This window comes from Phyllostomus discolor, chromosome X (assembly GCF_004126475.2).
Source record: "Phyllostomus discolor isolate MPI-MPIP mPhyDis1 chromosome X, mPhyDis1.pri.v3, whole genome shotgun sequence".
Classification (NCBI taxonomy): Eukaryota; Metazoa; Chordata; class Mammalia; order Chiroptera; family Phyllostomidae; genus Phyllostomus; species Phyllostomus discolor.
Genome location: NC_050198.1, coordinates 59,136,591 through 59,208,679, shown reverse-complemented (window position 1 = coordinate 59,208,679; position 72,089 = coordinate 59,136,591). Strand labels below are relative to the sequence as shown.

The following is a 72,089-nucleotide window of genomic DNA, read 5'->3' as shown; positions in this document are numbered from 1 at the left end:
CCACCCACATGGAAATCAGCACCAGAACAGCCCAGTTTGCTTGAGGGAAGTGGCAGAAGGGATTGAAATCTGACAGAGAGCTGAGCAAGTGCCATTGTTCCCTCTTTGAGTCCTCCCCGACATACAGCATCACAACTCAGCAACTAGGTTGTCCCACCCTGGTGAACACCCAAGGCTCTGCCCCTCATATGTAACAGGTGTGTCAAGACAAAAAAAAATGGCCCAAATGAAAGAACAGATGGAAGCTCCAAAATAAATACAACTAGGCAACCAAGAGATAGCCAACCTATCAGATAAAGCACAGTTTAAAGCACTGAATGAAGCACTTGTGAATTTGGTCACAAATTACATGAAAAAATGAAGGCTACACTAAGTGAAATGAAGGAAAATGTACAGGGAACCAATAGTGAGGGGAAGAAAACTGACACTCACATCAATGGAGTGTACCAAAAGGAATAAAGAAACAACCAAACAGAAAAGAATGAAGAAACAAGAATTCAAAAAGTGAGGAGAGGCTTAGGAACCTCCAGGACATCTTTAAACATTCCAACATCCAAATTATAGGGGTACCAGAAGGAGAAGAGGAAGAGCAACAAGTGGAAAACTTAATTGAAAAAATAATGAAGAAGAACTTCCCCAATCTGGGAAAGGAAATAGACTTTCAGGAAGTGCAGGCATCTCAGAGAGTCCCAAAGAAGTCAGACCCAAGGAGGATCACACCAAGGCACATCATAATTACATAATCATAATCTCCATAATTTAAATGGAGAGAATCCTAGAGACAGCAAGAGATAAGGAAACAGTTACCTACAAAAGAGTTCCCATCAGACTGTCAGCTGATTTCTCAAAAGAGACCTTGCAGGCAAGAAGGGGCTGAAAAGAAGTATTCCAAGTCATAACAGGCAAGGACCTACATCCAAGATTGCTCTATCCAGCAAACCTTTCATTTAGAATGGAAGGGCAGATAAAGTGCTTCTCAGGTAAGGTCAAGTTAAAGGAGTTCATCATCACCAAGCCCTTATTATATGAAATGTTAAAGAGACTTATCTAAGAAAAAGAAGATAAAAAACATGTACAGTAAAATGACAGCAAACTCACAGTTATTATCAACCACACCTAAAATAAAAACAAAGAGAAACTAAGCAAACAACTAGAACAGGAACAGAGCCACAGAAATGGAGAACACATGGAGAGTTAGCAACAGGGGAGTGGGAGGAGGAGAGAGGAGGAAAAGGTACAGAGAATAAGTAGCATAGATAGTAGGTAGAAAATAGACAGGGGGGAGGGCAAGAATAGTATGGGAAATGTAGAATCTAAAGAAATTATGACACATGGGCACAAACTAAAGGGGGGAAGTGGGTGGGAGAGGGTGTGCAGGGTGAAGGGGAATGAATGGGGGAAATGGGACAGCTGTAATAGCATAATCAATAAAATATATTTAAAAAGAAAAAAACACAGGTTTTACTATATTTACAGATTAGGAAATATGCCCAAATACATTGTTAGGTTAAAAAAGAAAGCAAGTCTCAGAAAAGAACATATGGTTTGATTAAAATATGTGTATATATACAATATTAAGTTTTATGTTTAGTAACATATTTCAGTAAAACAAATAGCTTTAGTAATGTGCTTAAGATTAGAAAATCCATTAGAATTACCTTTATTTCTGCTACAGAAAAGAGATGTATCTTAAACCATTTTGTTAATATTATCAACAAAACTGAGTTTTAGTAACATTTGAATGCAAGCTTTCTTTCACAAAATCTTACTAAACAAATGCAACTAAATATTAGCTGATAGATCTTTTAAAACAATAATTTTCCCACTAGGCTTTACTGCATAACTCATGTTATAGTATAATGTTTCTAATGCTTTAAAACATTTGAAAATTTTAAAAGCCTATCTTTTATGACCATGAAACTGTTAAAAGTTTTAGCATTAGAAAATAGTGTATTTGTTTAAAAAAAAACTTCTTTGAGTACTGAACAAGTTTCTTTTGCAGAGAAAATTTTAAGAAATTTAGTGACTTTAAAAGGTTATTTTTCTTCAAATTTTCATCTTGTTCCAAAGCATAATTTTTGCACTATCCTTAAATGATAAATTCACATTTATGATGTAATTCTTCCTTGATTTAGTAAAGTTTTCCTTTACATGAGCATACACATATAAAATAATTTCCACTGATGTACACAAACTGGATGGATTGTTTCATTTTTAAAAAAGAACTTAACTTCCAGCCAAGATGGAGGCATAAGTAGATACACTGTGCCTCCTCAAACAACCCAGTGAAAGACAACAACAAAGAAAAAACAACTAGAACTGACAGAAAATCAAACTGTATGGAAATCCAACAACCAAGGAGTTAATGAAGAAATATTCATTAAGACTGGTAAGAGGGGCAGAAATGGGCAGCCAGGGTCAAAAGGACACAAGGCAAGGTGGCAACTGGAGGACCAGGGTGAGCAAGGCAGTGGCCGGCAGATCAGGCAAGGAGGCAGCAGGCAGAGCAGGGGGTCCCACATTTATGTGTGGATAAACTGGGAGGAGCAACTGGGTAGTGAGACAGACCATGCAACCTAGGGTTCCAGTCCTCAGAAATAAAGCCTCAAAACCTCTGACTGAAAAAACCTATGGGGGTTGAGGAGACCAGAGAAACTTGCAGCCTGACAGGAGAGCTCACTGGGGAGACCCACAGGGTCCCCAAGCATACACAAACACACCCACCAGGGAATTGGCACCAGAAGGGTACAATTTCCTGTGGGTAGCAGAGGAAGTGATTGAAAGATGGCAGAGAGCTGAGCAAGCAGCATTGCTCCTTCTTGGATCCACTCCCCACATACAGTGCCACAATGCAGTGAAGTAGGTTGCTCCGACCTGACAAATACCTAAGGTTCCACCCCTTACTATGTAATAGGTGCACTGAAACAAAAAATTATGGCCCAAATGAAAGAACAGATCAAAGATTCAGAAGAAAATACAACTAAGCAATGAAGAGATAGCCAACATATCAGATGCACAGTTCAAAACATTGGTAATCAGGGTGCTCACAGAATTGGTTGAGTATGGTCACAAAACAGAGTAAAAAGTGAAGGCTATGCAAAGTGAAATGAAGGAAAATGTACAGGGAACTAACAGTGATGGGAAGGAAACCAGGACCCAAATCAATGGTGTGGACCAGAAGGAAGAAAAAAGCTTTCAACCAGAACAGAATGAAGAAACAAGAGTTAAAAAAAATGGGGAGAAGCTTAGGGACCTCCAGGACAACTTTAAATGTTTCAACATCCAAGTCATATGGATGCCAGAAGGAGAAGAGAAAGAGAAAAAATTGGAAACTTATTTGAAAAAAATAATGAAGGAGAACTTCCCTAATCTGGTGAAGGAAATAGACTTCCAAGAAGTCCAGGAAGCTCAGCGAGTCCCAAAGGAATTGGACCCAAGGAAGCACACAAGGAGGCACATCATAATTACATTACCCAAGATTAGAGAGAAGGAGAGAATCTTCAAAGCAGCAAGAGAAAAAGAGACAGTTACCTACAAAGGAGTGCCCATAAGACTATCACCTGACTTCTCAAAAGAAACCTTACAGGCAAGAAGGGCCTGGAAAGAAGTATTCAAAGTCAGGAAAGGCAAGGGACTGCATCCAAGATTACTCTACCCAGCACAGCTATCATTTAGAATGCAAGGGCAGAGATGGCGGCTTTACTCTAGGCAGCGTGTTTCTTGGCTTCTGTGAAGAGGAGGGAAACTCTCGGATTGATGGAGAAACAGAGCAAGTGGCCTAGGTTACCGAATCATTTTTGAAAGCAGGACATCAAAAATTATTGCAATCATTGAAAAACCAGACGGTAAGGAGACTGCTTCAGGACAAAAGGGACCCGGGGATCAGCGCGGGGACCAGGGGTTTGCAGTCCCCAGGCCCAGTGCTCCCGGGTCTGCCTCAGGGATCCCAGGAGAGGGGAGTCACTGCTCCCTCCCCCGAATACGAGGGTTGAGCAACTCCAGGGGAGAACTTGTTGCTTGAAGGCACAGAGAGGCCAGTTGGACTGGGAAAAAATCACCCAGGGACTGTGAACACCCACCCAGAGCCGTGGGAGAAGTGAGGGCGTCCAGCTGGCATGACCAGGGGCGGCCTGGAAGAGCGCCCGCACCCCTAGCCCAGTGGGAGTGTGGATCGGTGGAAAACCCAGAGCCAGGAAAGGGCTCGGGCATTCTCAGGTTTCGGGACCCTGCGGTTCTGAACTGTGGAAGTGCACGCCCCATCGGGAACCCTGACTCTCACGCTGTGATCCCAGAAGGGACGCGGCGCTTAGTGCGTTCCTAGAACCTGAAACTCAAAAATTTCCAGCCAGCCCAACCAGGGGCAGCCTGGAAATGTGCCCGCACCCCTAGCCCGGTGGGTGTGTAAATCGGTGGAAAACCCAGTCATCGCAATCCTGATCCAGGAAAGGGCACAGCCTTCTCAGGTTTCCAGAGCCTGTGGTGCGGAACTGTGGAAGCTCGAGCCCCATTGGGAATCCGGACTCTCCCACAGCGAACCTGGAAGGGACACAGCACTTAGGGCATTCCTAGAGCCTGAAACTCAAAAATTTGGTGGAGGGGTGCGCCCTTTTACGATTCCCAGGGAGGGCACAGTGAATCCCAGAATGTCACGGGTGCCTCCTGAGATCATAGAGCTGGAACCCTGCAGGGACCCTGGAGTCCGGAAGAACACGGCAGTGAGCTCTGGAGAGCGTGTGTGCTCAGGAGTGCCCAGGGTACCTGAGAGACTTGCTGAGATCTGGCTGGGAAGAGTGATAAGCATTTCAAAGGTCCCTCAGCCAGCTGAAGCCAGCAAGATCAGAAAAACTGGTCTGACCAGTTAGAAGCCAACAAGAGGTTTGTTTTGTTTTGTTTTGTTTTGTTTTGTTTTTGTGGCTGTTGTTGGTTGATTGATTTTACTTGTGTTTTAAGTGACATTTTATTTCTCAATTCTTTCTATTTTTATATCTCTCAATCCCTTATGTTTTTCTTCCATTCATCCTATTATTATTCTTTCCACTCCAAATTTATCTCTCCTGCACTCCATCTTCTGCTTTTTTTTCCTTTTTTTTATCTTGCAAGTTACTGTAAATTTGTATTATCTTTTTCTCACTTTTCTGACATTTTTTATTTTAATAGTATTTTGGTATTCTTTTTCTTTCTGTATAATCTTCTTTGCTTGGCTGGTTATACTGTCATTTGATAGGTTCCCCCTGGTATCTCAGTCACAGTGTATTGATAATTTACTATCCTTCATCTGTGTTCCATTAATACACCTCTAAAGGTTCTACACTCTTTATTCTTGTTATCTAGATCTCATCAATTCTGCCATGAGACTGTCACTTTACTATTACTGTTAATAAGACCTAGTCCATACAATTGTAAATACTACTCAATACCCCTACCTGATCTCAGCCCACTTTGAAATTTCCTGAACTGTACTATTGTGAGGGTTCTCTCTATTCTTTTACACATTACTCCTATATACTAATCTTTAATCCAACCCTACCTTAGAATCTGACCTCCCACAGCCTCACAGCTTTCTACATCCAACTATCAATCCTCTCGTCCCCAATAAGAGTCTTACACTCTTTCCATCCTCTCTAAAACGTGGATAGTGGGGTGGAGGATCACAGTTAACACTATAAGGAGCCAAAGGATAAGCCATCTCTTCTCTACTGGCTGCTAATGTAAATATCATAGTTCACTGTCTTGCTGTCATAAACCATTTCGCCTTACTCCTCCAACTGATCACAAAAAAAGAGTAGGGGGAAGCCGTGAACACCAGGATACACGAAGGAGATTGCACCACTGAATCTCACAAGTATTCTACCACAAAAGTTCGAACCATAATTGCAGGGAAGCAGAACAGATCAATTTAAGAAACAGAGGCTAACAAGAAGAAACCCACAAACAATGAGAAAACAAAGAAAAAAATCCCCAAATGAAGAGAAACGAGGAAGCCACAGGAAAAATGCTAAATGAAATAGAGGCAACTCAACTATCAGATAGTGAGTTCAAAACAATGATTATCAGGAAGTTCAATGAACTCACAGTGATCTACCAGAAATTAGAGGGAAACTACAACAAGCCCACTGCAAACCACATAAACATGAAAAAGGAAATAGAAACTATTAACAAGGGCCAAGAGGAAAAAATGAAGAATACAATTTCTGAACTGAAGAACAGAGTAGAAGGAATGAAAAGCAGAATTGATGAAGCAGAAGATCGGATTAGCGAATTGGAGGGCAAAGTAGAAAATAACACCCAGAAAGAGCAAGAAAAGGAAAAGAGGCTCAGAAAGAATGAAGGGGGATTAAGAGAAATGCAAGACAATATGAAATGTAATAATATCCGTCTAATAGGGATACCAGAAGGAGAAGAAGAAGAACAACGGATAGAAAACCTATTTGAAAAAGTAATGATGGAAAACTTCCCTAATTTGATGAGAGAAAAAGTCACACCAATCCAGGAAACACAGAGAGTCTCAATCAAGAGGAACCCAAAGAGGCCCACCTCAAGACACATCATCGTTAAAATGGCAAAATTTCAAGACAAAGAGAGAATCTTAAAGGCAGCAAGGGAGAAATAGGAAGTAACATACAAGGGAGTCCCAATAAGGCTAACAGCTGACTTCTCAATGGAAACACTTCAAGCCAGAAGAGAATGGCAATAATACTCCAAGTAATGAGAACCAGAGGTCTGCAACCAAGGCTACTTCATTCAGCAAGGCTCTCAATCAAGATAGAAGGCCAAATAAGAAGCTTCCCAGACAAAGGAAGTCTAAAAGAATACACTCCACCAAACCAGCTCTGCAAGAGATTCTAAAGGGACTGCTTTAAGGAAGGGAAGGAAAAGAGAGAGAGAGAGAGGAACACATGTACATAAAAGACAATGAATCAGTACCTATCAATAATAACTTAAACATAAATAGATTAAATTCTACAATCAGAAGACATAGAATAGCTGAATGGATAAGAAATAATGATCCACATATATGATGTCTACAAGAGACCCACCTCAGAAGAAAAGACCTGCACAGGTTGAAAGTGAAGGGCTGGAAACAAATCTTCCAAGCAAATGGACAGGAAAAAAAAAGCCGGGGTAGCAATATTCATATCAGACAAAATAGACTTCCGAAAAAGGTCCACAAAGAGAGACCCAGAAGGTCACGTCATAATACTCAAGGGAAGAATCCACCAAGAAGACATAATTATTGTAAATATATATGCACCCAACAGAGGAGCATCCAAATACATAAAGAAAATCTTAGAGGACTTCAAGAAAGATATGGACAGCAACACAATTATAGCGGGGGAATTTAACACTCCACTATCAAAAATGGACAGATCTTCCAAACAAAATATCAACAAAGATATTGTGGCATTGAACAATACCCTTGATAAGATGGACTTCACTGATATATACAGAGCCCTCCATCCAAAAGAAGCTAAATACACATTCTTTTCAAATGTACATGGAATATTTTCAGAGATAGACCACATGATAGGACACAAAATAAGCCTCAAGAATTTCAAGAAAATTGAAACCATACCAAGCATTTTCTCGGACCACAGGGGACTGAAGCCAGAAACCAACCCCGAGAAAAAAAATCCAAAACACTCAAAATCATGGAGATTAAATAGCATGCTATTAAACAATGAATGGATCAAGAATGATATTAGGGAAGAAATCAAATGGTTTCTGGAAACAAATGAAAACGAACTCACAACAACCCAAAACTTATGGGACACAGCCAAGGCAGCCCTGAGAGGGAAGGTCATAGCGATACAGGCCCACCTAAAAAAGTTAGAAACGTTCCAAACAAACAACCTAACTCTATGTCTACAAGAACTTGAGGAACAACAACAAAGACAGCCCAGAGCAAGCAGAAGGAAGGAAATAATAACCAAGATCAGAGCAGAATTAAATGACATAGAGACTAAAAGCACAATTCTAAGGATCAAGGAATCCAAGAGCTGGTTCTTTGAAAAGATAAACAAAATCGACAAGCCTTTACGCAGACTCATCAAGAAAAAAAGAGAGAAGACCCAAATAAACACAATCAGAAATGAAAGAGGAGAGATTACAACAGATACCACAGAAATGCAAAGGATGGTAAGAAATTACTACAAAGAACGTTACGCCAAGAAATTTGAAAACCTAGGTGAAATGGATGAATTTCTACAAAAATATAATCTTCCAAAACTCAATGAAAAAGAAGCAGAAAGCCTGAACACACCAATAACAGCAAAAGAAATGGAAGCAGTAATCAAAAAACTCCCAACACACAAAAGACCTGGGCCAGATGGTTTCACAGAAGAATTCTACAATTCATTTAAGCAAGAGCTAACCCCTATCCTTCACAGACTATTTCAAAAATTCCAAAAAGATGGGAGACTCCCAAACTCTTTTTATGAGGCCAACATCATCCTAAATCCAAAACCAGATAAAGACACAACAAAGAAAGAAAACTTCAGGCCAATATCACTGATGAACATGGACGCTAAAATCCTCAACAAAATACTTGCAAACCGCATCCAACAATACATTAAAAAGATCATACACCATGACCAAGTGGGATTCATTCCAGGGATGCAAGGATGGTACAATATTCACAAATCAGTAAATGTAATACATCACATAAACAAAAGCAAAGACAAAAATCACATGATCATATCAATAGATGCAGAAAAAGCATTTGATAAAGTACAGCACCCATTCATGATAAAAACACTCAGTAAAGTGGGAATAGAGGGAGCATTCCTCAACATAATAAAGGCCATATATGAGAGACCTACAGCCAACATCATACTCAATGGGCAAAAATTAAAATCTTTTCCACTAAGATCAGGAAGAAGACAAGGCTGCACACTTTCATAACTTCTATTAAATATAGTACTGGAAGTTTCAGCCACAGCAATCAAACAAGTAAAAGAAATAAAAGGCATCCAAATTGGAAAGGAGGAAACAAAACTGTCACTGCTTGCAGATGACATGATAGTGTACATAAAAATCCTATAGACTCCAACAAAAAACTGCTTGACTTAATAAGTGAATTTGGGAAAACAGTGGGATACAAAGTCAATATCCAGAAATCAAAGGCATTTCTGTACACCAACAATGAAACAGCAGAAACAAAAATCAAGGAAAAAATCCTATTTGAAAAAGCAAAAAGAAAAATAAAATATCTAGGAATAAACCTAACCGAATAGGTAAAAGACCTGTATTGAGAAAACTACATAACACTGAGGAAAGAAATCAAGGAAGACACAAACAAATGGAAACATATACCGTGTTCATGGGTTGGAAGAATTAATATCATCAAAATGTCCATACTACCCAAAGCAGTTTACAGATTCAATGCAATTCCTATTAAAGTACCAATGTCTTATTTCACAGACATAGAACAAACACTTCAAAAATTTATATGGAACCATAAATGACCCTGAATAGCTGCTGTAATTTTTAGAAAGAAGAGCAAAGTAGGAGGGATCACAAAACCTGACACTAAACTATACTACAAGGCCACCGTAATCAAAACTGCCTGGTACTGGCATAAAAACAGGCACATAGACCAATGGAACAGAGCAGAGAGCCCAGAAATAAACCCAAGTCTCTATGGTCAATTAATATTTGACAAAGGATGCAGCATCATAAAATGGAGTAAAAATAGCCTTTTCAACAAATGGTGTTGGGAGAACTGGACAGCCACGTGCAAAAAAATGAAACTTGAGCACCAACTTACACCATATACAAAAATAAATTCAAGGTGAATAAAAGACTTAAATATAAAACGTGACACCATTAAAGTCGTAGAGGAGAACGTAGGTAGGAAAATCTCAGATATGTCACACAAAAACTTTTTTACTGACTTGTACCCTAGAGCCAGGGACATAAAGGAAAGAATAAACAAATGGGACCTCCTCAAAGTAGAAAGCTTCTGCACAGCTAAAGAAAACGGTATCAAAATAAAAAGATAACCAACTGTATGAAAAAACATATTTGCCAATGATACCTCAGAGAAGGGTTTAATCTCCAAAATATATAAAGAACTTTCACAACTCCACTCTAAGAAGACAAGGAATCCAATTTTAAAAAAATGGGCAAAGGATCTGAACAGGCACTTCTCCAAGGAGGACACACAGAGGATCCAGAGACACATGAAAAGATGTTCAATATCACTAGCTATCAGAGAGATGCAAATTAAAACCACAATGAGATACCACTTCACACCAGTCAGAATGGCCATCATAAACAAAGCAACAAACAACCAGTGTTGGAGAGGTTGTGGAGGAAATGTGTCCCTAGTGCACTGTTGGTGGGACTGCAGACTGGTACAATCACTATGGAAAGCAGTATTGAACTTCCTCAGAAAACTAAGAATGGATCTGCCTTTTGACCCTGCAATTCCACCGCTGGGACTCTATCCTAAGAATACTAAAACACCAATCCAAAAGAACCTGTGCACCTCAATATTCATAGCAGCACAATTTACAATAGCTAGATGCTTGAAGCAACCTAGATGTCCATCAGTAAATGAATGGATCAAAAAACTATGGTACATTTACACAATGGAATTCTATGCAGCAGAAAGAAAGAAGGAGCTCCTACCCTTTGCAACAGCATGGATGGAGCTGGAAAACATGGTAAGTGAAATAAGCCAGGCAGTGAAAGACAAATACCATATGATCTCACCTTTAACAGGAACCTAAACAACAATACAAAGAAACAAGCAAAATATAACCAAAGACACTGAAATAGAGGACAGGCTGACAGTGACCATAGGGGAGAGAAGAGGGAATTTCAGAAGACATTGGGAAGGGTTCATGGGAACAAACTTAAAGGACACAATGACAAAAACCAGGTGGAGGGTGGTAATGGGAGGGAAGTGGGGAGGGTTGGGAGGGTTGGTGGACTGGGATTAAAGGGAGAAAACTGTATTTGAACAATGATTAAAATAAAATTAAAAAAAAAAAGAATGCAAGGGCAGATAAAGTGCTTCTCAGATAAGGTCAAGTTAAAGGAGTTCATCATCACCAAGCCCTTATTATATGAAATGTTAAAGGGACTTATCTAAGAAAGAAGATAAGGAATATGAACAGTAAAATGACAACAAACTCAACTATCAACAACTAATCTTGAAAAGAAACCAAAAACGAAAGCAAACTAAGAAAACAATTAGAACAAGAACAGAATCACAGAAATGGAGATCACATGGAGTGTTGGGAGTAGGGAGGGAGAGAAATGGGGGGAAGGCTACAAGGAATAAGAAGCATAAATAGTAGGTAGAACATAGACAGGGCGAGGTTAAGAGTAGTATAGGAAATGGAGAAGCCAAAAGACTTATATGTATGACCCATGGACATTAACTAAGGGGGGGATGTGGGTGGGAGGAGGTGTGCAGGGCAGAGGGGAATAAGGAGGGAAATGTGGCAACTGTAATAGCACAATCAATAAAATATATTAAAAGAGAATTTCAATCAACACTGCCTCATAGATAAAACTACAAAGATCCCAAATGTCTATAAATATGGGAGTGGAAGTATGTGTATTGTCCTTATTTTAAAGAAAATATTTAGACTGATTTAGAGTAAAATCCACAAAGCACATTTCTTGAGGCAAGGATAAAGCTGACATTCTCTTTCTGCATTTTCTGTATTATCTAATTTTACTGAGGGTTTTTTTCTGGCATCTTAGGAGCTTGCTTAGCTCAGGCTTGGTGCAGTAAAGTGCCAGTGATTTTAACAGCTCCAGAGTAACATCCATTATAAAGAACCTGCATCTGTGGATAAATATTTCAGATTTGCATCAGTAATTAAGATAATTCTAAGGACATTCTGCATGGTTCCTTAGATTTAACAGAATCACCAGCAAAATTGGGTCAGTTGCCTTTTGGCCATATCTATCACTGGTGTATTTCTAACAAATGTATTCATCCTAATATTAATACAAGTTAATATATGTTATATACGTTTTTCAATGGTTTTATATATTTTTATCTAAACATTTAGTGTCTGTGTGTAAGTGTATAACAAGGGTAATACAGTTCACTATTTTTCCAAACAGATAACCAATTATCCCAGCACTATTTTTTCAGATATATAATGTTTCTCCACTGATTCAAAAATTTTCAATCAGATTACTAATATTTCTCTATACTTGAGTTTTGCAATCAGTATTTTTCTGTTTTATTTTTCTATATTATTATGGCATAATATTTTTAATATTGTAGCTACACAATGCTTTTTATTTGTCAGTATAACTTTCCTAAATCACTGTTATGAATTATTTGGAAAACTCTAGTGCTGCTTTAATTTAAAGGCCATGTTAGGGTCTTGTTATATTTGCACTAATATAAATTAGAGGAGACCATAAGTTTGTCACAGGCTCTCAATATCTTAAATTCCAGTAGCATGACTCTATTAGACATCTCCCTCACCTCAAAGAAAGACCACACAGAGACCCTTCAAAAGAGGAAACCCAAGCTTAGGGTTATATTTCAAAGTCCTTAAAAGGGATAGGGGGTGCTGTCTGAGGGGTCTATATTTATGGGATGTTTCAGCAGCCCATAAAGGTTGCCAAGTTTTTACAACTCAAATCATATTTTTCAACTGAAAATAATAGCATTGTCTAGTTATAACAACCGAAAGATGAATACATGTCAATGGAAGACAAAAACAACAATTCCTTTAAAAAGTAAATAAACAAAAACCCTGGCCAGGTAGCTCAGTTGGTTAGAGCATCATTTAATAAGTTGGGGATTTCTCCTCAGGTCAGAACACATACAAGAATCAACCAATGAATGCATAATAAATAAGTCTAATAAAAAGTTGCTGTTTCTCTCTCTGTGCCCCCCTTCCTCTCTAAAATAAATTGATTTTTTTAAACAATGGAATTCTATGCAGCAGAGAGAGAGAAGGAGCTTATACCCTTTGCAACAGCATGGATGGAACTGTAGAGCATTATGCTAAGTGAAGATAATCCAGGCAGTGAGGGACAAATACCATATGATTTCACCTATAACTGGAACCTAATCAATAAAAGAAAAAAAGCAAACAAAATATAACCAGAGTCACTGAAATTAAGAACAATCTAACAATAGCCAGAGGGGAGGGGTGAGGGGACAGTGGGATGAAGGGTTTTCAGAAACTACTATGAAGGACACATGGACAAAACCAAAGGGAAGATGGGAAGCAAGGGAAGGAGGTGGGTTTGGCTGGGGTGGGGAGAGTGGTGGGAAGAAAATACAGACAACTGTAATTAAACAACAATAAAATAATTTAAATTTTAAAAATAAATAAACAAAAAAAAAACCAGAAAGGGAACTAATCAAGGTGAAAGGGTTTTTTGTGTTTTTTTTTTTCTTATGTCACTTTCTGCTTATTTTACATACTTACTGGAGCTCACATCCCTTCTCTGCTCCAGTTTCATTCTGGGACAAGACCAATGAGTCTGCTAAGAGAAATTCTGGCCTTTTCTTCCTGGTGAGTGGGGGGGCAAGAAGTTGGGTTTTAATGGTATAGAAGAGAAAGAAGCAATTCTTTTAAAGCTGCAGCAGAAATCAGGAAAAAGGGCAAAATACAAAGTATTATGGTCCATTTGTTCTCCAAGATTGCTAAGTAGGGGGAAGAATAATAAGGGATGTGCAGTAGCGGGTGGTAAGGATGGGGGCAAGGTGACAAAAGAAGAAAGGTGACTCTGCCATGCTTCTGGCAGTCACCCTCCTGCTGGACTGTCCTAGTGATCCGTAATTCGGAGCCTGAGCTCACAGTAATGCAACTTTTTTGAGACTTGTAACTGATGCGAAGATTAGTCTCTAGTTGCAGTGTGAGTGTCATTTGTAGCTGTGCACCTGCTGTCTATTTCTTTGAAAGTTAGCCTGTAGCCAAGGAAGGGGGAAGTCCTAGAAACTGACTGCATCTGTTGCAGGTTGGTGGATGCTAACTGAGGTAGGAGTGGCAGAGGGCAAAACCCAGATTGAGCCCAAGACTTGAGAGGGGTCTCCTGATGCCCACCTACTTGGTGCAAGAAATGGAGAAGGAGATAGAGAGGGGTGAAGAGTTGAGATTGTGTACCAGTTCAGATCTACTAGGAGGTGGGCGATTGGGCAACATCTGCAAGGAAGAACCAGAGAAGAGCATGGGGAGGAATCAGGCTAATACCTGAGGGGCGACAGGAGGGGAACACAACCGTTGAATCAGGTTTGGGATGACATGGGTTCCACAAGAGGTCTAGACCTCCGTTTCTAGTATCTCTTCACCCTTCATCCATTTTGGAGTTAGGTATTGTGGGCTGCTGGAATGGCACTGGGGTGCCAGTTGCTGCAGAACATAGGGAAAGGCCTGACAAACAGGTCCCATCTGCAGAAGAGGCAATTGAGTAGACAAGCTTCTAACTGAGAGATACAGGCAGAGAGTAAGAAAATGTTTTTGGTCTCCACAGGTTGGTGTAATCTTGGACACTGCCTGTGGACTATGGGGTAGGCATGGCAATGCACTGAAACCCCAGCAGGTCTAGGTTTGCAATGCCCACACTACCTCTTCTCCCTTTGTCCATCTTGATACATAAAATAATGGTTAATGGAAGGAAAATGGGCTCAAGAAAGGCCACTGGGTCCCAAAAGGCCCTAGCAAATACCCAGATCAAAATTCTTTATAAATAAACCACGCTGACATCCAGTAAGCTCTTGTGACTACCACCCCAAAAGTTGTCCACTTACATTCAATAAATGGTAATTGGGTGGTGGGAGGGATGGGATAGTGGGGTAAGGGGCATGAAGAAGAGGTGAAACAGGTTTGGAAATAATCATCTTTGATTACAATGTCTATTTCCTTTTTAAAATATTTTTCTTTATTTTTAGAGAGAGGAGAAGGGAGGGAGAAAGGGAGGGGAGAAACATTGATGTGATGTGTGAGAGATGTACCCACTGGTTGCCTCTCACCTGCCCACAACCAGAGACCTGGCCCCCAACCCAGCCATGTACCCCAGCTGGGAATCAAATCATGGACCTTTCAGTTTGCAGGCTGGCACTCAATCCACTGAGCCACACAAGTCAGAGCTGGATGCCTATTTCTGAAAGGCAGGCTAGTGCATCACAGGATAGGAAATGAAGCAGTGATACCAGATGGAGGACAAAGAGATGGTGGCAATATTTGACTAGCAGAGTCCTAAATAAACAATGGAGATGCCCTCCTGCCCCCTTACTGGTTCTTTAATCAAGTAACCATCCCTGGCCATTGTCATATTTCTGTCTGCAGAACTTTAGGTTCTTTGGTGCAGCAGATTTCAAGGGCAAGAGAGGAAAGCTGCTTCTGATCCCTGCAGGTAGGGGAGTGCCTGGGACCCTAAGGTGTAGGGGTATCAGGAATTATAACTGAATCTGGAAGACTCACAGACTTCCCTGCCTGAGTTAAGTGCAGGAGGAACTTGGCCAAGTCTTTAGAGACTGTGGTTCTGTGGCTTATGAGGGAAGAAAAGTATAGATGGCCAAACTCTTGGACACCCCTAGAGGGCTTATCAAGAACCCTGGTCTCTCAATTTGTCCTGCATTTTTGTGTGTGGAGTGGCCAAGGAAAGGATTTTCAGGGGAAATGGTGGCTTTTGGGGCAGGGCTTGGTCTGGGCACCACACCAAGAGGGCCCTCGAAGTCTCTCAGATGGCAAAACTTTTGCCTATAGGGCTATGAGTCCGGTGGTTACAACTTCAATCCCTCTTCTTGCCTTTTATCTCCTAGAAAGAAGCAGAAAAAACCACTCAACATAGAAAATGTCTCCAAGGAATGCAGAGGAGGGAAGCAAGCTCCAGTGCAGAATGAAGAAGCCTGCCCTTTGGAAGGTGGGGAAGGCCAGGAGCCTAGAGGAAATATTAGAGGGGTTTGGGCTTCACCTGCTAAGGATTTTAGGAAGTATATGTCCAATAGGCTTGTCAATAGCATTGACATGATCAATGGAAATGCAAATAATATGGAACACTTCATGGAGGAGATGAGAGAACTAAGGAGGAAAATTAGAGAGCTTCAATTGTAGTACAGTCTGCACATTCTTATAGCAGAGCCCTCTCACCATGATCATCATGATGAATTTTGTCTTATTCCCTGAATGCTCAGATTAATAATCATAAACCCCATGTTTCCCAAACTTGCATTTTCATGATGTACCCATTATGGTGAAACTTGGGTGTTCTTTTATTTTTCTGATTGGAAATTTCATTTTGACTTAGTCCTGTAACTTTTTCTGTCAGCAGGGGAGATTCATCAATTTGTGTGGAAATAAAGCAGTTTATAGATATACTATCTCATTTTAAAACATGCATATTTTATGTACATCAGAATATGTTTATTCTTATTTTCTTATCTAGTTTTTTTTTCAAAAATGGATCAAAAAACTATGGTACATTTACACAATGGAATTCTATGCAGCAGAAAGAAAGAAGGAGCTCCTCCCCTTTGTGACAGCATAGATAGAACTGGAAAGCATTATGCTAAGTGAAATAAGCCAGGTGGTGAAAGACAAGCACCATATGATTTCACCTTTAACAGGAACCTGATCAACAAAACAAACAAACAAGGAAAATATAACCAAAGACACTGAAATTAAGAAAAGGCTGACAGTGACAGAGGGGAGAGGGGAGGGAACTTCAGGGGAAAAGGGGAAGGGTTTGCAGGAACAAGTATAAAGGACACATGGACAATAACAAGTGGGGGTGGAAACAGGAGAGAGGTGGGGAGGGCTGAGGGGTAGGCTGGGATGGGGGTAAAAGGCAGAAAACTGTACTTGAACAATTAAAATAAAAAATTAAAATGAATATACATGTATTACATGTAGCATTTAAAAAGTAAGAAGCAAAGGACTTCCCAATCAGCTTATAAAAGGAACGGATACAATACTTGAGACACAATTTGAAGGCAATATCTTATATTACTTCTGTATCTCTTATTTAGAAGCACAAGCCTGGTAATTATTACAAATACGTTTCTTTAAAGTCAGCCTATTTATCTATAAAATGAAGATAATACCTGTCTTATAGTGCTGCTGCTGGAATCAATAAAGTAATGACTGAACTGTGTTTGGCTGGTTCTATCCACACATGCGAGGCCCCAACCCTCTAAATGCCTTTTATTTTAGGGAAGAGTCCAAGGACTATGCTCATCAGCAAGAGCAATTGAGTGCCAGGTGGGTGACACATTTGTATACCTATGCCGCTAGATAATGCCATGGCTGCTAGGTACCCCTTCCCCTTCTTGATTTTGCTTCCTCCACTGGTTCCATCCACTGTTGATGTGCTGGAATGCTAAAGGTGAAAAAGACTCATTAATTTCTCTGAAACCATCAGAGGTTTTAATCCCCATTTTTGCCTTTCAGAAATGTGGAGAATGCCCCCTTCCTGCTATAGAGTTATATGTAATCCAGATGTGTACTTTCCCAGTGCTGTTTAGGAATCCACACAGTCCTTTATAGTTTTTCTTAGACTTTTTTTTTTCTCACCCCTAATCCCTAGACAAATCTGAGTGGCACTCATGCTAGTATTCTCAGAATTCGACTATCTCTTTTATCTTTTGATGAATATAGCCCAGTTTCCTTGACTCCCCATTTCTTGTGCTACAGGTTTTACTCTGAGCATACACAGGTGTTGTGATGGTGGCTTTATGTCCCCAAGACTGTTCTGAGCCACACCACTTGCACCCCAGGAATTTTCAGTAGTCTCTACTCACATTAGACTACATAGATTCAGAGTAGTTTCTTTTGCTTTTATTTTTGCTGTGCCCAATAAACCTGTAATCACAGATCAGTGAGAAATTGGCTGGAACTGGAGACCCGGTAGATAGACCATTGTTTTAGAACATTTTTCACCATCCAGTCACTACTGCTCCCCAATTAGATTGTGCCCTTCTCTCAGTAAATATATTGGCTCATTTATCCTGGTACCTATAGTATCTAGTACAGGGACTGATAAGTAGTAGGTCACAATAGTTAATTATTACTGAGTCAAGGGTCCTGAAATATGGGCCCAGGTTTGTATCTGATCATTTATGGGTAAGTAATATCTTTTCCCTAAAGACTGTAGATTGTAATTGAAAAAGTAACACAACAGAGAAAGCATTATGCATTGATCTCAACATATAAACTTACTGTAATGTTATACATATATCAGTACATATCAGCATGTGCTATACAGACCACCTACATCAGAATCCCACGAAAAATTGGCTAAAAATTCAGGAAGCTAGATTTTACTCCATACTCATTACATCCTACATGTTCATCAGACTTCCTTGGACTTAGATAAATTAAAATGAAGGCCCCAGCTTTAATTCAAGGTTCATACACAGCTCTGTGTCATATATATATATATATATATATATATATATATGCTTTTATATATAATAAGTATAAATTATACATTTAACATATATTTATATATGCATATATATACACTTTTAAGTGCCTTAATTAACTGATATACATCAGGATTATTTTCCCCACTAGACTACCTTTTTTAAAAAGACAACTGTCTTATTTTCTGCTTTTATCTTTAGTGCATAGGTTCTCAATCTTGGCTCTTGGCTGTAGGTTTGAATTATTTGAGATTTTAAAGTACAGCTCAGAATCTAGTCCAAACCAATTGGATCAGACTCATTAGAAGTAAGACCTAGGGATCATGACATTGTAAAAGCTTTCGCAGTGATTCTGATGTACATGTACAGTTGGGTATAAATTGTGACTAAAATATCTATGGTCTATTTTCTCTGCACAGTTTCTGATTGACTGTGTGACCATAACCAAGTCATTTCATTTATCGAGATTACACACTGTCTGTCCAGAAAGTATCTATCCATGTACTATGAAAATAGAGACATTTATTGCAGAAGACACAAGACACAAGAAACATTGTACATAAAAAATGACACTTCAGTCCCCTTTAAAGTAGGCACCTCGGGACTTACAGGGTAAACGGAGGCAGTATGGCTTCTTCATCCAGGTATCTGGGTAACTAAGGGAAGCAGTTTCCCATAACCTTGACAATGGGCCTGATAAGTAGTGTTCTCATAGCCTTGAGCCTGGGTCCAATAAACTGTGCCCATAGCCTTGAGGGAGCTCACATGCATAGTATGAAGCTCTGTTGTATAAGATCTGTTGGCACCCTTCTGGCTTAGTTGGCCTCTAGTACTTAAGCAGGTAGGAACTCCCTGCTGGGTGCCACAACATGTGCCATGCTGCAGAGCAAGTGCCACACTGAGTATCATGCAGAGGGGACAGGTGACATGCAAAGACTTGCAGAGACATGCAGGGGGACACACAGCTTGCAGAGTGGGTGGCTTGCTCACAAGTGAATAAAGACATGTCAAGCATCCTCACAGCTCTGCACATTTTCTTCCATCTGTTTGAATACCATGAACCTGTAAGGCCTTGAATGGCCTTAACACAGGACTTCAAACAATTCTCCCAGCATCTCTTCCATTGTTTAAATCACTATGCAAAATCCATTTTTGGAATCTCCATCAGCTGTCCTATTGTGTTTTCCTGAATCTCATTGACAGTCTGAAATCTCTTCCCTTTCAAAGATGATTTTAGTGTTGGCAAAATCCAGAAGTTGCAGGGCACCAATTCTGGGCTGTAGGAGAACTGAGTCACCTAGATGATTTGATGTTTTGCAAAAAACTGCATGAGACGTGATGAAGCCACCAATCACCAGTTGCCTGCTGTAACCAGCATGGAGTGGCGGTCCCTGAGTGGGGGCAACAGGAGATTAAGAAAGACAAAACACAGCAGTTTAAGGAAAAGCTGTGGCCAAGTTGGACATTGTCCTCTGATGGAGAGAAAATGACCCTGAACATGGTCTTCATGGTTATTTTATAGGGGTTGGTTAGATACAGCTCAAGGACATCTTGCAAACTTAGGGAGATGCTGCAGGCACAGATGGTTCAGTTTCCAAGCTATTTAAATGATACATATTTCTTCTGAAAAAGTTACAGTTGCATTCAGTTGAAGCTTGCACTTATCTATTCCCTTCTCAACCCCTGAGGGTCTGGCTGTTGTCAATGCCAGCTTGGATCACTTTGCAGATGCAAGCAGTCAAGTGCAGCCTTGCCAAGCACTCACCCTTATCTTTGACACCAGCCTTCACCGTCTTCCACAGTTGCCCACAGTTGCAGCCTTCTGAATGATCTGAATATTTTCCACTGAGGAATGTTCAAGTTTAACACAAAATATGATGCATATCCATTACTCTACTCGCTCAGTCAATTTGAATGTGGCAACAACACAGTACGCATCCTCACTCAATGGCGTCTACTTTCCCTACCAACTAGTACAATGCAAGCATCATTGTTCAGTCCACTTTCCTTGGCTGCCAGGTTACATCAATGTCACACAAACCATTCTCATTACATTAACAATGGTGGACTTTTTCTGGACAGATCTCATATATCTTAATAAAATGTATTTCCACAACTGAAGACAATTTAATGCCTTTCACTCTTTCATTCCAATGTGAGTAATAGATAAACAATAAAATGAATAGATATCACATTTGCCTTTCCTATTTATACCTTGTTTTGGAGAGTCTGTCCTTGGCATTTTGAGGTTTATTAAGTAACCAAGGAGTGTTTATCTGCTTATCTCAGGGAAGGTGAAAATAGGCGTAAATACCCATTTGTTACAGAGCCTGCCACTCACTATTAGTATTGATTTACTATGACTGCTGTAAGAATATTATCACAACTAAAATTTATTTTCTCATAGTTCTGGAGACCAGAAATCAGAAATCAACATGTGAGCAGGCCCATGCTCCCACTGGAAGCTTTACAGAGACTATGTTCAGCAGTGTAACCCCTATCAAAGCTACAATAACAAATAGTGTGTTACTGGAATAAAGATAGACATATAGACTAATGGAATATCATAGACAGCCCAGAAATAAACTCACAGATATACTGTCCAATGATTTTCAGCAAGGGTACCAAGACCATTCAATAGGGAATGCACAGTCTTTTCAATGAATAATGCTGGGGAAATTGGATATCTGCATGCAGAAGAATGAGGTTGGAGCCTTACCTTACATCATATTAAAGAATCTCAAAATGGATAAAAAATCTAATCCTAGGAGCTAAAACTATAAAAGTCTGAGAAATAAACATAGGGGGAAAGCTTCAAAAGATTGGATTTCTTCCTTTTGGAAGGGGAATGTGTGCCTTATGCTTATCTCACTATTGTACTTGGAAGCACACAATTTATTTTCACAGGCTCACAACTGGAAAGGAGTTTTGCCTCAGGATGTTTCGGACTTGATTCACACAATATTTAGATGAGATTTTGGAGTTGCAGTTAATACTGGAATGGGTTAAGACCTTGGGGGCTTTTGGAGATGGGATGAATGTATTTTTTTATGTGAGGAAAAGATGTATATTAGGGGGTCCCAGGAACTCCCTACTCAAGGTGGCAGCACAGCTTCCTGGCAGGCACAACTACTGGACTTGAGTCAGGTAGAGCTGGTCTTGAAAGAGGGCTGTGGGGCTCAGTTGTTGAGCACCCTTAGGGGAGTCGAGCACCCTCTATGTTATCAGCTGTCACTCCTGGTGATGATCAGACATCTCACAGGGAAGCTGGGCAAGGAACTGAGATGCACAGATAAATAAAACACTTGTGGTCAGGTAGCCTCCCTTTCCTGCTCTTTTTGTGACTTGGATAAGGTGAAGAGAGTGTCGCTGCAGGGGCCAAGCTGTATTGATGGGTCACTCACATCATGTTACCCTTCGTGCACCCAATATAGGCTTCAATCTCCACGCCCACCTGCGGTCCAGTCCCAGCGCCATCCACTCCAGCTGCAGGTGCGGTACCAGTTCTCTGAGCTGCCCTGATGTTGGTTGAGGGGCGAGCCCAAGGAGGCACAGGCCTGGCCAGTCCGCCACAGGTCAGTGTGAAGGTGAGCACTGCCTGTGGCACAGGCAGGGTTGGGGGGTAGGGGGAAGTGAAGGAGTCTGGGAAATGCAGAAAGGAGCAGACTCCGTATGGGCATGGGTCGGTGGTGATGACCCGGTTACAGACTCCACAGTCTCCTGGACGCTCTACCTCTGAGCCCTCCATTTATTATCTAGCCTGAAGTGAGGGGGGCACCCCCACAGTGCAACAGTGAAGCATAGACATAGTCTGGAAATACACTCACACACACACCCAGTGCCCGTGGGATAATATTTACCTCTGGGAAAAGGGGATGGGAGTGGGACAGGTTAACTGCAAGGGAGGGGGATACAGAGACCCAATTTGGAAAGCATCCTGCTCTGGTGCCACAGGCCTGAAAATAGATATGGCAAATGAGGTGAGAAGGGGCAGGTAGGGGATGGCAACATTTGGTGTGGAGCACCCAGGTTCAGGAAAGGGAAATTAGTCCACTGGGCACTCAGCTACTGCCCCTATCTCCTGTTTGCAGGTTTGCGAATCTGCTTCCAGCTCTTTGCATGGCTAGGAAAAAAAAAGCTGTCCAGAATCTCGGCAGGTCAGTGAAAATGGGAAGGGGCACTGGACATGGACTTGGGGGTGATAGTGAAGGTCACAATTTGGGCAGAAATTTAGGGCTTCACTCTCCATCCTACCTTCACATATAATATACGCACACCCTGCCATGCTGAAGGTTGGAACAGAAGATGGCAGAGCCTGCAAGAGAAATGGTTGGTTCATGGATGTGGGAGGAACAGAGGGGGAGATTGTGGCAGGAGGTAGGGCAGGGGAACCTTGACCACAGGCCAGATTCCAGCACTATCTGAGCCTGAAGTTCACCCCCAACCCTCAGTATCCCTTGTCTCCTTTTTGTCTCCTCTCCCCCACCCAACTCTGCCCAACTTCTCAGGACAGGCAATAGAGGAGAAATCTCAAAATGAAAAAACTCTACAATGAAAGTGAAGGGTTGCCCTGGCTGGTGTGGCTCAGTGGTTGGGCACTGGCCTATGAATCAAAGGGTCTCTGTTTGATTTCCAGTCTAGGGCACATGCCTGTGCTGTGGGCCAGGTTCCCAGTATGGGGTTTGTAAGAGGCAACCACACATTTATGTTTCTCTCCCTCTCTTTCTCTCTCCCTTCCCCTTTCTCAAAAATAAAATAAAATCTTTTTTAAAAGAAAAAAACAAAAGAAAGCTGGAAAATGAGGGAAAGTGAGAAGATGAAGGAAAGTCAGATGAGGAAGAAAAGCCAGAAGTGGAGGGGAAGCCAAGGCACAAGGGGAAGTGCCAGGATGAGGGACAGCCAGATGATGAAGGGAAACGAGAAAAGCAGGACAAGTCTGAAGGTGAGAGAAAAGCATACAGGGAGGGCAAGCCAGAATCACAAGCAAAGCCAGAGAGCCAGCCATGGGCTATTGAAAAGTACCCAGCTGAAGATTACGTGCCCCAGGAAGCAAAGCAAAAAACAGACAGGGGAATGGATGATTCTCCCAAGGACTATCAAGAGGACTTACAAGAAAGGCATTCAGGTAGTGAGGAGATGATGATAGAATGTGGAGATGTGTCAAGGGCTCAGGGAGAGCCAAGAAAAAAACCCCCAGAAAATAAGTGGTTTTCATTGAATGCAAAGAGATGTACAGGATCCATTTTTCTCAAGGGGCTAATGGGGTGTTAGGGGAGTGAGGGGCAGAGGCAGGAGCCAGAGGGGCTTACATGATATCCTATATCATTATTGCCCTTAGACATCAATTCTGATTTCTTTGAGGATAATATTCCAACCCTGCTTTCCTGGTGGTCATTTACCAGGCGATGTGCTCTAACCTTAAGCTGATACCTTGCTTTAGGTGTCACCCTTTTTACCAGCAGCCTTTTGATCCAACTATGCAGTGCTCTCAGTTTCAGTAGAGGATTTTCATCCATGTGCATGGAAGAGGTGTTCATGGTACTTTGTTAAACAATAAAGAAAAAAGTTTTCAGAACCATATATACAGTGTCAGCTCATTTTTATAAAAATATAATTGGTTGCATGATGCATTTGTACCCAGAGGAAATTCTGAAAGTGTCTACGTTAAAAAAACAAGCAATGGTTTTTCCTGCATGGCAGCCAAAAAGAGGTCTTGCCTATACTCATACTCAAAAATGAGTCCACCTGATGTTTAAGTACCCCCATGCCATTCTTCTGCAGGCATGTCCATTCCCATGTCACCTCCTAGTTGTAACCATGCGAGGGGCACTGATGTCCCTTTTCCTGGGTCCTTCATTGTCCTATGGCTCCATCTGTGGTCCCTTTGCTTTGTTCACTAATCTCCGTTTTTTGCTAAAGGATATGTGCATTATATTTTTCGTAATAAAAATAACTACAACCAGAAAATAATACATGATAAATTATCGAACTTTTCAGTAAGTTTATGAGGGTAATGAAGAAGTTAAAATTCTTGTTGTAAGAATGTACCATAATATGTAAAACACAGTGCCTCTGGCACTTATATCTAGAGGAATTAACCTGGTAGTTATGGCAGATCCACTGTTGTAAGGGTTAGTGTTGTCATCTGTGAAATGGGAATAATACTTGGTACACCATATTCCCGAGTAAGTCAAATGAGGTACTGAGTATGTGAAATGTGTTGTGACCCACTTCCAACTAGATACTTGGGGGAAGAATGATTACCACACCACTCCCATGCGGTAGAAGCTATGTGGATAGGATAGAAACTTGGAGGAGGGCTTAGGTAGGTCTCACCTGTGCCTAGAACCAAGTCCAGGCAGCTGATAGTGCCATTCTCTCCTGGATAGTGCCATGTTTGCTGCACACTGTGCCCCTTATTCTGTATTCTTTGTTCATTACTGATACTGTATAATAAGCTGGAGGTCTTAAGGTGCCAAAGTCCTATCAATTTCTCTGGAGCCAATGGCCACCCACCTTTGACCCCTATAAATGTGTGGACAAAAGTCTTCTACCCACTTCAGAGTTACAATTACCCAGTTACCTGTGACTATCTCCCTAGTGCTACATGGTAGATACTCTGATACCTTTCAGACTTTTCTGATTAAAATTATCATTTATCTGTATTTTGTTGGTTTGTGTGTTTTTCTGTATATGTGTGTGTGTGTGTATATATATATATATATATATATCCTTCTCACCAAATTTAGATATTGCAGGTTAGAGCAAGAAAAAAAAACACATCTGTATAATAGAGTCTGTGCTAGTCCTACAGGTTAATATCTCATCTGCTGACTCTCTTTCCTAAGAGAGTTGAGTTCTCTTCCAGGAAACTCTTCTCAGCCCCTACTTTAACAATTCAGTAGATCCATCAACATATTTGGTTTTTAGATCCTTACTAGTAAACATCTGGTGCATGGACCAGTTGCATCAGCATCACCTGAGAGCTATTTAGAAATGCAGAACCTCAGGTCCAGCCTCAAACCTACTGAATTAGAATCTTCACTTTAAAATATCCCCAGGTGATTTGTATGAACATTGAAGTTTCAGAAGCATTGGCTTAGAGGGAGACTTCAGGATCTCCACCCCCATCTTCACATGAAATATGTGACTGAAAGGATAAATATGTGCACCATAGAAGGCATGCATAACAAATTATTAAAAAGACCCATGTTTACGAAGCCAGTTACCCATCTCCCCATGCATTAGTAGGTTTTGAAATTAATGCAATGGGTCAAAACTAGCAATTTTTAATGAAATAAAGTAGAATAGAGTAGAATAGAGTGAAATAGAAAACACAAAGTTGCATTGAAGGTAGTTAGAGTTAATACAAGTATTGTTTTGTGATTTCTGTCTCAGTTATGTATGTATGTGTATACAGCATTATTTGTGATGCAAATCTCTATTTCTGACTGGGATATGGTTTTAAAAAATGAGACACACTGCATTAGATTCGGCATCTCAAAACATATCCAGTCCATTTCACACTTATATCCTCAGTGCTCAGCACAGTACCTAACAAATAGTAGGTACTTAATAAAAGTGCAAATAAGAATTAATTCAGGAACCCCAAGTTTTCCTCCAAGTTTAGCCCCTGTCTACATAACTAACCTTGGGGAAATAACTCAAATTGTCTAACAAGGTTTACTTAAAATTCCTAAAAGATTGGAACTCATGGACTTCACATCCTGCATAGAGCCTACTACAATTCAATGTCACCCCAATAAATTAAATAAAAATGTTTTTTTTTAAAAAGATGTTAGAGGAACTAGGTAAAAAAAGAATAGATACTCAGCAGCAACAAGGAGAGCTCTTGGGCTGTAGAAAATGGAACTCAACTCCAGGCTCTGCAAAGTTAAACTAAATAACTGTAGAATCTATGCTATAAAAGGACCCAGTGGAGGGCTCTGTGTATGTCACAGTAGCATAGCCTTGAAAAGGAACAGAAGCATGACTACCAGGATGGGAGGTGAGGGATGTGGGGCTTCCCTGGAGGAATAACAGTTGAACTACCTGAAGATGACCTTTCTCCACTTACCTTGTGGAAATCAAGGCCTTGGAATTTAGAGACAACATATTTGTGATGTGGACACTGGCCAGCAGTGTCTGTGGCATTGTGGATGCGACAAAACAAATTCACATGAACCACTGAGTCCTGTGGAGAAAAAAAGGATGGCACCATCACTCTCTCAAGGGAAGAGCACCCCAACTCTTGCCTTGACAAGCTTTTATTGGCTTTCTAACAGCATCAAAGAAGGTTCTCATTCATTATGCTCAGGTTTGCTTTAGGTAATTACTTTTTACAGATAGCAATGGAAGGGATGTTACTGATTACTTCTTACAGATTAACAAGGAAAATGTTGCAAATGCAAGGGAACAATAAGAGTAATTTGTCTGGTTACACTTCAATACTTGGGAGAATTAGCAGAGACTTTGGGAAGTTACTTTAAAGATATGCAGTAAGCATTTGATGCCTCAAATCAGGGTAAGGGAGTTTTAGCAAGAGCAAGTCACAAAGCAGCCTAGGTATAATGCAGGCCCAATTTCCCACAGGAGAACCGATCCATGGGTTTGGCTTCCTGCGTGCTACCATGCACCTATGGGTTTTCCCATAGGGCTGAGCTACATTTGCCATTCCACACGGATAGGTTCCCTATATATACTGGCTTTGTGTTTGGACTCCATATGGTTTCTAGTATTGAGTGGAACCCAACATAAGATAGAGATCTATAGTAGGTCCAGGCCATAGTGCAAATTTCTTTGACACATCAGCTTCATGACCCCGTAGACCTGATTGTCTATAATTAGGAAGCCACAGTAATGGAATTAGCATACAGTGCCCTAGAGTTTAGAAGCAAAATCGTCCCCTCTTCTCTTGGAAACAAGTTTCCATTTGAGAATCTGCTCCTAGCTTGCTACCAGACCCTCATAAAGACCCGTTACCTGACAATGAGGTATTCACTTTCTTTATGAATGAGACATCCAATGTGAAGTTATTTCTCTCTACTCTATTGAATAATAATGTTTAACATGAGCACTAGCTTTCCACCACTAATTGCAAATGGATCTAAAAGACTGGGCCTGTGTAAGTGAATAAGGAATAGTAAATTACATGATAACTATTGCAATTTCATTGTTTCTCTCTCAACCACCATATGTGGTCCACTTCATGGATGTATCTTCTTGGTTTGCTGAGAGTAGGTGCAAATGGATGTCTGTTGCACTATAGCCCCAGTCAGGAATGACTCAGAAAACTAGTGGAAAAGAGACATGCTATGCACTACTGGATAGAATTTCATGTAATTTAGATGATTCTCTTTATATAAAACTCATTATAGCTGTAGGTATGGATCTACCTGGGCTCATGTACAATGATTAAAAGATTGATCAACAACTTGGAGAGAATTAAATTGGAAAAATAATAATGAAGAAGTCTGAGGAATAGGTCTGTAGATGGACCTTTCATAAAGAGCACAGATAGTACAGATATTTGTCTCTTGTGATGTAATCATTTACTATTGCACAACAAATTAACACACACTTAGTGGCTTAACAAGACACTCATTTCTTAGGTCACATATCTATAGGTCAGAAGTGTGGCATAGCATGATTTTGTTCTCTGCTCTGGGTCTCAGAAGGCGGGCAATAAGATGTCAGTCAGTATTGGAGAAGATGTCAGTGAGGTAGATGGGAGGACAGCCCACTTCCCCCTGCACACAGATGGAATACCTAGCCCATCTTCTGAGGAACAGAGTGAACAGCCAATGGAATCCCAGCATATATGAGGTTGGAGGCAAAAATTGTAGAGGACATTGAAAAACAGATGGTAAGGAGATTGTGTTGGGATGGTAAGGTCCCTGGGACCAGCACAAGGATCAGGGCTGCTGCAGCCCCAAGCCAGCACTTGCTAGCACCTGCCACAGGACAATTGGATGAGAGTCAAATCAACGACTCCATACCCTGTCAACCATGGAAGTCAAAATGGCAGCAGGATGGACCTGGATGCTTCAAGTCGCTGGGGGAATAAAGATGAAGTGGGAGATCCACAGGGGCGGTGTTCACTCACTGGGACTGTGGACACCTGTTGAGTCATTGCCAGAGAAATTGGGGATCTGGGTGATGCCTGGAGAAGGGAGAAGAGTTGTAACATGATGGATCCTGATGCAGATAGTATCTAGTCTGGTTGGAAACTTAGGCTGTGTGAGAAGTTGAATGCTTGTTATGAGCAGCAAGCTTGAACAGGAGGATTTTATTAAAGAAAAAGGTTCTTGGTGGCTGTTCAGCCAACTCTCCTGCAGCCGCTGCCCCTGCTGCTCCCACTGTGCCCCCACAGTGATAACCGTGGCTGCGCCCCTGACCTGCCATGACAGCAGCTGTGCCCCCACCCCCATGCAGCCCAGCTGACATGGTAAGAGGAAGGAGGAATGGCCCCCTGCAGAGGAGAGCAACAGGGCTTAGGGAGTTAGCAATCCCCAGAAAGACAACTTAGTGGAGGAGCTGAACTACCCTGAAGAGACTTTGAGAGTGCCCAGCACCCAGGACAGCAAAGAAGGAGAAGGTGGTATGTGAGTTGCCCCTAATTAGTTTACCTCAAGTACAGCACAACTGGTGGATTGAAGGTGCCAGCCTGGAGTAGACAGGTGCATGGAGGACCTGCACTAGGGCTGGGCAACTGTGAAGATTTCAGCCCAAACCTGGCCCCCATCCTTACAAAATCATAGGAAGGGAGAAAAGCAAAGTCCAAGCACCTTCAGCCTGCAGCATCCAGGAAGACCAGAAGAACTTGCCAGGTGGATTTGAACTCAGCAGGAGGCATTTTTCCCCCCCAAATGAGACAATAAGATCTGGAGCTGAGGAAGGTCCAGAGACATACCCAAAGAGGAAACACAAGGCTAACCCCAACAACTGAGAGGCTGAGACAAATTTCATTTTGCTATTCCAGAGAGCTTTCATGTTATTTATTATTATTATTATTATTATTATTATTTGATTTTTTTACTTTTTTATTTTATTAGTCTTTTTTTATTTCTCTTCTTTCTGTTTTCTTCATTTTATTTGTTTGTTTAACTGCTGTCTTAATCCATTTTACCTTCCCCCTCAAACTGATCACATAAAAGAGTAGGTGGGAGCTGTGAATACCAGTATGCTTGCTGGAAGAGAGAACTCCAAAACAAAGGAACAACCAAAAGATAATACAGGAAGATGGTGGAGGAGTGAGTGAAAGCCACACTAACCTCCACACAAGATCAATCTGGAATGACAACTAAACAATGGAGAAATTACTCAGAATACACAACTGAAAAATAGCAAGAGAGAAACCTCATAACTTTGGTCAGACAGAAGAATCAGCATCAACACAACCTGTCTGCACTTGACAACAGCATACAAGATGTGGTGGGCAGAGTGACCCTCAGTAAACCAGCTGTAAAAAAGGACCCACCAAAGAAAGATGTAACAACAATTAAACCCAAATACATCCAGAGAGCCAACATGAACAGCATCCCAAGAGCAGCAAGTTCAGGAGATCAAGGAGACTGTTCCACTGAATCTCACAGGTCTCCTACCACAGAAGTTCACACCACAAACCCAAGGAGTCAGAACAGATCAATTTAAGAAGCAAAGGCTAACAAGAAGAGTCTCACAAACAATGGGAAGACAAAGAAACAAACCCCAAATAAAAGAAAAGGAGGAAGGTTCAGAAAGAAAGCTAAATGAAATAGAGTCAAGTCAACTATCATATACTGAGTCCAAAGCAATGGTTATAAGGAAGCTCAATGAGCTCACAGAGAATTACCAAAAACTACAGGGAAACTACAATGAACTCACTGCAAATTATATCGACATGAAAAAGAATATAGAAACTATCACCAAGGGCCAAGAGGAAATGAAGACTACACTTTCTGAAGTGAAGAACATAGTAGAAGGAATCAAAAGCAGTTTTGATGAAGCAGAGGATTGGATCAGCGAGCTGGAGGACAAAATAGAAAAAAAAAAAAAACACCCAAAAAGAGCCCCCCCCCCAAAAAAAAAACAAAAACAAAGGAAAAGAAACTCAGAAAGAAAAAGAGGGGTTAAGGGAAATGCAGGACAACATAAACATAAAAATATCCATATAGCAGGGATACCACAATGTGAAGAAGAAGAGCAAGGGATAGAAAACCTGTTTGAAAAAGTAATGATGGAAAACTTCCCTAATTTGATGAGAGGAAAAGTCGCACAAATCCAGGAAACACAGAGAGGTCTAATCAAGAGAAACCAAAGAGGCACATTTCAAAACACATCATAATTAAAATGGCAAAATTCCAAGACAAAGAGAATCATAAAGGCAGCAAGGGAGAAACAGGAAGTAACATACAAGGGAGCCCTGATAAGAATAGCAGCTTACTTCTCAATGAAAATGCTACAAGTCAGAAAGGACTGGAATAAATATTTGAAGTAATGGAAAACAAAGGCCTGCAACCAAGAGTACTCTATCCAGCAAGGGTCTCAATTAAAATGGAAGGCCAAATAAGGAGCTTCCCAGACAAAAGAAGCCTCAAAGAATACATCTCCACCAAACCATCACTGCAAGAGATGCTAAAGGGGCAGCTTTAAGAAAAGCAAGAAAAAGAGTAAGAGATAGAGTTACATTAGTATGAAGGAAGTAAAATGGCAATGAATAAGTACCTATCAATAATAACCTTAAATGTAGATGGGTTAAATACTCCAATCAAAAGAAATAGAATAATTGAATGGATAGGAAATCATGATCCACACATATGCTGCCTATAAGAGACCCACCTCAGGACAAAAGACCTACACAGACTGAAGGTGAAGGGTTGGAAAAAATATTTCAAGCAACAACACAGGAATAAAAAAGCCGTGGTAGCAATTCTCATATCAGACAAAATAAACTTCAAAACAAGGACCATAAAAAGAGAAGCAGAAGGTCACTTCACAATATATTCAAGGGAAGAATCCATTAAGAAGACATAAACATTATAAATATGTATGCACCAAACATAGGAGCACCAAATATATAAGGAAAATCTTGGAGGACTTCAAGGAACATATTGACTGCAACACAATTATACTAGGGGATTTTAACACTCCATTGTCAAAAATGGATAGATCTTCCGAACAAAATATCAACAAATATATTGTGGCACTGGACAATGCACTAGATCAAATGGACTTAACTGATATACATAGAACCTTTTATCCCAAAGAAGCAACATACACATTCTTTTCAAATGCACATGGAACATTCTGAAAGACAGACTACATTATAGAACACAAAGTAAGCCTCAACAATTTCAAGAAAATTGAAAATTATATCAAGCATTTTCTCTAACCACAAGGGATTGAAACTAAAAACCAATCTCAAGGAAAACACTGAAACTCATGCACATTGAATAGCATGGTATTAAACAATGACTGGGTTAAAATTGAGATCAAGGAAGAAGTCCAAAAGTTTCTGGGTTGAAATGAAAATGAACTCACAACAATCAAAAACTTATAGGACAAAGTGAGGCAGTCCTGACAAGGAAGTACAAAGCAGTAGAGTCCTACCTAAAAAAGACAGAAATATTTCAAAAAACAACCAAACCCTACATGAAAAAGAACTAGAGGAACAAAAACAAAGACAGCAATCTCCTGGAGTCACTGTAGGTCATACATTTCAGTTCATGGAATAACAGCTTTCCATATGCACGAATCATGTAAGCCTATCAACTATGACTGGAGCTAAAATCTGTAACCCTTGAGTTCCCCTATTGTAGGGGACCAGTTTGTTTTGGTCTGGCTAATATGACTCAGTTGTGTATGGGAAACTTACAGAAGCAAGGTGGTGGGTCAAAAATGTACTGTTTGTGGACAATTGAGGAGGGCTGCCTGTCATGCAGGGTACCCTAACCCCACTTATGGGTTTCAGGGTTTTCCCAACATGTTTAAAACTGTGAGGAGGCTCGAAGTGCCAGGTGACCAACCTTTATAGTGTGCTCTCTGACCAAGCCAAGAGTTAAATTACTGTGATTGGAATTCTCTGCGAGGCCCCTGCACATCTCAGGGATTGACCCCAGACACCTCCACAAGGCCCCTACTCACATAGGAACACCTGAGATTTCAAGCTGGAGGGAGAAATGCCTCTTATCTTCAGTGCTTCAGCAAGGTGAGAAACTCATAAATAACCCTGTAACTAACACTGAGATCTAAAAGCAATCTTCAGAGTCCGGTTGAAACTGAAACACTCATTTACTATCTGCTTTTCTGTTTACGGGCGGGCAGAGGGAAAAGTCAGAATCAAAAAGGCTTCAAAAGGCAGCTTTTAAAGAAAGAATGTGTTTAAAGAAAGATGGATATAGAATGGTTCACTGGAAAGAATGACAACCCTTCTCCATTTTCTCCCTCTATCCCCCTCCCCTCTGGTTACTGTCAGTTTGTTCTTATTTCAATGTCTCTGGTTGTATTTTGCTTACTTGTTTGTTTTGTTGATTAAGCTACATGTATAGGTGAGATCATATGGTATTTGTCTTTCACTGCCTGGCTTATTTCACTTAACATAATGCTTTCCAGTTCCATCCATGCCTTCTCGAGGGTAGGAGCTCCCTTCTTCTTTCTGATTCGCTCTTTTAAATCAATTCAGCTAGAATAAACTTCATCAATTATTTCAGCAGTCATGTATTAGTATGATCAAGTCAGGCTCCAGCAGAAGAGAGGAAGGATTACAGTTTCAAAAACTGCTTACAGTTTTGAATTGCTTGGTAGTTGCCAATTCTTCCATCAGTGAGCCACAAATTTCCTTTTTGCTCTAGCAGGGTCAACAGTTGGTGGGGTACATAAATGGTGATAGGCTGTTCCAAGGAAAATTTTTCAGCTTCCTGTAAGAGCTCGCAGGTGGCTGCCACAGCTCTCAAGCAGGCTGACCACCCCTAGACAGTGTGATCTAATTTCTTTGATGAGAGCAACAAGGCTCCTTTCACCAATTTCAAGCAGGAACCCAAGAAACCTTACTGCTTGTTGGAAAATCTGGGACTACTGTGCTGATACTTTATAGTTGCAAGATACCAAATGGTTGAAAGTAGCTACAGCATTAGTTAAATGATGCATCTACATATTGTAATAGAGTTCCTTCTTCTAGTCTTAGACCTTTTAAGTCCTGGCTCAGGGTCTACCCCCAAATCACGGAGGAGTTCTTGAACCCTTGTGGTAAGACTGTCCAGCAGTACTGAGTACTGATCCGAGATCTTGGGTCCTGCCATTCAAAAGCAAACAGCAGTTGAGAGTCTTGGTCAACCAGAATGCTAAAGAAAGCATCTTTTAAAAGCTATACTGAGTACCAGAGGCTGCCCCTGGGTATACTGTTCTGTACAATGACATTTATGGCTCAAATCTTATATTGCATGTGGAGTGGCAAGGCCAAATGAGTCCATATTCCTGAAACGTCTGAATTATTGGGTGTATTCCTTCTATGATATTCCTTTGCAAGGGATGCTGCCTCTTATTAGGAGTTCCTATCCCTAGTTTGAGGATAACTTTAATAGGGGATGCTCACTTAGCCCTTGATGGCCTTCCAGCAGCCCACACAATGGGGCTTATCTGATTCTCAATTTATTTTGCCAGGGTTGCTTGCTTAGGTCAACCAATCAGCCTGCATTTGCCACAAAAGGCTATTTCCCAGAATGGAGTCTCCCTACCCCCATTCTATTAGACAGAGCTCTGTAAATTTACATAACTCAGAAGCACCTTCATTCCTGATGACCATCCTAAGTTGTAACTGGAAATGCAATTCTGAACCAGAAAGCACAGCAATTCAGCTGAAAGTGAAGTAAATGAGGAGTTGCAAGAATCAGAATAAGAGAGTCGCCAAGTGAAATCACTTGGCAGCTGCTAAAAAGTCTCCAAATTTGTACCCTGGGGCACTGCAGTCCAGACAGCTGACAGTATTCCCTGCCAAATACTGAGACTTACTGGAGAGTCCTGAAGATATCCCACCAGAGTCGTCAGAATATGAAACCAGAAAAGTCAGTGTTCATACTGCCTGTCACTACCAGAACCAATAAGTAGCCAAGGATGGAATCTTTATGGGTACTTTATTCAGATGATAGTGATCTGATAAGATTGTGGGTTATGTATCCTTAAAAAATTTATCTTAACATCTCTTCTAGAGCCAACCTTTTTATGGGGAGAAGAGGTTTGGAAAAAACTTAATCAGATAAGAATGGCAGTCCAGTGGTGATTTTCCTAGTGTTTCTTCATCTACTGATCAACAATTCTTTATCTGCATCACAGACATTCCCTCCCTGGAACACAATGGCTCAGATACTATCTCGATTGCTTGCAGACCCCTTGGTGCATAAAGGTTGAATTGCTTGTAGGCCTCCTGGAGTCAAGTTGGTCATGCATTCCCATTCTTTCCACATGCATTGAACACTTAAACCTATCAACGGTGACTGAAGCTAAAATCTTTAACTCTTGGATTCCCCTATCATTTGTCTACTTGGGTATGAACTTTCTTACTGGAACTACAGTGGAACTGCTAGAGTTTTATTCCACTCTTTACTTGTCTATATCTAGCTGTTATTATAAATTTCACTAATTGCCAGCTAATTGTTTTATTGTTTTAAATAGTGCCTTAAGGAATAAATTCAGCTGCAAATTAATCCAATCAGATTGTGACTCCTTCAAGGAATAGTATTTGAGGCCAAGATTTGATGTTAGTTCTGACTCCACAAGGGCTCCTCTACCTGTCTTATTTCTCATATGTCTCTTATAAACAGCCTGTCTACAGTCTAGGATATATAATACTAGATTCATGACTATTCCCCCAATTTAATTTCACTACAGCAATCATTGAGCGTTCCCTTAGGCTTAAGATTCTTCATGCTATGTTTCAGAAAAGCCAGTTCCTATGGGAAGAAATGAATTATTTTATGGCTTGCTTATTCCCTCTGGTAAATCTCTGAGTGAGGGCTCTGGAAATTGGGATAGAGATCATAGAAAGCTTCTTTCTGAATACTACTCATTGTAGGATCTGATCCCTCAGTGGAGCAGAGGACAGCAGCCTGAGGACCTCTCAGCTTACCTTTCCTGGCATAGTACCAATGCCTTGTGGACAAAAAAAGGGTGCTACAATAAATCTAACTGAGAGTAACATTACAGGATGATCTGATCATTAATTTCATAAAGCATCTCATGTTGGTTAGTTAAACCCCAGGAATATAACTTTTTAATTAAAGGTTTATCTTTGCCTTAAGCAAACCTTGTCCATTATTTCTGTGCATCTATATTAGTACAACTTTGAAATGCTACTTTTTCAGACCCTTAGGAAGTATAACCACCCTCAGGAGACAACATAATCTTGTCAATTGTCCTATAATCTAATCCCAGACTTGCTTTCTCTCAAATTTATGTAATCTCTTTATGTTTCCTCCTTAATTCCAAATGCATAAATAAAGCTGCAAACTGTCACTCTCCAAAGCTTTTTTCTCAGTCTGTTGAGATCTTGCTTCTAGGTGTGTCCTCTGTCTGGCTTAAACAAACTTATTTCTCAACATGTTTGAACCCTCTTCCACTGATAGTCTCATAAACTGGATCAAAGGTGATCCATGTTCCAGTATTTTCAGCACACCATACTACAATTGGGGGTTGGGCAGAAGGATGCCCCACCTCTCAACTGAACTCATCCAGGATTTAGTCTCAGCAACAGGCAGCTAGGATAAGGGTAAGAAATTCTAAAGTCTTGCTTCTATTATAAAGAAACCCCCCTGGCTGGGAGCTGTAGGACAAAGAGCCCTTTGTTTTTGGATGTAGCAGTCTGGAATGTAGTATCCACATCACTGAGCTTTAAAGGTGGAGATGGGAGTAGCAGTAGCCTGAAGGGAAACAGGAATCCCAACCCCAAGAGGCTCTCTGCCCTGGCCCTTTGGTGCTTAAGCCTGACTGCTGACTCCTAGTGGCCAGATGAACAACCAAAGGAGATAGCCAGAGACAGTACATCACTGGCAAAGCAGGGGCAGAGTGGCTAGAGAGCTTTCAGGAACAACTGGGGACAGAGGCTTTGGGGAGAGAGCTGAGAAAGTAGCTGCCAGGATCCAGTGCTGAGCCGAACCTCACATGCAGCAACCATCTTGCTCTGTGAGACCACTTCCCTCTGAGCAGTAGCAGCCTGAGGGGAAACAATAGCCCTTAAGCCAGGAGGGATTTAGCCCTGCCCTAAGGTCCTTAAACCTGACTGCTGAGTGCAGAGTGACCAGATTAACAATTGAAGGAGACAACCAGGGACAGCAGATCACTGGAAGTATCCAACAGGCTCCCTAAGGTCAGACTGGGTCACCATCTGACATCACCAGAGGCAGATCCAGAGAGAAAAAAACAGTGGTAAATACAAGAGGCTACCAAGAAGAAAGCCACTGTGGCCTTCTTTGTGATTTGCATTTTTTTTTCCTGCATGTTTTTTTAACTTTCATTTCTTGTCCAGCAAGTTTGTATATATTAAGTCACTAGATTTTATACTGTATTATATTTCAGTTCATATATTTCCCCCTCCCTTCTCTTAGCCCATTTTACCTTCCCTTTTCCTTGCATTATTTTCATTTAAAACTTTGTTTTCTCTTTAGCTACAACTTGTTTCCATTACACAATCATTATTTCTCCCCCGTCCAGGCACACAAAACCAATTTTCTTGCCAAGGGTCATATCAGATCTTTTTGCCCAGCTCTTAAAATATGCATATTCTCTCTATAATTTTAACAATCTTTGCTAGTTGGTTATAGGTAAGGTAGTTGTTGTTGCACTGTTTTTTTCAATTTTATCCCTAGAGATTCATTAATTCTATACTGCAAATATCAAATTTTACTGGTCCCCTCTCTTACTCTTTTTTTCACCTCAAATATTAATTTTGCCATCTTGGCCTGTTTTTTCTTTTTTGTCTTTCTTCTATTTCTCTTTCATGCAGCCCTTATATTTTTCTATATCCTCCTTTTCCTTTTTTTCTTTTTCTGTACACCCCACATTTTAATTTTTCTCTCTTAGTCTGTTTTTTGCTCCTCACTCTCAGTATTCCTTGTGTCTCTATCATTCAAAATCACTTCCCATTCCTCTAAACATTTCTTAGACTTTTCTTTGATTCTTTTTTCCTCTTATTCCCATACCACCTATATTAATTTAAGCTCATTTGTTGTTGATAGTACTGTGGTGGATCTTTCTCTCCAATTTAGCTCCTATATTTTTATTAATTATTTACTATTTTCCCTCCTTTTTTTCTATTTCTTGCTTTATTTTATTTTATATTATTGAAATCACTGTTTAGACCAAATATTATATGATTCCCTTCTCATACTTGATTCCACATTCTTCATTCTCTTTTTATTCATAAACTAAATTTTACCTTCTCTTTTTCCATTGCTCCAACTCCTAACTCTTATTATACTCCTCCCTCTACCTTCTCAAAATCATTTTTCTTTCAATAGGTCATCTCATATCCACTCTCCTTTCTTATAATAGTCTTAATCTCTTTACACCCTTATTAATACTGATTCATTTGTTGTTAATAGTGGGATTGGGGGGTTATATTTGTGGGTGTGGGTTTGTTTCCAGGGATTGGTGGTCTTGTTCTACCAGTACCTGCACAACAGCACACAAGACATGGTGGATGGAGTGACCCACAGTCAAACAGCTGGAGGGAAAGACCCACCAAAGAAAGACCAAACAACAATCAAAACCCAAACACATCCATAAAACCAGCATAAAAGACATAAAGGACATCCCAAGAGCATCAAGTTCAGTATATCAAGGACACTGCACCACTGAACCTCCAGGACTCATACCATAAAAGTTCACACTACAAAGTTAGAGAGTCAAAACAGATCAATTTAAGAAACAGAAACAAACAAAAAGAGTCCCACAAACAATGGGGAGACAAAGAAACAACTGCCAATCAAAAGGAAAAAAGGAATTCTCAGAAAGAACGCTAAATGAAATAAAGGCAAGTCAACTGTCAGATACTGAGTTCAAAACAATGCTTATAAGGAAGCTCAATGAACTCAGTGTGAATTACCAAAAACTACAGGGAAATTATGAGGAACTTACTGCAAACTATTTCAGCATAAAAAAGGACATAGAAACAATCAACAGGGGCCATGAAGAAATTAAGAATACAATTTCTGAATTAAAGAACACAGTAGAAGAAATCAAAAGCAGGCCTGACGAAGCAGAGGATCAAATCAGTAAGTTCGAGGACAAAATAGGAAAAAAACTTCCAAAAAGAGCAAGAAAAGAAAAAAATAACTGAAAGAGAATGAAGAGGGGTTAAGGGAAATGTAGGACAACATGAAATGGACTAATATCCATATAATAGGGATACCAGAAGGAGAAAAAGAGGAGCAAGTGATAGAAAACCTGTTTGAAAAAGTAATAATGGAAAACTTCCCTAATTTGAGGAGAGAAGTCACACAATTCCAGGAAGCAGAGAGGGTCCCAATCAAGTGGAACCCAAGGAGATCCACTGCAAGACACATCATAATTAAACTGGTAAAATTTAAAGACAGAGAACCTCAAAGACAATAAATGAGAAAGAGGAAGTAACATATAAGGGAGCCCCAATAAAGCTAGCAGCTGATTTCTCAACAGAAACACTACAAGCTAGAAGGAAATGGCAAGAAATATTCCAAGTAACCAAAGGTAAAGGCCTGAAACCAGGAAAACTCTACCCAGTAAGGGTCACATTTAGGAAGGCAAAATATGGAGTTTCCCAGACCAAAAAAAAAAAAAAAAAGCTAAGAGAATACATCTCCACCAAATTAGCATTGCAAGAGATGCTGAAGGGACTGCTTTAACAAGTTGAAGAAAAGAGAGGAGAGGAGAGGAGAGGAGGAGAGAGGAGAGGAGAGGAGGGGAGGGGAGGGGAGGGGAGGGGAGGGGAGGGGAGGGGAGGGGAGGGGGGAGAGAGAGGGAGAGGGAGGGGGAGGGGGAGAGAGAGGGGGGGAGAGAGAGAGGGATAAATAGCAACAAATAAGAAACTATCAATAATAACTTTAAATGGGAATGGATTAAAGCTCCAAGCAAAAGATATAAGATAGATGAATGGACAAGAAAACATGAACTGCATATAGGCTGTCTACAAGAAACCCACCTCAGAACAAAAGACCCACACAGACTGAAAGTGAAGGGATGGAAAATATTGCAAGAAAACAAACATGAAGAAAAAACCTGGATAGCAATACTTATATTAGACAAAATAGATTTCAAAATACAGGCATGAAAAGAGGTAATGGACACTACACAATATTTAATGGAGTAATCCATCAAAAAGACATAACCCTTATAAACATATAGGCACCCAACATAGGGGCACCCAGGTGCTCCTACAAGGAAAGTCTTGAAAGAATTCAAGAAAGATATTGACAGCAATACACTCGTTGTATGGGATTTTAGCACTCCACTGTCAAAAATGGATAGGTCTTACAAGAAAAGAATCAACAAAGATATTGTGATGTTGAACAACACTCTAGATCAAATGGACTTGATTGATAATTACAGAACATTTCACCCCTCAAAAAGTAAAATAAACACAATTTTCAAATGCACATGGAATATCTTCAAAGATAGAACACATTGTATGTCACAAAACAAGCTTCAACAGATCCAAAAAATTAAAATCACATTTAGCATCGTCTTGGATCACAATGGCTTGAAACTAGGAACCAACCTTAAGGAAAATATTCAAAAAACATTCACATTCATGTAGCCTGAATATCATGCTATTAAATAATGAAAGAGTAAACAATGAGATCAGGGAAGAAATCAAAAAGTTTTGGGAAACAAATAAAAATGAACACATAACAGTGCAAAACATATGGGACATAGCAAATGCAGTCTTGAGAGGGAAGATCATAGCAATACAGGCCTACCTAAAAAAGATAGAAACATTTCAAATAAACAACCTATATCTATATTTACTATAACAACAACAACAAAAACCAGAAAGAGTAGAAGGAAGGAAATAATAAAGATCATATCAGAATAAAATGACATAGAGTCTAAAGGAACAATTCAAAGGATCAATAAATCCAGTAGCTGGTTCTTTGAAAAGGTAAACAAAATGAGCAAGGCTTTATCCAGTCTCATCAAGAAAAATAGAGAGAAGACCCAAGTAAATAACATCAGAAATAAAATAGGAGAACTTACAACTGATACCACAGAAATATAAAGCACTGTAAGAAATTACTAAGAACAGCCACATGCCAAGAAATTGGACAACTTGGGTGAAATGAACAAATTTCTAGAAACATATGATCTCCCGAGACTGAATTAAGAAGATGCAGAAAGCCTGAATAGACCCATAACAACTAGTGAAGTTGAAGCACTAATCAAAAAATTCCCAGCTCACAAATGCCCAGGAGTGGAGGCCTTCACAGGTGAATTTTACTAACCATTTGAAGAAGTATTAACTCCTATATTTCTCAAGCTATCCCAAAAATTCAAGAGGAGGGTAGACTCTCAAACTCTCATTACAAGGTCAGTAGTATTCTATTCCAAAACCAGGTAAAGACAAAAAGGAAAGATAACTACAGGAGAATATATTTGATGAACAGAGATGCTAAAATCTTCAACAAAATATTGGTAAACTGGATCCAGCAATTCATTAAAAAATCACATAACATAATCAATTGGGATTCATCCCAGGGATGCATGGATGTTATAAGATGCTCAAATCAGTCAACATAATACATCACATAAACAAAACAGAAGATGAAAATCACGTGATCATAACAATAGATGCTGAAAAAGCATTTTACAAAATCCAGCATGAACTTATTATAAAAAGAATCAGCAAATTGGGAATAGAGGGAGCATACTTTAACATGATAAAGACCATATGTGAGAAACCTACAGCCAATATCATACTCAATGGGCAAAAACTAAAAGCTTTCCAACTAGGATCAGGCACAAGACAAGGATGTCCACTTTCACCATGTCTATACAACATAGTATTGGAAGTCCTAGCCACAGTGATCAGAGAATACAAAGGAATAAGAGTCATCCAAACTGGAAAAGAGGAAACAAAGTTGTCATTGTTTGCAGATGACATGATAGTGTATGTAGAAAACCCTAGAGACTCCAACAAAAAAAAACTACTCAACCTAATAAGTGAATTTGGCAAAACAGTGAGATACAAAGTTAGTATTCAGAAATCAAAGGCATGTTTGTACAACAACAATGAAATATCAGAAACAGAACCTAGGGAAATAATCCCATTTACTATAGCAGCAAGAAAAATAAAATACATAGGAATAAACTTAACCAAAGAAGTAAAAGTCCTATACTCAGAAAACTACAGAACACTGAAGAAAGAAATCAAGGAAGACACAAATAGATGGAAGCCTATACCATGTTCAGGGAGGGAAGGATTATATCATTAAAATGCCCATACTACCCAAAGCAATTTATAGATTCAATGCAATCTCTATTAAAATACCAATGATATATATCAAAGATATAGAACAAACATTTCAAAAACATATATGGAACCATAAATAACCCCATATAACCTAAGCAATTATGAGAAAATAGAACAAAGTAGGAGAGATCACAATACCTTATGTTAAATTATATTATACATCCACAGTAATCAAAACAGTCTGGTACTGTCATAGGAACAGACACATAGATCAATGGAACAGAATAGAGAGCTCAGAAATAAGCCCATGTCTCTATAGTCAATTAATATTCAACAAAGGGGGCAAGAGCATAAAATGGAGTAAAAATAGCTTCTTCAACAAATGGTTTTGGGATATCTGGACAGCCACACACAAAAAAAATGAAACTTGACCAACAACTTACACCATACACTAGAATAAACTTAAAATGGATAAAAGAATTAAGTATAAGTTGTGACACCATAAAAGTCCTAGGAATGAACATAGGCAGGAAATTATCAGATATTCCACGCAGCAATATTTTCACCAATATGTCCTCTAGATCAAGGACATAAAGGAAAGAATAAACAAATGCAACTTCATCAAAATAAAAAACTTAAGCATGGCTAAAGAAGACATCAGCAAAATGAGAAGGGGTCCTACCATATAGGAAAATATTTTTGTCAATAATACCTCAGTCAAAGGTTTTATCTCCAAAATATATAATGAACTTACACAACTCCACATCAGGAAGGACTTGAACAGACACTCCTCCAAGGAGGACATAAAAATCACCCATAGACATATGAAAGGATGCTCAACATCACTAGCCATCAGAAAGATGCATATTAAAACCACAGTGAGATACCACCTTACCCCAATCAGAATGGCCCTCAATAACAAATCAACAAACAATAAGTGTTGGCAAGGATGTGCAGTAAAGGAATGCTAGTGCACTGTTGGTGGGAATGAAGACTTTTGCAGCCACTGTGGAAAACAGTATGGAATTTCCTCAAAAATTAAAAATAGAACTTCCTTTTGACCCAGTGATTTCAGTGCTTAGATTATACCCTAAGATCCTGAAACACCAATGCAATAGAAACTGTACACACTGGTGTTCTTAGCAGCATTATTTATAATAGTCAACTGTGGCAACAGCCTATGTATCCATCAGTAAATGAGTGGATCAAAAAACTGTTGTACATATACACAATGAAATACTACACATCAGAAAGAAAGAAGGAACTCCTACCCTTCCTGTCAGTATGGATGGAACTGAAGATTATTATGCTAAATGAAATAACCCAGTTGATGAAAGAGATATACCATACGTTCTCACCTATGAGATGAACCTAATGAACAAAATCAATCTAATGGGCACAATAGAACCAGAGGCATGGAAACATAAAGCAATCTGAAAGCATCTAGAGGGGAGGGTGGAAGGAAATAATGGTGTAAAGTACAGAAAATGACTATTCAAAGAATATGTATAAATGACCCACAGACATGGACAACAGTGTGGGAACTGACTGTGGGATCTGGGGCTGAACAGGGCAGAGGATGATAAAGGGTAATAATTGGCACAATTGTAATAGAACAACAATAAAATATTTTTAAAAAGAAAACTTATATGAAAAAAAATAATAAAAGAAAACTTCCCTCATTTGGTGAAACAATAGACATTCAAGTCTAGGAAACACACAAAGATCCAAACAAGATGGTCCCAAAGAGCACCACACTAAGACACATCATAAGTAAAATGCCAAATGTTAAAAATAAGGAGAGAATCTTAAAAGCAGCAAGAGAAAAGCAGATAGTTACTTACAAAGGAATTCCCATAAGACTGTCAGCTGATTTCTCAAAAACTTTTCAGGCTAGAGAGGACTGGCAAGAAGTATTCAAAGTGATGAAAAACAAGGACTTACCACCTAGATTACTCTATCCAGCAAATCTATCATTTAGAATTGAATGTTAGATAAAGTGCTTCCCAGACAAGATAAAGCTAAAAGAGTTTATCATTACCAAGCCATTGCTATATGAAATGTTAAAGAGATTTACTAAGGAAAAGAAGACCAAACTATGAACAGTAAAATGGCAATAAATTCACAACTATCAACAATTGCATCAAAAAAATGAAAGGAGAACACAGCTTAAAAAAAAAAAAAAAACTAAAACCAAAAGCAGAACAGAACTCTGGCTGATGTGGCTCTGTGGACTGAGACCCAGCCTTAAACCAAAGGATCACCAGCTCAATTCCCTGTCAGGGTGCATGCCTGAGGTGTGGGCCAGGTCCCTGGTGGGGGCCGCTCAAGGGGCAACTACACATTGATATTTCACTCTTTCTTTTTCTCCCCCCTTCCCTTCTGTCTAAAAATAAATAAATAAAATCTTTTTACAAAGCAGAACAGAAACAAAATCATAGATATGGGGACCATTTGGAGGGCTATCAGTCGGGAGTGGGAAGGAGAGATTGGGGGAAAATGTGTAGGGATTAAGAAGCATAATTTGTTGGTACAGAATAGACAGGGGGATGTTAAGAACATTATAGGAAATGAAGTAGCCAAAGAACTTATATGCATGACCCATGGGCATGAACTAAGGACAGGATTGCTCAAGGGACTGGGGAGTAGTGTGTGGAGAAGGGCAAATGGGGAAACACTGGGACCATTGTAATAGCATAATCAATATTTTAAAAAAGAAAATAATGTAATAATTAATAATACAAACATTCTCTGTGTTTTGAGCACTCACAACTGTAAACCTACTTCTGTCCCATCCTGTGTATATAGTTCTGGATCATTTAAACATGTCACAAGAAAGTATTCATGTACTTATATAATTTTATAAGAATTAAAATATGAACATCATTGGTCTGGTTATCTCTTTGTCTTGATTCCCCCTTTACCCCCCACCCAAATCACTCATCCTTTTCTTAGAATTTCAAGTATGAATTATTCTGAGAATACAAGGCTAGATGACTAATTAGCCTTTTATTTTTCATTAGCAAAAAAGTGTATATATTTTAGTTTGCTATATACAATGTCATAAGTACCTTATTAAAACTTCCATTTTTGTATGGGCAAAGTAATTAAACAGACACTTCTCCAAGGAGGACATACAGAGGATCCAGAGACACATGAAAAGATGTTCAGTACTGCTAGCTATTAAAACCACAATGAGATACCACTTCACATCATTGAGAATGGCCATCATAAACAAAGCAACAAACAACAAGTGTTGGAAAGGTTGTGCACTAGGTTGGAACCCTAGTGCATTGTTGGTGGATTTGCAGACTGGTACAACCACTATGGAAAACAGTATTGAATTTTCTCAGAAAACTAAAGATGGATCTGCCTTTTGACCCAGCAATTCCACTGCTGTGGCTATATCCTAAGAACCCTGAAACACCAATCCAAAAGAACCTATGCACCCCAATGTTCATAGTAGCACAATTTACAATAGTCAAGTGCTGGAAGTAATCTAGGTGCCCATCAAGAAATGAGTGGATCAAAAACTGTGGTCCATTTACACAATGGAATTCTATTTTAATGGCAGCAAAAGAAGGAACTCCTACCCTTCCCAACAGCATGGATGGAACTGGAGAGTATTATGCTAAGTGAAATAAGCCAGGCAGGGAAAGACAATACCATATGGTCTCACCTTTAACAGGAACCTAATCAACAGAACAAACAGACAAGGAAAATACAACCGAAGACACTGAAATAGAGAGTGGGCCAACAGTGACCAGAAGGGAGAGGGGAGGGAATTTCAGGGGAAAAGGGGAAGAGTTTTCAGGAACAAGTATGGACGGAAACAAAGGGGGGTGGAAATGGGAGGGAGGTGGGGAGGGCTGTGGGGGCGGGCTGGGATGGGAGTAAAAGGCAGAAAACTACTTGAACAATAATAAAAAACAAACAATCAAATAAATAATTTATTGTTCTAACAACAACAAAAAATACTTCCACACTTCCATTTTTGCTTTGGGTTACTTGGGGCCTCAGATGGCCAAATATTTAATCTCAATATAAGGTTAATACAAGGAGAATGAGATGTGGGATTCCATTCGGTGTCCTATTCTTTTCATTCCTGAACTAAAATAAGTGTATCTTAGTTCAGGAATGTCCTAGAAGACTTAAAGAAGCAGGTGGTGATATTTTGCTTTATATTTTAAGCTTGTTGAGGGCAGGGGCTGAATCTTTGCACTCCTGGCACCTATATGAATACATAACAAATAGGCACTCAATATATGTTCTTTAAACAGCACAATGAAAATAACTTATTAATGATAGAAACTAGTAAGTATACTGAATCACAGTTTAGAGTAGAGGAATGAGTTGTATGCTATTTCTATATTTTGATTTCTTATGAAGTTTAAACTTCAAAATTTAGTTTAAATGTCGCTTTTTCCCCTACAACTTTCCCTTTTGCCCAAGTAGTTAATAGGCACATACCCACAGAATTATGTGTATACCCCTCAAAACCTTTCATGATATGTGTTCAAATTTTAATTTCTCTTCTAATTGTGAATTCCTTCTGGAAAAAGACTATTTCTTATTACATGTAACACAGTGCCTGAGACGCAGCTGGTGCTCAATAAATGTCTGATGAATGAATGGATATATAAATGTGTAGGTCAGAACTTGAGGCCTCAAAACCATTTCCACATACACTGAGAAGAAAGACAGAACTTACATTTATTTATTGAATTATTGAATGTTTATTGAGAACCTGTTATACACTAGGCAAAAAGAACAGAAACAAATCATCTAGAGTTACTTTGAACTTTTTCAGCAAAACCTGTGTCCTATTAAAAATCCATTCATTCTTTGGTTAATCTTCATGTACAATGTTCTCAAATGTACTCTCAAATATTGCATAATGTTGTATATCATTATATAGTCCAAATACCATCTGAAAGGCTAGAGGAACCAGCATTGCTTTTATCTCTGTTTGACAAAGCATCATCCAATAAAGTAAAACCCTTCCTTTTAATGGCACTGGAACAATATGAAGCTTTACTGCCAGATATCCATTTTTAGAAAAGACCAAAGCAGTGGCATATAAAACACCACATACTATGCCAAAAAGTGAACTTCTCAGAGCAATTTTCCTGGTTTATATTATCTGAATACAAAGCATTTGTGACAAGGAGTGTATAAGCAGCTATAGTAGACAAAAATTGAAGTGTAATCAATGATGTGTATGTCTTCAAAGCATCATGGTTAACCTTGAAGCAGTATCTGAAAATGAAGTTTTTCAGCATTCCAGAGAAACTAGTTATTGTTCCAAAGATCATTGTTCCATATATATTTAAAGTATTTTCTAAGATACTCAATTTTCCTTCTGTGATTTTGATCACCATTGGTCTTCTGAATTTTGTTTCTCCTAGAGAAAGACTGAGATGACCATGTGTATATGTTTCCACCTTAATGTCCTCAGGCACTTCTCCAGCTGCCCCAGATACCATAAGTTTATCTCTCAGGTCATTCCCCAGGTTCACTCTAGAGTGTTTCCATCTTGGGGGCTCAACTTTCTTACTTTTCCTATGCACACTCTTTCAGACTATCAGATGAACATAGGTGATTCCATAATCTCTGATAATTATTTTTGACACAGTGCTTAAATGGCATAGCCCCTTTACTTCACAAAACTTTGGGTACTTTATTTCATGACACCAGTAGTGCTAATTTGAGTAAGTGTGATACTACTATAATATCTGCTTCCCACTCTCTTGACCCTCATTTTAAGGAAGTTGTTTTTTCCCACCTCAAATGAGCAACATAACCCCTAGGGTAACTTCTGGTATCTATTACTGTATCTGAGAAGTGCATGGCTTTAAACAATGTGACAGAATTTTTTTTAAGAACAATATATAAATGTGTGAGAAGGGCATTGCAGAACCAGAAGGGATGGTGAAATATTCTACGGCTGGTAAAATTAGGATTAACGGTTGTAGGCTTGAGGGACAAAGGGAAAGAAAGGTTACTGAAAGCTGGAGATATAGAGCCTATGTTGAAAGGGCCATCTTCCAGGAACATTTGGAAAATAGACTTAATCACTATCTGGTGATATTTCAGGGAACACGCTGGGAGGAAAATTTCCTGACCACATTGTCCACTGCTGGCCCCCAAAGGATGAGGGAGCCCTTTGATGTAGTCCATACAGCTCAAACTCTCCTGGATACAGAGCAGGGAGTGCTGGAGGAGGGTGGAGTGAATCTAGATAGGAAGATGGAGAGATATCCAGCACATGGGTGAGGGCCATGTTAATAGTAATCATGGGGAATTGTGCTTGCAGTGAGAAAAGGTATCCCTATTCATCTTTATTCACATTGTAAAGATGAGAGTAAGAGGTACATTATTCTTAGAGGGTTAATTTCAGGGATTTCCTTAAGCTGTTCTATTGAATTAAGAAATCCACCTGTGTGGCACTGACCCATGTTAAAGGCATGAAACCTACTAACAATGTTGTTTTGTAACCATGAGTGTGAGGAGTTTTGGGTGCTGTGTACCAGGTTGTTGGCTTTGGTCATTGGTAACAAGGTTAATCTGCACCTCATCTTGGTGAACCTTCCCACCAAGAGCTCTGCTGTTGAAGCTGGCCATATAGCAAGAATATACCTACATAACCAGCAGTGTACCAGAATCCTGGGCTGAGACTCCATTTTGTGCTCCCTGGTTCTGATGTACTCTGTGTACACATCCATTGTTCCTGATCCAAAATAAGAAGTACATATTGTGAGGGCTCTTACAGAGAGGGAGGGCAGCTCACACCTGGTCTCTCCAGATGCCTTGCTAGGATGCATATCCTTAATGCTTTTGCTGTTGCATCCTTGCATTTGACATTTGGGGTCCCATGTGTCTTTTAAGCAATGAAACTGTTTAGCTGCCATAGTTATAATAACATCTGGAGAAGGAAATACACCATATTATGATATGCCTTCCATTTGCCTTTGTTTACAGGTGTGATTTGCTTTAAAGACACTTTCAGGTTCTCTTCAGTAGATATGTTAATCTTGCACTTATGGATTTTCACTTCCAAACTTTGTTTTATACCTTAGAAAAGTCTTTACCTCTCCTTCACTGCCCCCAGAAAAAAAAAAACAGACATTAAAACTCTTTTATTCTGCTTACTTCATGGTAGTTTACACTTAATATGATGGAGATCATAATGAATATGTAAGTCAGTGGACATTAGCTTTGAGTGTGAATCAGAATCACCTAGGAAATTTATTAAAAATGAAGATTCTAGAGCTCCACTCAGTGGATATGGGGTGGGGGGTCAGGAGTTTACATTTTCAACAAATTCATTTGGTGATTCTGACATGTGACAGATTAGCATAATTGAAAAACATGCATGCATTAATAAACTGAGATAGGATTAAAGTTATAGCACAAACCCTTTCACATGGTGTTCCATTTGGAAATGCAAGTAAACCCTCCACAGTTATTTACCTAGACTGGGAATGATATGGGTCAAGAACTCCTAACTCAGCTATTCTTATTTAAAAATTTATTAAGAACCTATTACTTGTCAGGTATTGTGCTAGGTATTAAAGGTACCAGGATGAAAAAGACAGACTGTGCTTTGAGAAGCAGAGTCCAATGCAGTGTTTCTCAATTAAAAAAAAAAAACAAAAAACTTCAGCCCACAGTAAGACATGTCTCTCTCTCTCCCTCTCTCACTCTCTCTCTCTCTCTCTCTCTCTCTCTCTCTCTCTCTTAAGACAAAGAGATTGGTACAGAAACATTTTTTAAAAAAATCCTCACCTGAGGATCTGTTTATTGATTTGAGAGAGAGAGGGAGGGAATGAGAGAAAGAATCATCAATGTGAGAGGGAAACACTGATTGACCACCTCCCACATGCTCCCAGACCAGAGATCTGGCCTGCAACCCAGGTATGTGCACTGACCAGGAATTGAACCCACAACCCTTTGGTGCACGAGATGATGTTCCAAGCAACTGAGCTCCCTGGCTGGGGCCCACAGTAGGACATTTCTTTTACCACCACTCAGGGTATATAAACATACACATAACTGAAACATAAATTTCACAAAACAATACTCTACCTGCAATAATCTGACACTATTTGGTTCTAATCAATTTTATTCTACCCTACTTCATTTAAAAATTGCAGGTCTTGATCCATTGAATTTGATTAAGTTCCTGCTAATATAGAGGGTGACAAACTGCATTTTGCTAAAAAAAAACATATCTATTTAATAACCTGTGATGTGTATGTTAGGTAGCACATGTATTTATCTTACTAGGCACTTATTTCATGTAAAGGTGAGAGTTAGAAGGCTGAGAAGAAGAAGAAAGTTTAAGAGCTTCTCAAACTTTAATGTTCACAGGAGTCTTCTGCAGATTTTGTTAAAATGGAGACTCTGATTCAGTAGGTCTGCAATGTGGAACTGAAATTCTGTATTTCTGTCTCTCAGGTGATGCTGATATAGCTGGTTCATGGAACACTATTTAAGTAGCAATGCTCTAAAAACCACAGGTGTGGGTAGGTGTGCTAATGTTGTAAGGCAAAATCTGGAAGGATATTCCTAGATCATTTCCTCTAAGGAAAGAGGAATAAAGCAGTCAAGGCTCTGACAGATGAGAAAAATACTCGAATTTATTCCAGCCTCCCATATCTGAATCTGGTGGAGAGATGGCTGTATGCAAAAACACACTTTAAAAAACCACAAATGCAGAAAGGATTGTTTTTGATAAAAAACAAACAAACAAACAAAAAACCCCTGAAAGCCTTTAGGAGCCAAAACATCACTGAGGTGTTACCCACTTGGGTAAGCACAAATTTAAAGTGAAGGAAAGGACTTTATCCTCAGTTCTATAGGTGCCATGGTTGGAGCAGGTTTGGGGCTCATTGGGGGACTCCAGGAAAGCCAGTTGGGCTTTGTCACCTTGAAGATACCAGCCCATCAGCTGCAGTGGGGGCCTTAAGAAGAAACAGGACTCATGAGAAGGAGCACAGTGCCAGTAGACATGGCAGTACTCAGGAGAGGGTAACACCCATCTTTTGGCTCTTGGACTTATTCCTGGGTACAGAAAGAGTACCTCAACTCTTCCAAGTGTCTGATGGGGTTCTGGTCCTGCTAGTATAGGGGTAAAATTAGAGGCCAGCCCAATACAGATAACATACTCAGTACTTCATCCCATATACACAGCAATCCTTTGAAGCAAATATAATCTCATTTCACAGATAAAAAGATTGTCCTTTACAACAATAGATCCTTTATAACTGTCATATTGATTCTTCCAGATACCAGTCCCAGAGATATGTTTTACCTCTTTGTATTTCTTTGCAAAAAATACAAAGAACTGTTCAGTGAGTTTATAAAGGCAGTGGAGACACATAAAATTCTTGTCAGACTTAAAAATATGTAAAACAAAAGTGGACCGATTCCATAGGTGATATAAGCTGCTTTATTTATCCAAGAATCATAACATGTTTTCAGCAACATAACCAGAATTAGGGTTATTCACATGATCCTCAGCTCCAAAGTGCTTTTTATTGAAATCTTGAGCTAATGAAGTTGTTGAAGAAGCACTTTTAATCCTATGTCTTCTTTTAATTCTTACTAAAAGATGGAGATACCCTCATTTGAAATTGGGATTATAATGTCACTGTAACTTGTTTAAGACAGAGTACTTTCTCTTCTGCCAGAAAGTCAGCTAGAGAAGCTGATCTTTGAAAATGTTTTTGCACTTTACTAAAACCATACAGGTTAAGCTGCTGAACTAAACTTTTCATATTATCAGTGTCAAATATTCTGAAATGGACCTTTCCAAAACTTCTCTCTCCAAGGGTCCTTCATTAATCACTATTGAAGTTCTCTTCTTATCTGACCAAATAGACTTCTATTGATCACTTTCAACTGTTTTCCACAGTTTTCTGGAAAATGTCACAGAAATAAAATCATTATCTTCATCTGGTTCAGAGGCACAAACTGTGTAACAGGATCTTTTTATCAAGGTCACTTCACAGAAAGCCTGAAAGGCATTTTCTTCAACCAGAGACTTTAAGTCCAAGTACCCAGGGTATGGGTCTTCATAGAAGGCAGATGTAAGAGAGGTTTCTGAATCAGTTGATACAACATTAGGGGAAACATCTTGACATTTTGAAGAAATTTGGGCCATGTCAAGTAAACCTTTCTTTAGCTGCCTTCCACGTCAGTATAATTTCAAACCTGAAGCTTCAAAGGCTGTCTTGACAGGCCTACACAGATAAGCAATTCTAACCATAGTGGTTCTCAACCTGAGGATTTGTGATATCACAATATGACTGGTCTCCTAGCATCTAAATGGAACATTCAGCCATTGGTTCATTTCCACTCTATAAATTTTATTCAGTTAATATATAATGTAGGCCAGTTACTTCTACACTAACCAACAACTGGAATATGCAAAATCTCATTCCTATGTAACTTTTGAGAAATCAAACTTATATACACAACTGTATTCAATCCCTGAAATCAAAGTGATTTCCTCCCTTCTACATCCAAGCAGTTACTAAATTGGTGCCAGTAACATAATACTGGTAAATAAACAATGAAATGATTAAGACAAACAAGTGATTAATGAAGATCTGTCAATTGGAAGTGATATATGTAAGCATCTGTACATAAAAAAGAGAGCATAGCCATAGGGACAGGAAAGAGCTTAGAGATCATGAGAGAATGGGACTTGGAAAAAATGGAAAGTACTCTTCGAACTGTATGGGGTTTCCTTTTATGGTAATGAAAATGTTTAGGTACTCGATAGCTGATGGTGGTACAACATTATCCAGATTCCAAAGCCACTGAATTGTATAGTTTATCATGATCATTTTTATAGTATGTATATTTTCCCTAATTTTTACAATGTCATGAATCTGTTCTTACTGGTTAAGATAGAACATATAACATAATCAGGTTTCTAAATATAAAGCCACTGTTCTGTTTCTGATGTAAGTAGTCTCTGTTCTCAAGAGTACTTAAACATTTTTATAACCATATCTGTGGGATAAATACAATTTCTATGCCTTTATGTATCAGGTCAATATTCATTAATGAAAGATTTAAAGAGAAAGCAAGAGGTCCTAAAGAGTGAGTGGTAACCAGTAACCACTAGGCAATGGTGGCAACATGGCAGCCCACAATGCCCCATGGCTCTGCCTCAGCCACCAGCCTCTCCTCATTTTTTAAATTCTTGTTTCTTCATTCTGTTCCTGTTGGATGTTTACTTCTTCCTTTTGTTCCAAATCATTTATTTGAGTCCTGGTTTCCTTCCCTTCACTGTTGGTTCCCTGTATATTTTGTTTTATTTCACATTGTGGAGCCTTTATTTCTTCCTTCATTTTGTGACTGAGCCCAATCTGTTCTGTGAGCATCCTGATTACCAGTGTTTTGAACTCTGCATCAGGTAGGTTGTCTATCTCCTTGTCACTTAGCTCTTTTTCTGCAGTTTTGATATGTTCTTTCATTTGTACCATATTTCTTTATCTTGGTGCACCTGTTATGTTTTAAGGGGGAGGGGCCTTAGGTATCCACCAGGGCAGGGCACCCCTGTTTGCTGTTTTGTGGCACTGTTTATGGGGGGGGTCAGAGAAGCAACAACACCACTTGCTTGCTCTGCTCTAGCCCCTCTTTCCAATGAACTCTCCTGTGAGACTGGGAGTTTCTCCTACCATCACAACCTCTGTAGTATTTTACAGCTGGTTTTGAGTCTTTAGTTTCTCATTCAGCAAGCCCTGCCTCACCCACTCAGTCTACCACCTTGCTGTGAGTCCTCTCAGCTGGGCTGCTCCATCTCCCATCTCTGCCCCTCCTGCCAGTCTGGCTGAATGTTGCTTTAACTCTTTGGTTGTTGGAGTTCCATGCAGTTTGATTTTCTGGCACTTCTGGTTGTTTATCATTTTTAAATTGGTTGCTATCTTTCTTTTGGTTGTGCAAGGAAGCAAAGCATTTCTACCTTTGCCTCCATCTTGGCCAGAATTCCCCTGAAGTTTGCTCCACACATTTTTCTTGAGAAAATAACAGATAAAAGACATGGAATGGGGAAGTGCATGATATAAAATGAGCTGGAGTGATAGCTTTATTTTTTTTTAATAAACCATATGGAACTGATCTAGTGATTGTTTTCCTTCTTTAAATTATCTGAGAAATTACTCCAGTAGATAGAAATGACACTTAAGCTAATATATGGGAGAAATTTATTTATTTACCTTCCATTGAATATTTCCACATAATTGCCATGTAATTACAGTATTTTTGATTATGTCAAAGAAACTTCTTTTAAAGGAAGAATGGATGTGAGAAAGGAGAGCAACAAATACCTATCTGTAGAGTACCAAATGTACAATATGCTCTGTATGACACTTGAAATATTTTTATTTGTTGCTCTTCACAATAATTATCTGTTATAAAAATAATTATTCCCACTTTATAAATGAGAAAAAACTCAGAGACTTTATGTAATTTCTGAAAATTCTGAAACAAGTGTAGACATTACAGAGAGTCTAATCTCCAGCCAGTGTTTGTCTCATATAACACACTGTATCCTTTTTACTTTATGGCCATGCAAGGCTTAGGGATAAGTGTTTTTGAACTGTGTATTTTCTCCTTGACCATTCATACACACGTGGATGAATGGGTATTAATAATTTACTTTCTCCAAGTGTACATTTTCAGTAAATATAAGCATCTAGATCTAAGAAGATAGATCTGGAATATGGGTTTTGGCTGGAGTGTCTGACAAATAATAAACATTTAATAAGTATCTGTTGAAATGAGGACTCTGTGTATTAGTGAAGGGTATTAGCATTAATGCTTTAAAAGCCCAAGTCTGGAAATAGTTCAAGTTCCCATCAATAGATCATTGGATAAAAAAGCTGTGGTATATTTACACAATGAAAGTCTATGCAGCTATAAAAATGAAGGAATTTTTATCCTTTGCAACATCATGGATGGAACAGGAGAATATTATGCTTTGCAAAGCAAGGCAGTCAGAGAAAGATAAACACCATATGGTTTCGCTAATATGTGGAATCTAATGAACAAAATAAACTGATGAACAAAACAAAACCAGAGGCATGGATACATGGAACTGACTGAGAGATCTCAGAGCAGAAAAGGGGGGGGAATGGAAGAAATTAGCCAAAGAACATGTATGTGTATATGCATAACCCATGGACACAGACAACAATGTGGTGAAAGCTGGGAGGGAGAGGGGCTTGGTGTAAGGGGGGAAAGGGGGGAAAATAGAAGACATCTCTAATTGTGTTGACATTACATTTCTAATAAAAATATGTAAATGTACACAGAGGAAAAAATAGAAAAATGGACAAAATTTGCAGAGGAAGAGATGCAGATGGTCAATAATTACAAGAAAGTGTTTTAAGTCCATAAAAATGTAAGGAATGCAAATAAAATCATCTAAATAACCTTTTACTACCTATTATCTGACAACAATTATGTTTAGAAATAACCCAACAGTCTTTAGTCTACAGTTTTCCGGCTGACACTTGCCCCCTTCTTGTGCTGGGTTCAGGTTGTGGCATGTCTTATGAGACACTCCAAGCAGAATAAGGGGCAGCAGGGTGTGCTCACCTCTAAGGGACACAGTCAGAGAAAGGGAACCAGGAGCAGGAGACACTGGGGGACCATGATGCCGAGGATCAATTGTGGATCCGTTCCAGTGCCCTGAATGGGTGCTCCTGGCACCAGGGCAGGCCCGTCACTGACTCCCCACATCAGCACACTGCCTTGTCAAAATTCCCCCAAATATTGCCAGGTATCTTGAAGAAAATTTGAGATACCCCCATGGTAAGGTCAACAAGATCAGGAAGAACTTTGGCCTGAAGTGTGACCTGTTGCCCAAGTGTGAGTTCTTCAATGCAAGTAGGGGTGTGAAGGACAGCCCATCAACCTGCACATGGTTGAGGAGGCCAAGTTGGCTGGACTCTGAAGCCTGGCTGATCATTGAGCCAACATCTTGGAACACAGGAATCAGGCTGGCCCTGGCTGCTGCAGTGAAGGGTTACCACTACAACATCATAATGCTGGAGAAGATGAGTATGGAGAAGGGGGTCGTTCTGTGGGTCTGGGGGCTGAGATCTTGAGGATACTCACCCATGCCAAGTTTGATTTTCCCAAGTCTCACTTGGGGGTGCTATGGAGGCTGAGAAATGAGACCCCGAATTCTCACATCCTGAACCAATACCACAATGTCAGCAACCCTGTTGCTCACTATGGCATCACCACTGAGGAAATTTTGCAGCAATGTGATGGGAATCTGGACATGCTGGTGACTTCAGTAGGCATGGTGGCACCATCATGGGCATTGCCAGGAAGCTAAAGGAGAAGTGTGCTGCATCCAAAATGATTGGAGCAGATCCTGAAGGCTCCATTTTCACAAAGTCCAAGGAGCTGAACAGGGAAGAGCTGATGGCATACAAGGTGGAAGAGATCATCTATGACTTCATCCCCATGGTGCTGGACCAGACAGTGGTGTACAAGTGGTTCAAATGCAATGACAAGGAGTCCTTCACCTTTGAATGCATACTGATCATATAGAAGGGACTGCTGTGTGGTGGCAGTGCCAACAGCACCATGTTAGTTGCTGTGAAGATTGCCCAGAAGCTGCAAGAGGGCCAACTTTGCTTGGTGGTTCTGCCTGGCTCAGTACAGAACTACATGTCCAAGTTCCTAAGTGACAATGTGTGCTGCAGAAGGACTTCTTAAAGGAGGGGGATCTCACAGTGAAGAAGCCTTGGTGGTGGCGTCTCAAAGTTCAGAAGATAAGCCTGTCAGTTCATTGTCAGTGCTGTCCATAGTCACTTGCGAGCACACCATGAGCTTCTCTGAGAGAAGGGCTTAAACCAGGCACCCGCAGTCAGTGAATTGGAGGTACACCTGGGGATGGTTACTCTGTGGAATCTGATGACATGCCTGCTCACTGGGATGGTGCAGCTGTCAGACCACATTCATATAGTCATCTATAAGCAGTTCAAAAAGATCAGCCTGGTAGACCTACTGGACACACTCTTGCACATCCTAGAGATGGGTGACTTCACTTTGGTGGTCCATGGTCAGATCCAGTACCACAGCCACAACAAACCCAGTAAGAAGTAAATGGTGGTTGGAGTTGTCATTCCTATTGACTTGCTGACATTCTGGGGGGGCTCCAGAATCACAAATAATTTTCCCAACTCTTTACAGACATTTTAATTTACAATTTTTGCTACTCACATGGTATTTTACATTCTATAATTATTTTTAGTATTTAAAAAATACTTCAGAAGGGACTTTCAAGATGGCAGTGTAGGGAAACAAGATTTGCTTCCTTGCACAACCACATCAAAATTGCAACTAAACTGCAGAACAACCATCATTCAGAATTGTCAGGAATAGAGCTGAATGGAAGTCCTATAACTATGGAATTAAAGAAGAAACCACATCAAGATGAGTAGGAGGGGAAGAGACATGGAATAGACTGGTTCCACACCCAAGTGTGGTGGATAAAAAGCAGGAAGGATATCTTGGGAGCAAGGGGTCTCAACTCCATACCAGACACCCATGTCCAGGGTTCCAGTACCAGGAAGATAAGTCCCCATAACTTCTGGCTATAAAAAGCAGTGGGGATTGAAGTGATAGAAGAAAAACTAGTAGAGTCCCAAACAGTTCCTGTTAAAGGGTCCATGCACAGACTTACTCAGACTCACTCACTCTGAGCTCCAGCACAGAAGCAGCAGAATGAAAGGCACCACAGAAACTGAAGTAGCTGGCATCAGAGCAAGAGCTGGGAGACAACAGACAGCAGTGCTGGCAGAAGCCATTGTTCCTTTTCTGAGCCGTTCCACCACAGAGTTGGCAGGTGGGTGCCATATCTGAGACTCCACTAGCCTGGATCACAATGTTTGCTCCACCATCATGATTCTCTGAGGCTCCACCTCACCCAACTTGTGGGCTCACCCAAGCAGATTCCAGTGGCTTTTCCATATAAATGGTTTGTCTTGGCCTATGCTTCATATATTCTTAAATTTTCTCAAACAAGCAGTATCTAGCCTCAGCAAACCCCCGTGCCTATTACTAAGGGGTCTCAGGCTTGGCACTAGCAGCAGCTGACCTTGGTTCACAGCTTGGACTCATTGGGAACCTCCAAGCCCAGCACAAGTAGCAGCCAAATGCAGACCACATTGTAGCTTATGCCAAGTGGCCTCAGTCAGAACACAGTTAGTGGCTAACCTTGGCCTGCTCTGCCTGGGAGGCCTCAGAGACTCTGCATCCAGTGGACAGCTAGAGACCATGTCAGAGCACCAACACCCAACCACCTCCTCAAACAACATATTCAAAGGGTGAACTCAGCAGGCACCAGAGCTCTGCTCTGTGGAGTTGGTTGGCTTCTTCACAGCTGATCATCCTAGGGTTCAGAGGCTGTTGGTCACTGGTCACAGCCAGTTCTTACAGCTGATTGGCCTGGAAAAATCCCTCCCACTGGTCTACCAACAGTAATCAAGGCTCAACTACAAGAGGAGGATACACAAAGCTCACATGGTGGGCATACCTCAAATATCCAACTTGTGTGATGGGGAGGCTGTGCTACTGAACCCTACAGGATACTTACTACATTAGACAACTCTACCAAGACAGGGAGTCATAGCAACTCTCCATAATATTTAGAAACAACACAGGGAAGTTTCCAAAAGGAGTAACAAAGAAACATGGCTCAGATGAAAGAACAGAACACGACTCCAGAAAATGAGCTACACAAAATGGAGACAAGCAATCTACTAAATGCAGAGTTCAAAACACTGGTTATAAGGTTGCTCAGTAAACTGAGCAAAAACTTCAACAGCATAAAAAAGGGCGTGGAAACCATAAAAAAGAACCAGTAAGAAATGAAAGATAAACTAAGTAACATGAAGAAACACAGGGAATCAACAGTAGGGTTGATGAAGCCAGGAATAAAATCAGTGATTTAGAATATAAAGAAGTAAAACACCCAGTCATAATGACAAGAAAGAAAAAGTGTCCCAAAAATGAGGATAGTATAAAGAGCCTCTTGCACAATTTCAAGCATGCCAACATTGGCATCATAGGGTGCTGGATGGGGAAGAGAGAGAACAATAAATTGAAAATCTTTTTGAAAAATTATGACAGAAAACTTCCCTAACTTGATAAAGGAAATAGACGTAAAAGTCCAAGAAGCATAGAGTCTCAATCAAGATGAACTCAAAGAGGCTTATACCAAGATACATCATAATTAAAATGCCAAAAGTTAAAGACAAAGAGAGAACTTTAAGGAAGCAGGAGAAAAGCGGTTTGTTACCTACAAAGAAGCTCCCATAAGACTATCAGCTGCTTTCACAAAAGAAATTTTGCAAGCTACAAGGGGTTGGCAAGAAATATTCAAAGTAATGAAAAGGAAGAACCTACCATCAAGATTACACTACCCAGCAAAGCTATTATTTAGAATCAAAGGACAGATAAAAAGCTTTCCAGAAAAGAAAAAGCTAAAGGAATTCATCACCAAACAAGTATTACATGAAATGTTAAAGGGTTTTCTTTAAGAAAAATAAGATCAGTAAGAAGATGGTGGCCAGGTAACTGGGAACGAAGCCCACTTCCCCCTACGCAGAGATCATCTAGCCAGTCATCTGAGGAACAATGTGAATAGCCAACGGAATCCCAGCATATATGAGGTTGGAGGCCAAAATTGTAGAGGACATTGAAAAACAGATGGCAAAGGAGATTACTTTGGGATGGTAAGGTCCCTGGGGCCAGTGTGGGGACCAGGGCTACTACAGCTCCCAGCTTGGTGCCTGGCGGTGCCTGGTGCAGGATCCTTGAATGAGAGCCACATCAACAGCTCTCTCTCCTGTCAAACAGGGAGGGCAGAGTGGCACCAGAATGGAACTGGATGCTTGAAGTCACTGGGAGGAATAAAGAAGTAGGAGACACACAGGGGTAGTGTTCACCTGCTGAGACAGTGGACACCAGCTGGCTCATTACCAGAGAAATTGGGGAGCTGGGTGATACCTGTAGATGGGAAAAAAGGTGAGCCCTGACTAACCCTGACCCAGATAGTCTCCACTCTTGTTGGAAAGTTGGGCTGTGTGAAAGGCTGGACACTTGTTAGGAACAGCAGGCTTGAACAGGAGAATTTTATTAAAATAAAAGGCTCTTGGTTGCTGTTTAGGGAACTCTCCCACAGCGACTGCCCTGGCCACCCCCACTGCACTTGCAGCACCCCTGTCCACACAGCCACAACCTCTGCTATGCCCCTTCACCACTGCCTCAGTGTCAGAGCCCTTGCCCCCGGCTCCTGCACAGCCAGGCTGGCTTGCTAGGAGGAAGGAGGAGACATCCCCTTCAGAGAAGAGCAGCAGAGCTCAGGGAGTTACCAGTCCCCAGAAAGACTTAGCTCAGTGGGGGAGCTGAACTACCCTGAAGAGGCTTGAGAGTGCCTAGCACATAAGACAGTAAAGATGGAGAAGGTGGTTTATGAGTCACCCCTAATTAGTGCACCTCACGGATGGCACACTGGTGGATTGAAGGTGCTAGCCTGGCACACACAGGCAGTGGGGGCCCAGCAGTGAATGGAGGATCTGGGCTGGAGGCTGGGCAACTGTGAAGAGTGCAGCCAAGACCTGGTCCCATCCTTGCAAACCATAAGAAGGGGGAAAAGTGAAGCTCAGCCCCCATCAGCCTGTGGCATCCAGGAAGACCAGCAGAAGGCACAAGTCCAATTTAAAATCACCAGGAGACTTTTTTTATTCTTTATTTTTCTTTCCCCCGCAAAGTGAGACAATAAGACCTGGAGCTGTGAAAGGTCCAGAAACATACCCAAAGAGGTATCACAAGGCTAATCCCAAAAACTGAGAAACTGAGACAAATTTAACTTTGCTATTCCAGACAACCAGCGTGTTATTGTTTATTTGTATTATTATTATCTTTCCATTATTGTTACTTCTTTTATTTTATTGGTATTTTTATTTCTTCTTTTTGTTTAATTTTCCTCATTTTGTTTATTTGTTTAATTGCATTGTTTGACTGGTTTCCTTCTTTTCTCTTTCATAGTGTATTTTAATTTTCCTTCTTTCATTTCACTTGTGTTCCAGTAGCACACTACTCTATGTCATGCACTTACTATTCTTGTTATTAAGGTCATACAGTTTTGGTCACATGATTGTTGTTCCAGTGTTATTGTAAATAACTCGTATTCCATACAATTGGAAATATTACACAGCACCCCTCTCAGATCTTAGAACATTTCAGTACCTTCCAGAAATATATTACTGTTGTAGTTAACTCTACTCTCTTGCACAGCTATTTTCTATACTTTACTCCCACTATATCTCATAATCTAACCTCCTACAAGGGGTCTGTTTGCTGAGATCAGCTCACAATCCTTCCCATCTCTAACAAGAGCCTTATCTCTTTTCTACCCTTTATAAAAAGTGTCTAGTAGGGTGAAATATCATGATTAACACTATACTTAGCCAAAGTATCTCCTGTCACTTCCATACAGGTTGGTACTTTAAATCCCATAGAACACACTCCTGCTGTCTTAATCCATTTTACCTTCTCCTCTAACTGATCACTTAAAAGAGTAGGTGAGAACTGTCAATGCCAATATGCCTACTGGAAGAGATAACCCACCAACAAAGGAACCACCAAAAAATAATTAAAAAGATAGTGGAGGAATGAGTGAAGCCACACTATCCTCCACCCAGGACAAATCTGGAATGGCAACTAAATGATGGAGGAATTACCCAGAGCAAACAAATGAACAGTAACAAGAGAGAAGCCTCCTAACCATGGACAGAGAGAAGAAACAACTTTGACACAAACTCTATGCACCTGACAACAGCATACAAGACATAGTGGGTGGAGAGACCTTCAGTCAACCAGATGGAGGGTAGGGTCCACCAAAGAAAGGCCCAACAACAATCAAACCCAAATACATCCAGAGAGCCAACATTAACATCATCCCAAGAGCAGCAAGTTCAGGAGATTATTAAAACTGAATCACTTAATCAAACAGGTCTCCTACCATAGAATTTCACACCACAGACCCAGGGAGTCAGAACAAATCAATTTAAGGAGCAGAGACTAACAAGAAGAGTCTCACAAACAATGATAAGACAAAGACACAAGCCCCAAATGAAAGGAAAGGGGGAAATCTCAGAGAGAATGCTAAATGAAATAGAGGCAACTCAGTTATCATATACTGAGTTCAAAGCACTGGTTATAAGGAAGCTCAATGAGCTCACAGAGAATTACCAAAAACTACAGGGAAACTATGATGAATTACACTGAAAACTATATCAACATGAAAAAGGAAATAGAAACCATCACCAAGGGCTAATACAAAATGAAGAATACAATTTATGAATAGAAGAATACAGTAAAAGGAATCAAAAGAACACTAGATGAAACAGAGGACTGAATCAGCAAGCTAGAAGAAAAAGTAGAAAAAACATTGAAAAGGAAAAATGACTCAGAAAGAAAGAAGAGATGTTAAGGGAACTGCAAAACAACATGAAATGTAATAATATCTTTATAATACAGATACCAGAAGGAGAGAAAAGAAAGGGATTGTAGACCTGTTTGAAAAAGTAATGATGGAAAACTTCCCTAATGTGATAAGAGAAAAAAATCACACAAATCCAGGAAACACAGAGAGTCCCAATCAGGAGGAACCCAAAGAAGTCCACTTCAAGACACATCATGATTAAAATGGCAAATTCCAAGACAAAGAGAGAATCTTAAAGGCAGCAAGGAAGCAACAGGAAGTAAAATACAAGGGATACCCAATAAGACTGGTAGCTGACTTCTCAAAGGAAACACTACAAGCTAGAAGGGATTGGCAAGAAATATTCCAAGTAAAGAAAAACAAAGTCATGCAAACAAAACTACTCTATCCACCAAGGCTCTCAATTATAATGGAAAGTGAAATAAGGAGTTTCTCAGAAAAAAAAAGGCTCAGACAATACAGCTCCACCAAACCAGCACTGCAAGAGATGCTAAAGGGAATGCTTTAAGAAAAGGAAGTAAAAGACAGAAAGAGAGAGGAACGCAGGTATGAAGAAAGGAAAATGGCAATCAATAAGTACCTATCAGTGATAATCTTAAATGTAAATGGATTAAATGCTCAACTCAAAAGACATACAATAGCTGAATGGATAAGAAATCATGACCCACACATATGCTGCCTACAAGAGACACACTTCAGAAAAAAAGACCTAAACAGACTGAAAGGGGAGGGGTAGAAAAAATATCCAAAGAAAACTAACAGGAAAAAAAGCCAGGGTAGCAATACTCATATCAGACAAAATAGACTAAAAAAAAAAGCCATAAAGAGAGACCCAGAAGGTCATTTCACAATACATTAAAGGGAACAATCCATGAAGAAGTCATAAACATTGTAAATATATATAGGCAGCCAACATAGGAGTACCCACTATATAAAGAAAATCTTGCAGGACATCAAGACAGATATTGACCGCAACACAATTATAGTAGGGGATTTTAACACCAGACGGTCAAAAATAGGTAGATCTTCCAAACACAGTATGAACAAAGATATTGTGGCATTAACAATACCCTAGATGAAAAAGGACTTAACTGATATATAGAGCTTTTCATCCCAAAGAAGCAAAATACACATTCTTTTCCAATGATCATGAAACATTTTCAAAGACAGACCACATGATAGAACACAAAGCAAGCCTCAACAAATTCAAGAAAATTGAAATCTTATCAAAAATTTTCTCTAACCAGAAGGGACTGAAAATAGAAACCAACCTCAAGCAAAAAACTCAAAAACTCTCAAACTCATGGAGGTTGAATAGCATGATATTAAACAATGAGTGGGTTAAGAATGAGATCAAGGAAGAAATCAAAAAGTTTCTGGAAACAAATGAAAATGAACTCACAACAACCAAAAACTTATGGGACACACTGAAGTCAGTCCTGAGAGGGAAGTTCATAGAGATACAGGCCTACCTAAAAAAAAATACAAACAATTCAAATAAACAACCTAACCATGCATCTAAAAGAACTCACAGATCAACGACAAAGACAGACCAGAGGGAGTAGAAGGAAGATAAACAAGATCAGAAGATTATTAAATGACATAGAGACTAAAAGCACAATTCTAAGGATTAATAAATCCAGGAGCTGGTTCATTGCAAAGATGAACAATATCAACACACCTTTAAACAGACTCATCAAGAAGAAAACAGATAGGACCCAAATAAACACAATCAGAAATGAAAGAGGAAACATTACAACTGATACCACAGAAATACAAAGGATTGAAAGAAATTACTATGAAGAACTGTATGCCAAGAAATTTGAAAACTTAGGTGAAATGGAGAAATTTCTAGAAGAACATAATCTTCCAAAACTCAATGAAGAAAAAGAAGAAAGCCTGAACAGACCAATAACAGCAAAAGAAATAAAAATAGTAATTAAAAAAAATCCCGACACAGAAAAGCGCTGGCCTGTACAGTTTCACAGGAGATTTCTACAAAGTATTTAAGGATGAGCTAACCTCCATCCTTCACAAAGGATAAAACATTCAAAATGATGGAAGATTCCCAAACAGTTTTTATAAAGGCAGCATCATCCTAATCCCAAAACCAGATAAAGACACAACAGAGACAGAAAACTTCAGGCCAACGTCACTGATGAATACAGACGCTAAAATCATCAACACAATATTGGCAAACTGCATCCAACAATACATTAAAAAGATCATACACAATGACCAAGTAGAATTCATCCCAGGGATACAAGGATTGTTCAATATTCACAAATCAGTAAATGTAATACATCACATGAACAAAATAAAGACAAAAATCACATGATTATATCAATAGATGTGGAAAAAGCATTTGAGAAGGTACAGCACCCATTTTTGATAAAAACACTCAGCAGAGTGGGAATAGAGGGAGCATTCCTCAACATAATAAATGCCATATATGAGAGACCTGCAGCCACTATCATACTCAATGGGCAAAAACTAAAAACTCTACCACTAAGATCAGGAACAAAACAAGGTTTTCCACTTTCTCCATTTCTATCCAACATAGTATTGGAAGTCCTAGCCATAGCAATAAGACAAGAAAAGAAAATAAAAGGCATCCTAATTGAAAAAGAGAAAACAAAACTGTCATTGTTTGCAGATGACATGATAGTGTACATAGAGAATCCTACAGACTCCAGCAAAAAACTGCTCTACCTAGTAAATGAATATGGCAAAACAGCAGGATACAAAGTCATTTTCAGAAATCAAAGGCATTTTTCTTTACCAACAATTAAACATCAGAAACAGATATCAGGGGGAAAAGTCCATTCAATATAACAACAAGAAAAATAAAGTACCTGAGAATAAACCTAACCAAGGACGTAAAAGACCTGTACTCAGAAAGCTACACAACACTGAAGAAAGCAATCAAGGAAAACACAAACAAATGGAAGCTTGTACCATACTCATGGACTGGAAGAATTAACATAATCAAAATGTCCATACTACCCAAAGCAATTTATACATTTAAGGCAATTCTTATTAAAGAACCAATGGCACACTTCACAGATATAGAACAAACACTTCCAAAATGTATATGGAATCATAAATGACCCTGAATAGCTGCAGCAATTCTGTAAAAGAAGAGCAAAGTAGGGGGGATCACAATACCTGATATCAAACTATATCACAAGGCCACTGTAATCAAAACAGCCTGGTACTGGAGTAAGAACAGACACATGGACAAATAGAGAGCCTCAGAAATAAACCCAAGTCTCTGTGGTCAATTAGTATTTGACAAAGGGAGCAGCAGCATAAAATGGAGCAAAAATAGCTTCTTCAACAAATGGTGCTGGGACAGCTGGACAGCTACATGCAAAAAAATGAAACTCAAGCACCAACTTACACCATACAAAAAAGTAAATTCTAGGTGGATAAAAGATTTAACAATAAGTTGTGACACCATACAAGTCCCAGAGGAGAACATAGGCAGGAATATCTGAGATATTCCATGGAGCAATATTTTCACTGATATATCCCCTAGAGTAAGGGACATAAAGGAAAAAAGAATCCAATGGGATCTCATGAAAATAAAAAGCTTCTGCATGGCTAAAGAAAACAGCATTAAAATGAAAAGTGAACTAACCACATGGGAAAACATCTTTGCCAGTGGTACCTCAGACAAAGGATTAATATCCAAAATATACACAGAACTCACACAGCTGCACTCTAAGAAGACAAGTGACCCAATTAAAAAAAATGGGCAAAGGACTTGAACAGACACTTCTTCAAGGAGAACACACAGAGGGCCCAGAGACATATGAAAAGATGCTTAGCCTCCTTAGCCAACAGAGAGATGCAAATTAAAACCACAGTGAGATATCACTTCACACCATTGAGAATGGCCCTCATAAGCAAAGCAAGAAACAGAAAGTGTTGGAGAGGTTGTGGAGAAAAGGGGACCCTAATCCACCATTGGTGGGATCACAGACTGGTGCAACTACTATGGAAAACAGTTTGGAATTTCCTCAGAAAACTAAAAATGGATCTGCTTTTTGACCCAGCAATTCCACTGCTAGGATTGGAACCTAAGAACCCTGAAACACCAATCCAAAAGAACCTATGCAGCCCAATGTTTGTAGCAGCACAATTTACAATAGCAAAGTGCTGGAAGCAACCTAAGTGCCCATCAGTAAATGAATGGATAAGAAAAAAACTATGGTACATTTACACAATGGAATTCTACACAGCTGAATGTAAGGAGGAGCTCCTACCTTTGCAACAGCATGGATGGAACTGGAGAGCATTATGCTAAGTGAAATAAACCAGGTGGTGAAATGCAAATACCATATGATCTCACCTTTAACTGGAACCTAATGATCAAAACAAACAAGCAAGCCAAGTGCAACCAAAGACATTGAAATTGAGATCAGGCTGACAGTGACCAGAGGTGAGAGGGGAGGGAATAATGGGGAAAAAGTGCAAAGTGTTTACAGGAACAATTATAAAGGACAAGTTGAGAATAACAAAGGGTGTGTGGAAATGGGATGTAGGTGGGGAAGCCTGGGGTGGTGGGGAAGCATGGGGCGGGGAGGCAGAAAACTGTCCTTGAACAACAATATAAATATTTAACATTATCTAAGAAGAGTGTATTTTATGTTTATGATAAAATTGTATCCCCTAAAAGTGCTACTACTTATTAAATATTTCAGATAATAAGTGTAGAGCTGTGAAATTAATCCAGATCAATAAAAATTTAACTCTTCCCTGATTATATCCCCTTCTTTCTCCCCTAGAGGTAATCACTATAGAGAAAGGGTTGATTACCATTCCCATCCATTGTTTCATCCTTTATTCCAAATGATAAATTTCTTAAAAAATATGTAGTATTCTTTGCATATTGTCACAGCACTCACACACACACACACACACACACACGCTGGTGCGCGCACATGCATATGTATATGGCTCAGGCACTGGCTTCCAGGAAGACATCCTGAGCGTGTGTGTGTGTGTGTGTGTGTCTATTGGTCCTTACATTCAAGGGAGTTTTGTGAGGAGTTTAAGGGGAAATTTTCATCAAGATCCCAGCACGGTATTTGCACATCACCCACAACACTGAAATTTGCTTCTTTTCCATCCTAACTCTTCTTATCTTTAACAGGGATGCTCTTTGTTAGCCTCAATAGCATTACTCTACTTTAGTGAGTATTTGGGAATGAAAGAAGAAGGGCACCATATACTTTATTATGTAAGAAATTTACTGCCATCTTTATGTTATGCAGTGTAATGAAGTTGGACTGGGGAAAAGTCTTTATCCTTTCCAGTAAATAATTGTTTTTCCTGTGCTCTGATGGTGCCCTCTATAACTTGACATGCACATGACCTGAGGGTCTGCGATCTGCTTGAATTTCAAGAAAGAAGTGATTGGATCTACAGGGAGGAATACTGCAGTGACATTCAGGAGCTCTTCGAGGTCCTGAGCCATCCCAGAGTGAGTTCCTTCACCTGATATATCCTGCACCATCACATAGGTGTTCAGTGAGCATCACTTTTCATACCTCCAGTGACCCAGGAGCTACAGAGGTCACAGTAATGGTTTCACATGGTTCAACTCCTTGTGGAAGTTATGGTGACCCCTGTAGAACCTCTTTAATTTATGAAGAGATGGAAGACCTCTCTGGAGTTTTCTGAGACTCCTCAAAGGTGAGCTGGGCCTTACAAGGTGGGCAGGACTAATGGGGGCTGGATGAGAGGGAGAGAACAGGAAGTTCAGCCTGACTGGAGTCAATAGTAGGGCTCCAGGTGAGCAGACAGGGCTCAAAGGTAACTGATTGGGCACTTCAGGGATCTAAGGCAGTCCAGGTTTAGGAACAATTGAGGAAAGGACACATTGGCTTCTGTGGGATGCTACATAGCCTGTTTACACACTAAAATGGCAGCCACATTGGTAAAAAGGAAAATGCCTTGCACATGTGTTACTGGTCCAGGGGGTCAAGGGAGAAACAGTAACACTAGGAGTAGTGACAGTGAGTAGATGCTCAGCTCTCTAAACCTTCATTAAAGTAGGAAGTAGATAACAAAGGGAAGGATTTATCAGTAATGAATCCCCTAAATTGTCTGGAAATCATACACCCTTTACAGTTTCTCACTCATCCCGGGTCTCATGGACTCTCATTGACTAGTGAGTTTCTGCCTGTCTCCTGAAGTCACATTCTTAAACAGATGCCCACTCTATTTTTCAGCAGTTTCACCTCTACATCCTCCAGATGTCACTCAGGCTTTTCTCCTTCTTTGTTTCCTCAATTTCTTTCATCAGCTCAATGAGTTGTATCACAGCACCACACTGCTTTGACAAGTTTAGTTGTGTTTTCTTAACATATTGGTCTCGTGCACTTATCTTTTCTGAAGAGTTAAGATTTGACCTCTGCCCCAAGTAGGTCTACATTTGTTGACCAAGCACCATCTTATAGTTGGGTAACAGTGCTATGGTAGATATATGGGCTCTGCATCCTTTGCTCAAATGTGAAATTGTCCACACTACCTGACCTTTTCAAATTTGTTCAGTAGAACCGCTGAGACAGATTCACCTGGGGTGTAATGGTTTGTTTTTGGATTTCAACCATGTTATCTTTTTGGAGAGCTTCAGTAGTTTACCAGGTAGGCACACAATGCCCCTTCTCTTTTCTCTAAATTTATCTCTCTGCCAACTTACTGAAGGGATTCATGAAGATGCAGGGTGCAATCCTTGGACTCAGAACAGAAACTTTAATAATTAGGGAGTGGATCTGATAGAATGCAGTTGGTTATATAATGTTCTTAACAGATTACTTGTTCAATCAGGAGGTACACTTTGTGAAGTATATGACTCACTGCTATGCTGTACATCTAAAACTAATACAAAACAATATTAAATGTAAGCTGTAATGGAAAAATAAAATTTAAAAATCTGCTCAAAGTGCTGTTCTTAATTCTTTTGGGTATATACCCAGAAGTGTAATTGCTGGATAATATGAAAATTTTGTGTAATTGTGTGGGGAACAGTCATACTGTTTTCTTTTTTATTTTCTTTTTAATTTTTTTTTATTTTATAATGTTTTTTTGTTGTTGTTCAGGTAAAGCTGTCTCCACTTGCCCCCCACCACACCCTCTTGCTCCACCCATCCCCACCTCCCACTCTCAAACCTACCCCTTATAGCTTTGCTCATGTGTCCTTTATATATGTTCCTTGATGTCCCTTCCCCTACTTTCCCCCATTATCTTTCTCCCTTGTCCCTTCTGATGACTGTCAGTCTTTTTCTTTATTTCAATGTATCTGGTTTCATTTGGCTTGCTTATTTGTTTTTTTTGTGTGTGTTTTTATTAGGTTTCACTTAAAGGTGAGAACATATGATATTTGTCTTTCAACACCTGTCTTATTTCACTTACCATAATGCTCTCCAGTTCCATCCATGTTATTGTAAAGGGTAGGAACTCCTTTCTTTCTGCAGCACAGTATTCCATTGTGTAAATGTACCATAGTTTTTGGTCCATTCACGTAGTGATGGGCACTTAGCTTGCTTCCAAAACTTCACTATTATAAATTGTGCTGCTATGAACACTGGGGTGCATAGGTTCTTCTGAATTGCTGTTTCAGTATTCTCAGGGTATAATCCAAGCACTGGAATTGCAAGGTCAAAAGGCAGTTACATTTTTAGTTTTCTGAGGAAGTTCCATACTGTTTTCCACAGTGGCTACACCAGCCTGCATTCCCACCAACAGTGCACTAGGGTTCTCTTCTCTCCACAACCTCTCAGTCACTTGTTGTTTCTTGATGTGGTCATCATGGCCATTCTGATTGATGTGAAGTGCTATCTTGTGGTTTTAATTTGCATCTCTCTGATGGCTAATGATGCTGAGCATCCTTTCATATGTCTCTGGACCCTTTGTATGTCCTCATTGGAGAAGTTTGTGTTCAGGTCCTTTCCCCATTTTGTAATTGTTCCCCACCACCACCACCACCTGCCCCAGAATACAGTAATGTGAGTTCTTTATATATTTTGGAGGTCAAACCATTGTCCGAGGTCTTATTTGGGAATATACTTTCTCACACACTTTGTTCCCTTTTCATTTTGCTGATATTTTCTTTAACCTTACAGAAGTTTTTATTTTGATGAAGTTCCATTTGTTTATTCTTTCCATTATGTCCCTTATCTCTAAGGTCAATTAATATTTGACAAAGCAGGCTGAGGCATGAAATGAGTAAAAATAACCTCTGCAACAAATGGCTTTGGGAGATCTGGACAGCTACATGCAAAAAAAAAAAAAAAAAAGAGAGAGAGAGAAAGAAAAGAAAAGATACTCAACCACCAACTTACACAATACATAAGAATAAACTCAAGGTGGATAAAAGATTTAAATATAAGTTGTGACACCATAAAAGTCCTAGAGGAGAACATAGAAAATCTCAGATAAGCCATGAACAATATTTTCACCAAGCCATCCTGTTTTTCATAGTAGGTACACCATTAGATACTCCAAGAAACAAGGCACAAAGTATCAATTTCTCCACATTCTCATCAATACTTGTTATTTTCTGTGAATTTTTGAAAACAGCCTTTCTAATAGGTGTGAAAATGTTCTCAGTGTGGTTTGGATTTGCATTTCCCTAATGATTAGTGATGTTGAGTATATTTTCATGTGCTTATTGGCTATTTGAACATCTTCTTTGGAAGAATGTCTATTCAAGTATTCTGCCTATTTCAGAGTTGAGTGGTTTATATTTTGTTGTCGAGTTATATAAGTTTATTGCATGTTCTGGATATTAATCATGTATGAAATATAATCCGCAAATATTTTCTCCCATTCTGCATATGGCCTCTTCATTCTGCTGATAGGGTGTTTTGAGGCACAAAATTTTTTAACACTGATGAAGTCCAGTTTACACCATAATTTTGTTTTCTGTGTTTTTGGTCTCATATCTAAGAAATCATTGGTAAATCCAATATGATGAAGCTTTTCCCTATGTTTTCCTCTAAAAGTATTGTAGTTTCAACTTTTACATTTAGGTCTTTGATCAGTTTTGAGTAAAATTTTGCATATACAATAAGGTAAATATCCAACTTCATTCTTTTGATTGTGGGTATTAATATTTTCCATATGATTTATTGAAAATACTGTCCCTTCCCCATTGAGTGGCCTTAGCACCCTTGTTGAATATCATTTGACCAGTGGAAAAACAGTCTGGATGTAGAACCAGGGGTGCTAGGGGGCTGTCACTGCATGTGACTGCCAGCTGACCCTCCACCCAGTGAAGCTAACAAGAAGAGTATCACAAACAATGGGAAGACAAAGAAACAATCCCCAAATGAAAGGAAAAAAGGAAACCTCAGAAAGAATGCTAAATGAAGTAGAGGCAACTCAACTATCAGATATTGAGTTCAAAACAATGGTTACCACAAAGCTCAATAAGCTCACAGACAATTCCCAGAAACTACAGGGAAACTATGATGAACTCACAGCAAACTATATTAACATGAAAAAGAAAAAAAGAAACTATCAATAAGGGAAAAGAGGAAATGAAGAATACAATTTCTGAACTGAAGAACACAGTAGAAGGGATCAAAAGCAGGATCAATCCCTGGCTGGTGTAGCTCAGTGGACTGAGCACGGGCTGCAAACCAATGTGTCGCAGGTTCGATTCCAAGTCAGGGTACATGCTTGGGTTGCAGGCCATGATCCCCAGCAACCGCACATTGATGTTTTTCTCTCTCTCTCTATCTATCTCCCTCCCT

General features: G+C 39.7%; 3 protein-coding genes and 1 pseudogene across 3 annotated transcripts in view; 3 read left to right on the top strand and 1 right to left on the bottom strand.

Moving 5' to 3' along the window:
* BEX5 (brain expressed X-linked 5) overlaps positions 1-16,118 on the top strand; it is a 16,519-nt gene extending 401 nt beyond the window's left edge. Inside the window, 1 exon segment of the mRNA XM_028522716.1 lies at positions 15,699-16,118. Coding sequence (XP_028378517.1) covers positions 15,699-16,118 — 420 coding nt within the window.
* Positions 16,119-22,890: 6,772 nt separating this feature from the next.
* Positions 22,891-23,634, top strand: TCEAL6 (transcription elongation factor A like 6). Its single transcript, XM_028523322.1, is given in 4 exon segments — positions 22,891-22,919; positions 23,143-23,548; positions 23,550-23,597; positions 23,599-23,634. Coding segments are annotated over 4 exon segments (519 nt in total).
* Positions 23,635-46,025: 22,391 nt separating this feature from the next.
* On the bottom strand, positions 46,026-47,262 carry LOC114504872 (complex I assembly factor TMEM126B, mitochondrial-like). The gene is given in 2 exon segments (XM_036016587.1): positions 46,026-46,891; positions 46,893-47,262. Coding segments are annotated over 2 exon segments (636 nt in total). The 5' UTR covers positions 47,258-47,262; the 3' UTR covers positions 46,026-46,620.
* Positions 47,263-55,337: 8,075 nt separating this feature from the next.
* Positions 55,338-56,912, top strand: LOC114504873 (annotated as a pseudogene).
* The last annotated feature ends 15,177 nt before the right edge of the window (positions 56,913-72,089 follow it).